Genomic DNA, 72,089 nt, shown 5'->3' with positions numbered 1-72,089 from the left:
TTAATACAACACGTATATTATGTTTAACTGTTTTGAGAAGACTCTATGTAAAAATTATAAACTAAGTATACCCTAAAGTTTTTTTATTACAAATTACGTTCGTTTTGTTTTTAATCGACCACCAAATGTGCCTAGTTAGCATGATGTACAGGCATTGTCGGCAAGTTGTATAAGTATTCAAATTTATTGTTTATGCTTAAGTTCTGGTCCAACAATTAGCGAAGTGGTGACATTTTTTGACACTAAGCACACGTCAATACGTCATATCATTATATTAACCACATAAGATAATCACTGAAATATCCGTTCAATTAAAATTTAGATAATATTATATAATTAAGATTCTACTATATTACTTAGGCAGTACTCAGGAGTTACACTTCCATACTAAGGTGTTTAATCCAAATCGAACGTCAACGAACCTTTGTACCTTTTTTTTTTTCCAGTTTAATCGAGAGCCGGGGAACTGTTGCTCACATTGCTTCTTTTCTGGCCCCCATCGTTTAAGGTACCTTTGTACCTAGACGCTTACACAATGGAGAAATGCGTTACACAATTATTATTTTACTTATTAACACCTAATATATTATATTATATTCTATTGGTACAATCTATTGATCATTGGTACCACTAAGGGGGTGCAAAAAGTCTTTAGCACTCCCAAGTTCTAATTTAGCACCCCTTGTTTTTTTAGGTCTAACTACTATCATATTACTATAGTGAAATACCATAAATTTGATGTTTTTAAAATATGAAATATTATAGCACCCTACGTTTTAGAGGTCTAGTTGCGTCTATGCTATTGGTACACATTCTAAATATTGTAATATAGTCGGAGGTATACCAAACGAAAAAAAAAATTTCACGGAGAAGTCAACATCTTATTTCCAATTAACATCCACCTAAACTATACCCCGTGCGCGCTATCTTATACAGTTGTAGCCTGTTATATAAATATTAAATACACACAGTTTTATAATATTTATTATCGCACGTCACACGGAAAATGCACATCATGTAACCAATGTAATATATACGTGTCAACATGAAATGTCTAATACGCGCGTCTCATGAGGATATAATAACGATAACAAACGGCTCGGATCACTTATTATATTGGCGTGGCACTGCTGTGGCTCGTCGTCACACGAAAGTGAAATCTTCCGTGACCAGAATATTGAACGATTTTCGTCCTATAGATATAGGTGTACAATGTGTTCCGATATAACTAATAACTATATAAGTGACAAATATAATAATATATTATATATAATATATCGATATAATATGATGTATATACGATTTACGATAACACACACGCACAATACGCGATTTCGATAATTACGTAAAAAATAAAATGTTTATAATAATATCTAATACACAGTATATTATTGGCGCGCGCGTGTGTGTGTGTGTGTCTTTTTGTAAACGAAAATGCAGACAACGGAAAAATACCGAAACCGTAGGACGCCACTCGGGTATCGATGGAGAAAGTTTATGCTTTCTTCGTTTTTCTTGAAAACGACAAAAATCCTTCTCACCCCTTTCAATATAGCGGCGACGGTAGTCCTATACATTATGTACATCACAAAATTCAAAATTGTATATTTTATTTCGTTTTATATATAGGTACGATCATTGTTTCACTAATTTACGTATGAGTAATGTGTGGAATATACGTTATAAACGTGTAAATATGTGATATACTTAAGTGTATTTTATTGTCCTAAAGCGCTGCCGCCGAGCGCACTCACTCGTGCCGTTTAAACGGTTTTACGTAATATTTTTCGTCCGACTGGTTTGTTCGGATGTTATAGTTTCGTTTCGCTTTTCGCCGCCGCCGCCGCCGCCGCCGCTCTCTCGGAATTGACGAAATTCACCGCCGCCGGACTTGGGAACAATGATAGATATTATAATATTATAACGTAAAACGTAAACCGTTTGGGACCGTGCGATGGCAAGAAGATCCGGACGAAACGATTTACATTGTCCGAGAGGAGACAGAGCCATATTAATAATTATAGTCGGACTTTTTTTTCTTTCCTAAATTACCCACTGAAACTACAACAGGTAAATGGTAATTATAATACGGTGTAAACGCCGCGTATCAACCATCCGACTGCGTTTTGATGTGCACGTCCGGCCGGAAGTCAATGTTGTGTATGCTATATATAGTCTTATACTATATAAGGCTACGCCCGACTGAAGTTTATCATAGGTAAGGAAATAGGCATTAGCCGTGTATATAAATATAATATATATATTTATACAGGGTGATTCTTTGAACATCGAACACTCATATTAAAGTATATAGGTATCTTTACTTTTCTTTATAGTGTGGTTTATTTTTAGAAAATTAAGGATTCAACATTTATATATTGCCATTATGCGTTTTACCCTTACGATTGTACTGATGAATAACCACTTCAGATATTTTGTTATTATTTTTAAACGGTAAGTTAGCTTGAGTTTAGATAAACGCTAGCATATACACCATGTTTGTCAATCGCTATTATAAGGGTACTGCGATCACTATTGATTGCGTAGATGCGCAATGACGTGAATGAAAATAACGAAAAATTTAAATTAAATATTTAATATTAAATAATTCAAATAATTCTACAATAAAAATAAGGGAACACACATTTTGAGGGGTACATGTTTTCCCTGTTTCTTTACTCTTTATTTAAACAAAAAATGCTTGTAGCTTTAATTATTTACCTATATAATGCATCATCATTCAAGATACTTACAAAATTATTCTGCTTCAGGTTGCTTTTTATATATCAAAAGCCGCGATTATGCGAGGTTTATCAACAAATATCACAAGGATGGAAAAAATAAGGCAATAATGTCAAAATTTATGTTTACACAATAATATAGGTAGGTATATATTATGTATCTTAAAGTTTTGATAAAAGGTATGTAATACTAGTCGAAATTCTATGGATGTTAACTGAAATAAAAATAAACATCCTGTGTACGTGAAACAATAAAATATTAAATTGTCTACAAACAATAATTTGATTCCAAACGACTTGCGCCAATCTCCGCACAAAATAATTATAATAATATTATAGACTTGTATTATAGTTGTATACACGCAACTGTTTTTATGGTCCGTTTATTGCGCTGCAGACTTGCTATATAGTGTTGACCTAGGACACGCGCATAATCCCTCGTATAATAATTATATATGTATGTACGTTATTAAATATTCATTATATTATGCGAAAACGTTATTTACGACGCGTTTACGGCTGTTATAATAATTTCTAATTTGTTCTTCTCTCTGTATATACCAACATATTCTTCCGTAGTTATATATATATTATACTTAGTGTTAATCTTTATTATAGCATAGCTCCAACACTATAATATTCACTATACCGATTTCTCTAACTCACGGGCACCCGAATTTATTCTTACCCGTATTATCTCAAATATTACTATTACAAATATTACTACGAATATTACTACAAATATTACTATTACTAACCTAACAAAAATCTGACGTAACATACATTTATAACTTAAAAGTATAGGTAGGCATGTGTTTTGGTTTTTAAAAGTACGATACCATCATTAACCACGAAGACGATTAAATAATAATAAATTATGTTTTCCAAAATATGTTGTCTATATTTTTAACCTTTACTTTTCTTTTAAAAAGATATAAGTTCGGTTATTCTTGTCTTATTCACCTACTAATTATTAGTTTATACTTTGCGATAATCATTTGTGTAAAGATGGAAAAAAAATTAAGTGGACGCTATACCACTGTCTTACTCACGTAAGACACAGCAAATTTTCATTTACTAGTTTCAATAGTGTGCTAAAGTTTTAATATTAGGGTGAATTGACCTATTATCATACTTTTAAGTAAGAACATTATCTGAGCTTAAGCGCCGGAGATTTTTCAATATTTTAATTTTCAAGCGTGATATTAGCATTTTAAATTTGTAATATTTCACATAACCATATCTCGCTAGAAAATTAAAATATTGAAAAATTCCCGACGCTTATGCTCAGATAATTTTCTTACCTCAACATTTAGTAGTAGGTCAATTCACTCTAATATCAAAACTAACAGCACACTATGACACTATGCCATTATTAAAAGTAGCTAATAAAAGTTTGGTATGTCGTAGGTGTGTACGACGGAGACAACAAATTAATGGGTGTCGTCCTCCTAAGAGGTGTCACAAAAAAAAAATTAAAAATACAAAATTTGTTAGTCATCACTAGGGCTCGGAACTTAATGCACTTAAAAATTACTAAATATGCATACACGTATGCGCTTAAAATAGTACAAATATTCTCCAAAAATATGCACTTATATTTAATTATTTTACACAAAATTTTCATTTGCACAAATATTTTTTTAATTTGTAAATAAATAAAAGCAAAGTATAATAAAAATAATATATATTTTTATTTTTAATCATAATTTAAATAAAACAAAAAAATAAAAAAATAAATGAAAAATGTTCCTTGAATAAAAAAAAGCACTTCTGTCGAGTTATATTTATATACCTGAAATACATAAATACAAATTAGAAAAACCACCAGGCACCTGCCTAATTAAAAAGTATTTTAATTAATAATTAAAATGCATTAGATATAATTTTGTTCCTACCTTCAAAAGTGTTATATTGTTAGTTTTACTAAACTTTTTTTGATGTTTTCAAAATTGAAAGATCGCCGATTATCCACGAGCAAAGTTTTGTACCTTGAAAAACTGCGTTCAACATCGTAAGTAACATCGTATAGTTCACGTAATTCGGTGCATATTTGAAGTAAGTAGTATCGTCACCGGTCAAATCATCAGGAAGACCTTCCATTGAACTTTCTTGTCCACTTAATATTTTAGGAATATTAAGTATTGCTTTAAATCCACAATTTTTTTCCAATACATTATTGAATTTTTGAAATACCGCAACACTGATTTCACCCTCACGGTCGTTTAATTTATTTTGGACATATTTAACTGCAGATAATGCTTCGGATAGTGAAATATATTGTGTTTAAAGTTTCGTAATATATTCCGGTATAAATCCAAAATTTGAATGTATGTATACTAAATTAGCTTCCATTTCGGGTTCTTGAATTAACTGTTGAGCTTCTTTAACAGATATTGCATCTTCAGCATTAAGACTTAGTAATACTCTACGTATATCCTTATAATATTTGCAGTAATAGGAAGCTACCATTATATCCATGTACCCCATATAGTTAATATTGGCTCTGGTGGAAGTGGTATGGCTGGTGCTTCATTTTTAAATACTAAAACACGTGAAGGAGCCTTTAAGAACCCCTGTTTAACCCTGGAAATAAGTTTATCAACTTTCTTAAACTTTTCCCGTACATTTTCGGCTACTCAATGAATACCGTGTGCGAGACATGTTAAGTGTATCATTTTAGAATACACTAATACAGTGATTGAAGTGTTCGCCCAGTTGTCACAAACAATAGGACGTCATCATGACGAATTCTGTTTGGCCAGAGGACGAACATTGAATGATCAAAAAGTTTTACTATCGTTGAATAATTTACTTTTTCCAGAACTTCGGTTGTTAGCAAATAAGTTTTTCCCGGTCCGTCAGTATTTAAAGTTCCCATTATAACGTTAGCTACATATCTTCCTTCAGAGTCTGTTGTTCCGTCTTCCATCGATCGACACCCATATTTTATTTACTTTAATTTGTTCTCTTATATTTTTCATTGTTTCTTCAAATATGTCATTGACATAAGTTTTGCGTAGTGTCGAGTCACTAGGAATTTCTCTTGGCGTATACTTTTCTAAAAATGATTTTAATTGAGGATTACTTATTTTGTAAAGTGGTACAATAGTCAATAATGCTTTACACAAATCGGGTAAAAAAAGACACTTTTTCGGAGTATTAGTTTCTAGCTGTTGAATTTCAGAATTTGTGTTTTTTTTTTTTTCTAATAGCCGTTCGTCTATGTTTCTCAGTGTTAACGTGTTGAGTCACTACAAATTTTCGACCACTGTTAACCTTCACTTCACATAACTTACAGAATAAAATACTTCCATCGGTTTTGAATATATCCGTACCATATTCTAAAACAAAACTATTCAAACGATTTGTCGCAGATTGTTTGGTTTTCGGCATAATGAAATAAAAATAATATAAGTAGGTAATTGAAACAAGAACAACGACGCGAAGAACGCTCAACAGGTAACACGGACGTATAAGTCGGAACTAACAAAAATATCTAAACGGTAGGTCTATAATGCCATTAACAATAATCATTAAGTTATTTTCCTAGAAAAGTATATATAGAAAATCGTCGTATTTCGATAGCAGCTGTTTCTATTTTAGATTTGTATATATTCTATTTTATAAAAAGATATATAGATAAAGCTAGCTGTAGTTGTAATTTATAAATATATTATATTATATTAATCAATAGGGGAAAAACATTGTTTTTAATGTTTCCGTTATATTATATTAATCAATAAGGGAAAAACATTGTTTTTTATGTCAAATGGAAATTTTAAAAATAAAATACAAGGATATCTAGTAAGCCAGTAAGGTCTCTCAATATGAATGTATATATTTTTTTATTTACAAATTTTCATACTGAATCTCCATAAATTATAAAATATGCTCTTAAAAAAATTGTAAAATTAAGAAATATGCTCTAAAATCTAAAAATCACTAAATAAGCAAAAATATGCACTAAAAACTTTTGATATGTTTTTCATAGCGTCTTGGAGTTTCGAGTCTTCGATTCAATGGTACTATTTCAAAGAATTTATATAAACGCGTGCGGTTATCTACGATTTTTGTTACATCAGATAAGATAATAATATTATCATTATTATAATAAAAAGTTTATTATTGTATTCGAGAAATCGAACGTCCTACCAATGCGTGCACACATAAGCTGTTCTGCCCGGAATATCGTATCCGGTATTTTCCATTCGGCTCATCAGCAACACCACAATTTAGTGCTCCAGAAGTCCAGTGCCGTCCGACTGAGAATCGGATAATTGCGTATATATACCAATAATACTATAATATCAATGAAAGTCTGTCTGAACAAAGCCACTGTCCGTACTCAGAATCCATGGTATATGATGTATATGCTGTACGATGTATATGCTGCTGTTCGGTATGTCCGATTATAAAATTATTACTGTTATCGTCGTTATTAACTGGTGTGATATTTTTTTGTCCGTATAGAAAACACTTTTTTCCATACGATGTATTCACAGTCGCATGATAACATTATTATGTTATAATATGTTTATTAGGTACCTATTGTTACATAATATATATTATATGTATACTGTACACAGGATTTCACAGGAACGAAAATGTCTCATTGTATTTAATATTTTTGTGCAATTTATTAATATTCATTATAACTTAACAATATTATATAATATCATATTATAATTTATAATGATCTGAAGGAAGTCAAGTAACTAACAAGTTAGAAACACGTACGTGTTAGAAACTTTTCGAACGAGTCAAAATAAAGTCAAATTAAAAGGTTAATCCGATCGTGACAGTGACATTATTATCTATATAAAATAACATACAAGTACTGTATATACAATTAAAACAATTCGTATATTTTCATCACGAGATAATCAGCAGTATTAACTATATTAACATTTATCACCGTATACATACACGCACAGGGACTGGCAGTCTTCATAATTTTTTTTTATATTTTATATCTGGACATCTGGTACAAATATATATTATATTATATTTAATTTAATACCATCAGCACGTGCCACGTTAGATCAAATTTGTATTATTAAAAGAAGTATTATTTTTTTGAGTTGTAATGAAAATATGTAATGAAATAGATAAATTGTAGAAATCATAAATACATCACAAAAAATATCAAATTACTGTCATTCTTTGTAGACGTGTAGTAATATTAAATTTCCGATCAAAAACACTACGCCTACGGTCCGTCATTAAAAGTCATTTTCACCTACACCACGCACGACCATCCTAACTGCTTAATGTTTTTGACACTACGGCTGTATTGTAATCTATGGTAAGGCGAACTTCACGGCCAACGGCCAACACGACTTAACTGACCAACAAAACAAGTATTTAGTACAATTTTAGGCGTTTTCCGTGATCCAGTTTTTGCCTCTAATAAATATAATCAGATTTTTGTTTTGGTTCATACTTCGTATAATAATCGTAATGTGTACAATGTGTACATATTATAATATGTATCTATAGGTAGGTACATATGTTGAACTAGTTTTTTTACGTTTCACAAATTCCATTAAGATGTGATTTTGATTTGAATACTTTATGTCTATATGTATAGTCATAGTAGTAATAGTAGTGTCTTATATAGTTTATTTGATTTCTTCATTAAAATAAGTGTTCTTTTTATCTGATCAAATAGAAATAAAATAAATATAGAAAAGACGGTTTTTTTTAATACAATATGTAATTATTATCACATTGCGTTAGTGTTCTAGTTCTATCTAACGGAGCTTGCACCAATAATGACTTTAATACAACAGCTGTATGTATATTGAACGAGCCTATATTATTTGGTGTTTTATTCAAATGTTATCAAATCTGGACATCTGGGTGTGCGCATAATTGTGTAGGTATTGAAAACAAAAACACGAGTTTCATAATTTTAATTAAAATTTATTATTTCAAAAAACAGATTGCTGGTGAATGAAATATGAGTGGTATGTTTTGACTTTATAGTAATATAATAATATAATTTTATATCTGTACAGCTTTTAATTATATACACTGATTACTGAACGTGATTTGTTTCATAACAAGTTATTTACTACTTATTTGGTCCAAATAATTATTTACCAGTTCGTTTTATTTTTTATCAAATTAGTCGATCTCGTATGTCCCGTGTTACGCTCGACCCATGTTATTATTATCAATATTTATCATACTATAATATAGTCCTGTTCTTTAACCATCTATTTGTTTTAATCGAATTTAAATTTAAAACTAAAAATATACAACTACCAATCACCATATCATTGTTGTCCGATTAAATTAATTTTGAAACCCAAAACTAAATAGATTCTATTATGGTTTACGACGGTAATGAACAAAAAATGTAATCCAAGGCCATATCATCGATACGGATCTAATGATCTATAATAGTGACTACGTGCACGATATACAATTGTTACGTAAGGTCTCATCATATACAGTTACAATGGCTATTCAGCTATTGGCTACCAACTGGTCCCGATAAAACGTGCTTTAATATTTATGACCATACACCATCAGAAAACAATTGATTGTAACTCTGAAATAGATTTTAAAAAATAATAATTAGATAACATCTAGTTTATTGTTTTAATATTATTGACACTGATCTTAATCCATATTTGTTTTTGTTTGACGCCCGTGTAATTTGAGCTTACTTATTTAGTTCATCGATTACATATATTACTTATTGGTAACTATCGAACCAAAATCATCGAAACGGGTGATATGTACAAAATAATGTTTATATCATTATATATAATATACTGCAGTGTAATTCAATTTTGAAATTAATTATTCAAATTAATTCTGTTTTTGAAATTGCTGAAATGTTCTAGCTGAATTTTCCAACGGTGGGCATATTAATACGAATACTGGGGGGACATATACATAGAAATATAGAATTATTATAATATGAATAATCTAAATTTAATCTAATTAATATTTGATATAGGTACCTTATATAAATTATAATAACGTTTACTTATATTTCCAAAATAGTTTAATAAGTAGTACCTTAGTGCCTAAGTAGTCCATACGAACTACTTTGTAAACTATTTGTTTATATACTGTAGCAGATAAAGACATATATTATATTATGCAGTATGCTTTTTCAACGTATATGTAATATGTATACGACACATACGACATAAGCCGTTGTTTGTAAATTGAAATTTTCATAATAAACTCATATATTATATTATCATGTGTGTATATATTTATGGTACACGGATCTCAGGTATTGTCGTTTCACATGTTACCTGCAGGTTGTTAATATTTACTAAACGGCGAACATTGTGGGATTAACAATGAAAATTCACGATTACACCAAACTTGTTCACTTTTATAGACCAAATACCATGTACTTGACGATATAAGAGCAGAATGCATAATTATTACATAGAGATTACTTTAATATTATACAGCATGTCAGCATAAGTATCACGTGTGTCGTAACAGTTTTACGAAAAACAGACATCAAATGCGTTTCTCGTACCTACGTGTAGAATAGCAACAAAATCACAAGTCTTTTAGTCTATTCGTTTTTATCCTCGAATTTCTAATTTCAAACGCTTATAATAAAGATTGAAGGCATCCGCGTCTAACGACTAACAATAAATAATAATATATTTACTATTTAGGAATTAGATGTAAGCACTAAACATGTAATGTTTTTGACGAAATAATCGAATAGGTAGTCGATAATTGAATACACATTACATGAGTAATAATTTTGGTGCAAATTACTAACACTGTTTTCGGCTACCTACTACGGTGGATGGTGGTGCAAATTACATGACTTTATTTTGGTGCAAATTACAGACTTACGGTATGTGATTATGTGAACGAAATTTCTAAACTTCCTGCAGGTAGGTACTTTTATCACAGGGTGAGGATGAGAATATAAATAGTTGAACGATTTAAGTAATTAAAGTTGAAGATACGTATTTTATTAATGTATTATTAAATGTATTCCTCGCTGACTAGATTAACAAATGTTTAAGCAGGGGGGAATTGCATGCAAGTATCAGATATATCGTGATACTCAAATTACACGTACTCACATATACATACATACATGCATATTAATATTTTAATATATTGAAAAAATATATATATAAAGTTACGTAACGGTGAATCATGTGTGTGTAGCGGCAACAATTATCAAGTAGATTTTGAACATTTTCATGTAGGTACCTACATCAAATTGAAATTCAAACGAGTTTCTGAGTTTTTTTTTCTTTGTGTACTAATAGAATAATACTATAATAGGTCCATTATAAAAGCATGTTTAGAAAATATGTGGACTATGATGATTTAAAAATTATTTAGTAGGTAATTGATATTACATTATTAGTTATTACTTATTACTATATGTCTATATTCAACTATGAATATTATGCATTTTTTTTAATTGTCCGAGTATAATAAATAATAACTAATAAGTGTAGGGATAAGTTAAATATTAATTCATCTATTTAATAGTTTTATAGAACCATTTTTAAAGAATATTATCCTTAGTATAGTAATCATTTTAATATCTCTGAAACTACTGTTTAAAATTTTGATTTAGATTCATCGATATTTTTAAAAATTGCATAATAATTATTATAGTAAAAAATATCAGTTTCATTTGAAAAATTGCGTTGTATAATATTGTATCCGCCTCAGGACTCTCCTCGAATGATGTAGAAACTATAGATACTCTAAGCATCTGAACAAATTGTCATTAAATAACTGTATATAATTCCAAATATTGGAATTTGCAAAAATTCACTAGGAAAAAATGGTGGTTTCACTAATGAGAAATGTCTAAACAAAAATCGGTGGGAGAATATTATACGTCACAATACTTTATCAGTATATAATTTTGGTCTACTGCAGACTATACCAATAGGCACCTGCATAAACGTCCATCAATGAGCCGCAGAGTGCAGTTGCACAATATGTAATAATGCATAAATATTATATACACAAATATGCAACACACACGCACGCATAGTCCGACGCATCTATACATAGGTTATATACGCGTATATTATGCGTCGACGATTGTGCTTTCGTATCTATTATATTATATGTAAATAGTCTCGTGCATCGAGCGTTGGGTTTTCACGTCCGGTAAAAAAAAAAAAACGCGAGTTGTAAAAGCTCGACACCTCTGCAGCTAGCGGGAAATTCGCACGGATGAAGGTCCGAATGGACGTGGGTACGAGTGTATGGACGATTTACGGTCGCGTCGTGTAGTTAAACGTGCACTTACACAATATTATATATATATATATATATATACGTAATATAAGCGTATATAACATAAATTAATGCGTATTATATTAATATCGTTGGCCATTGTGCGGCGTGAATCCGAGATCCGCGAGACCGGACGAATGCGAACGACCGCGGCGTAACGGAAAAGCACATCCGGTCGGAAACAGGCGCGAGCGCGAGCATTCGTCTTCGTCAACTGAGTGCGCACGCACGCGTCCTATATACGTAACACAATAATAATATTAATGTAATATTATAAATAATTGTAATATAACGTTTCTCGTTAACGAAACACTCGCACCGTGATAAAACTAATAATAGTAATAACATAATATTGTGTACTATAAGTCGTATTACCCGCGTGGCATGTATGTTATACATATTATCATTATTATTATTATTATTATTATTATTATTATTATTATTATGTACACGCGCGCGAGCGAGCGGTGTGTATAATATACATTATTATATTATTATCATTATAATTGCGACCGTTTCTTCAATTCATCGAACGTATATAGTAATTATAATTGACAAGTGTGTACACGGTGCACAATATATTATACCGGTATTTATGTATACATACTACTATAATACGTGTTGTTATATTATATATTATTATTATATACATATATTATGTTTACACTTAACACCGCGTGAACGCGCAATGATTTATGGCGAGCACACACCTGTTATACATTAAATACCTGTTCGAACTGTAGCTGGTACCTACTTTTAATTGACCGCGGCCGGACGTCCGAATAGACATTCGGCGGTACCTGCACACGCTGTCCCGAGGCCTAATGAAATCGTCAAAAAGAGGAAGTCGCCGACCGAGCCCGCTATGAAATGATAATAATATATTGTGCATATCTATTACACATTCCGTATACACGTCGCGTCGCTGTACAAACGATTCGTCTATAATCTATATAATATTATATATTATATTATAATGTTCTGCTCTTGTACGACTAAGCGGAGGGGAAAAAAATGAAAAATAAATCGTTTTTATATATAAAACAATTAATATTTATTTAAAAAAAAATACATACTATATGCACATAAAACGTGTGTTTTAAATTATAAATACGCTACATTATGTACTATAAATACAAATAATAATTATATTAACATTAAATAAACACGAAAAAGATCAAATCAAATATTGCACTTCGTTACAAAGACTATAGTAATGTCCTAAATCTAAAATATTATATGATACATAATAATAATTAAAAATATTTGGTTGCACTAAGGTGTATAATATATAATATAATAATTGCGTATAGTGTTTTGTCCGACCAACGTTATTAATACCTATATTATGGTTCGTTTGCGGACATCTTTTTTGATTCGAAATATAATATATAGGTAGATTGCACAGTAGAAAAATCAAATAGCTCGTTTGGGGAAAACGTTGATATGTGAAGTGACGGCGAGAAGACGCATAACTCGACCGATAGAGAAAGCTAATATGAGTACCAAGTACGTGTTATTTTTATTATACATGCGGTTTTTTTATCTGAAAACTGGACTTTGTAATATATTGACTTCTCGTAACGCGAGGATAATTTCGTCTGTTAAAATAAAAGTATAAGCAACGCGATTTCGTACTTATAAGTTATATTATGATACATTATTTAGATAAGGCGGAAGGTAGGCTTGTGCCGTAAGCAAAACAAATCTTATCCTTACGATTAGGTCGGGGGATGGCGGGGAAAGAGGGAGTACTGTACACGCGACAATAATTATAAATTATTATTAATACGAGCAAAGTCTAAAAAAAATATCTTTTTTGGCAGGAAGACGGGGTACATATACAATAATATGTATGTAATTATTGAATTAAGCGTAATAGTTGTAGTCAGCGTACAGAGGTTGGCCGCCGTTGTTGTCCGCAGGTTCGTATTTGAGCAGAGTGATTGGCGTGGGCGACGCCGAAGGTCGGTCGGACGTGGCGTCAGCCGCCGCCGTGGCGTTGTCGGCCGGGAACAAAACGGGACCGGACTTGGCCGAGTCTGGAGTCGGCGACGGTGATGGGGACGGTGCCAGCGATTCGGCGTCGGGCGTCACGGCCGACGCGTAGTAATAATACTCGGGAGCGGCTTCGGCTTTGGCTTGGACGTCGTATTCGGCCGGCGATTCGGCGTAATACTGTGGAGCGGCGGCGGCGGCAGGGGCAGGGGCAGTGTAATATTTTGGAGTGGCTGTGGCTACGTCGGAATCCTGAAGCAGACGGTTCGGGTACGCCATGTAGTTGACGGCGGCCGCAGTGGCCGTTGGTGAAGACTTGCCGTAGAAGCCGCGGTACAGAAGGGGCGGTGGGTACTTGGACGGCGGCGCCTGCTTGTAAGCGACCAACGCCGGCTTGTGCTGCTGGGGCACCTGGTACGCCGCAGCCGGCTGCTGTGCCAGCGGTTGTTGCTTGTAAATCTGCTGCAGCGATAGTTGTTGCTGTTGCTGTTGGTGGTGTTGGACCTGCTTTGGTTGCTGGTGGTGTTGGGCGGGGTGAACGTTGTGGCCGCTCTTGGACACGACCGCGTTGAACCCGTTATGGCTGTCGGCCGTATAATCAACCGTCCGTATGGAACCGTCCGGCTCCATCAAGCTGTACGACCCTTTGACCACGTCGCCTTCCCGCTTCTCCCATTGGCTCTTCAGGTCACCCGTGTGCAAGTCCTTGACGCCGTAGTTGAAATGATAGTTGGGCTCACTCTGTGAACACAAAACACGATGTTGACGTATGAAGACGGTTGCAAACGCCGCGTGATACATATAATAAATTAAAGTAACATAATATTATACTACGTCACGTCATAATCATTATTAAAAACACGTGCTGCTGAAAAACTAGTCTGAAATATTTGTTAGTGGCTTCTGCAAATAGTTACTATCGCGTATACCTATTATTATGTATTAACGATGACCGTACACCGCGAATAACGACGCATGGAAACTATACGTCCGTCATCGATGGATTCATTAGATGGGTGCCCAAACGAGATTTACAGGAAACCAGCTCCGCTCGCGCACGTGTATACTTTTGATAATAATATAATATTATATGTACACGAGCCGTTCGCTTCCGTTGTGCAACAATACGCGGCGCTGCGGGTCTATATAATATAATATATGGTATGTATATACTGCACAGGTATAATTAATGTACCTATAATATTATTATAATTGTTATTTGGTCGTCGTCGATACGATGCGTATAATTTTATACTTATACGACTCGCCGATACGTTTGAAAACCGCCCCGCACGCGTTTCGTGTTATAAGCTAATTACAATTTTGATCTTGCAGCATTTGTTGTCTATCCGTTGTGAAACGAGCGAGTACACTCGCGGTCCGGCGAAGGACGTTGTGTTCGGGGGCGCGCGCGTGACGAAACAAAATAAATTCCACACAATATAGGTAGGTACACGGAACCCGTACGCTGCTATTTTTTTTTCATAGTGGCCTGGGCCAATCGCTCCGATTTTATGCGTCTATATTTTACGCGTGTAATGCATACCTACGGCATGAGAAATTCCAGAAATATAGTTATAACCGCTTATAACCATAGACTTAATACTCTTAAGGTCTATAATATGCTCATAACATAGGTATAAAATATACGTTCCGGAGTGTGGTACAAGGGGATAAGTGGTCACCGCTCGGTCGGATCTATATAATATGCGCAATGTCGCCTAGTAATAACGCGTATGTACGCGGTTCAAGCGGTGTACACAGAAAAAAAAAACAATAGGGCGCGACCATCGTCGCCGTGGCCCTGTCAAGACAAAAACAAAATAATGATATACCTAAAATGGTGTATGCGTGTGTGTATATCACGATAATAAAATAAGTAGGTACTTACGTAATATTCGTTTGGATCGTGAACGGAATGACCCGCTCGCGCGGCCACGGCGGCAGACAACAGCAACAGCGCCGGCAGATACGTTACGATGACCAACATGATGACTATACGGCGGAGGGAGGTGGCTGACGTACTAAAGATCTTGAGACGGTGACGGAAAAAAGGTCTGCGAAAAACACGCGAGAAACGACCGTTCAGACAGAGCTTTAGGAATTACATTACTTATAATATAATATCGTTTAATTATTTTTATCATTATATCGTTATCATATTATTATAGGTTTTACCCGCAGTATAAAAAACAATATTTATAAAAGTATTATGTAAATGTGTGTGCGACTTACGAGTGTAATGATATATTAGTCATTTACGGTCTGTTTGTTCGCGGACAGCTGACCGCCGCCGACCGTGCGACGATAAGTTCGAGTTTAAATACGCGTACGGCATTAATGGGGCTCTTAATGCATTATACATACGTACGCGCGTATATAATACTACCATAGTAGTAGTAAATACATATATATATACATAATATTGTATCACATGATTAAAAACAGAATGCACGGCGGAATATCGCGACCGCTTTATTTCGTCGCGAGTTTAATGCCGAGTTTTAGAGGACATCTCACACACGTACAGTTGTCTCCGTTAATACAAGGGCGTAACATTACAGCAAATTTATGTTCAGCAGTTCAGCTCGTTTAATATTGGAGTGAATTTACCCGTTATCAAACTCAAAGTTAACGACATTTTTTTTGGTCTGCCAGAGGTGTTTTTCTGATATTTTAATTTTAATTTTTGATACGAAATATAATATAGGTAAGCATTTTTTATTTCAAAAGTTTTCACACACACTCACACTCACTTGCTTCGAAATCAAAATGTCGAAAAAACACTTGTGACAAACCAGACAATAATTATTGTCGTCGCCTTACCCGTTACCGACCCTTAATTATTTAATAACAAGTAAATACACACACACGATACACTGCTCAAAGCTTCAAACACAGATAATGTTCTTATACCCGTGGGTTTCATTATAATGTAGGTCAATTCACTCTTCATAATGTTAATAAGCCGTAACAACACAAAATTGGAAATGCTGAACGCAATTGATGTATTTTCACGTTACCCATTCATCAGACGGAGACGACAACACGCCCGGGTGCGACGCGTCCTCTAATAAACGCAAAATAAAAACAAACCGTCTTCGAACACGTCTGCCGCGTGCGCGCCCGATATAATAATATGTATCATGCGGTGCACATTAAGCATCACAGCCGCGCGGTATAAATGGCGAGCGCGCGCTACAATAATATTCGTCACGGTCGCGTTGGTAATACAGGCACGTCCCGATCGGATAAGTTTATTGTAATATATTATATTATTATTGTATTATTATGCACACTCGTATATTATGCGTTTTTTAACCGTCGTAGTTTGTCACGCCGACGTGTCGTCGTCGGTCCGAGACGATATTTTTTTTTCAAATCGTTCCATATAATATAATATTATTATATTAACGACTGTAGTGAGTTATACACCAGAGCGCTGCCGCGGCCGTCGTCGGATTTTTACTGCCAATAATAATAATTATTATGCGTACAAGAGATGTTGGTCACGCGGATAACGCCGCGCCGTCGTGTTTTCGACTCCAAACGGATATAACAACATCGTTTATACGATTCATACAACTGTTATTGTATACAAATACAATACAGTGTGTACAAAGGTGGATATTGACTATAGTTAAAAAGTTCGTTTTTTTAAACTTACCTCGATGGTAGGTAGTCAAAGAATCTATTGTAACAACTTAGCTTTTATCATTATTATATTGTATTTTATTTTACCTGTACGCGGGGACCTATTCATACTATATTAATATTGTTGCCGATAAAAACGTTTCAACTTTAATCTCATTTATTTCATGTTTCGATATTCATAGCCACAACAGCTATAATAGATATTATGACCATCGTCTATAATTTGGCGTATTCCCGGACACCAGTATTATTTTATAGCGCATGTATATCCTGTATACATAATACAGTACAAGTAAGCAAGTTAAATATAATATAGGTACCAATTCAAACCTGATCTCAGTGTTATTATTTTTTTTTTCCAATTAAAATAAATCGAATATTATAACTTTTATGAAATGTCAAAGAATGATATATATGAAACAAAATTTAAATTACAATTTGTACGTAAGTATATTAGGTAAGTACACAGATGTATACTGTATACGGTTTCATTTTACTTAAATAGTAAAATGTTATGTAAATCCGAAACTGTCATAAACATGAAATGTTCACTGGAATTTGACATGTCTCCAAAGATAAATAAGTTTATAATGACTATCTAACGTGAATAAATGATCTTTTATCGTGTTTACCGTTACAAATCGATACGTTCCTCGCAGGAGGAAAATAATATATAATGGCATAAAAAAACTACCGCACATGATGGATGGATCGAGCATAATTATTATGTCCGTTGCATGGGTATATTATTATTATTATTATTATTATCTAATTGAACCAACAAAAATGTATTCGTTGGCACATAAACACAAAATAACGAGGTGTCGATGACATCCGGAATAATTTTGTCTATATAGTGAAAGTGCTTCCCTTCGTGGATATGTATGTATATAATAACGTACACACCTATATAATATATATATATAACAAGAGCGACGGAAATAATCCCAAATATCATTGTGAAATATCATAATAATTGTGGGCCATCATTCCGAGTGCATTATTTCACTGCGGGATGACCGCGCAGGTCTCGTTAACGACGGCCACTGATGACAATTAAAGATTAGCAAGCTAACTACAAACCAACAGCTATGTGCTTAAACAGTGCCTTCAATATATAAGTATAATGGTGCACTGCATTCAATGTGATTTTATCGGACCATATTGTTGTATGGGATCACACTGCTCAAATAATTTTAGTTTTAAAATAATCCATCATAAAGCTCAACGAAACTACTTATAAAGAGCTTAAATGATACCCACCCGAATAGTGATAGCCAATAGCTGAACAGTGAACGTATATTATATATAATATGTCCTTTATATTTTATAATATTCATATTAAATGATTAGGTATTAAAAGAAGTTATCTGACACATCCTTCTTTTTTTTAGATATTTTAGAATTTTTTACTATTCAAACAATTACATTAAACTTGAACAAAAAATAAAAATATAAACAACAATATTTAAATATTTAAACCAACAGGTAACAGACAAAGCCCAAAGATTGTGATAAATAGTATTTTTATTTTTCTATTTTCTACCTATACTGATTTAGCATAATATATAATATAATAGTTAACAATGTGTACCAATTATGTTATGTTATGTAAGTACGTATATGATTAAATTGATCCGCTAAAATATAATCAAATAATATTTAAAAACTATACCTATGTTAAATGAACCTAATAGTACCCAAAAAGATATCTATACTGACAACAATTTCTACAAAAAATAACTTTTTACAAAGCACCTATCAAAACTTTTGTCATTTCTAATATATTGATGGTGAAATCTTAACTATAGTCAACTGACTATTTATTATGTTTTTATGTTGTTTTATTATATTTATAATGTAAACCTAAATGCTCACTATTTTATTTAAGGAATAAAAATATAAAAACAATAACTATTGCATTTATCATTTTTTTAAATTAAAGTAAGTTAAGAAAAATGTTTTAATATTAATCATGGGTACCTATTTAATTTGTATTCGAAACTTAAATAACGTACGTTTAGCCATAATCTTAGCTTATACTAAATGAAAAAAAATTTACCTAGGCACTTGAATAAAAATTGCAGTAGGTACTTATCTATTGAAAAACCTTAACGATTATTAAAAATTCATTGTATTAATATTAATATGTATTTTATTTCTATTTAGAATCGAATGAGAAATAAAATTAGAGAAAACCGTTTTCGAACTGTATACCTAGGTACGTAATGACAATGCTTATTGCATTATCAAAATAGAATTATAATTTTTAATTATTGATATGAATGGGTAGCTTATATTGTAAATATAAATCCTTACCTTAGTATTATATGGCTTGCGAAAAAAAAAATTATGTAACGTATTGAATACGAAACCGATCACAGACTTTTAGTAACTCGTAATGGATACGAAAACACACTGAACGCTGAATCGGTTGCACTGGACGTTTTAAAATGCTTTAGACCAACGAGCTGGACTTGAAATACTTCCGATTTCACTATATAGCGTTTCTTCCCATCCCTCTCTTATTTTTCTTTCTCTACGCGTCTCTCTCTCTCCCCCTATCACTCTTTCTCTCTCTTATTCAGACTCTAAGAAACGGCTTTAGTTTTATTTTGTATTTGTTTTACGTATAGTACAGTTATTATACACCCCCCACGCATGAGTATTATTATACAGCACAAACCACGTGAATTCCCGAGTCAATTGTTTCAGCATTAGAATGTAATAGATAAACGATAAACTTATAATAAGGTGAAGCAATTTTTATTCTTAAAAAAAAAAAATAATAATAATAACAATAATAATTTATAGCTGTAGCGGACATAAGATAGACGTATTTTAATTACTATATTTACTAACGTCTGATAAAAAATAGGTTCTTATTTTTTTTTTTATGCGTGCATATTGCGTTATGCCGTTAGGTATGGTAATAATGTCTATATACCCATTTAAATAGTAGTAAAATTGTTTTAATGAATTTTAACCTAACCTTAAAAGTTTTCATAATGAATACCTAGTTATCTGAATTATTATAATATTTATTATTTAATATTTTAGTAAATTTTTTACTATTTTTAAAGTTAATTATTTGTACTGCTATATCTACTAGTGTACCTACTAGTCATACAGATATTCTATAAGTGAATCACACATTCCCACCATAGATAAATCTAACACATAAAAAGTGTTATATTAGTATGAACTATGCTACTTGCTCATCTGCATAACTGATGTTATAAAACTGATCATTATATCAATGCCGCACATTCACACGATTAATGTAATTAACCTAAACATTTATAAATAAACTGATGTTACTATTGCTACCTATACCAAAATATAATTTATACCTAATATGACATTTTTTGCGATATTTCGCTAGTAACTTTTCAATTACCTTTATATGTACGATTTGTCGATTTGTTGGCTGTAGGCTGTAGCCCATAAGCGTAAAATATGACCCGAACGTCCAAACGTAAGCCAAAAGCGCAAAAATAAACATCCCATAAAAGCAAATAAAATTGTTCATGTTTTGTCTATTTGATTGTAGTCTTAGGTAAACTTCTGCTTGGTGTTTTTTTAAGTACGTAAATAAAATTATACATTGATGGGTGTGGATTGTAAAATTGGTATTTCAAGTGATTGTATAGTATTCTGGACTCTATTGTCCATTGGTAGTCCTTGGCTCGCTCAAAGGTGTGGTAAATATCTGCCTACATGTAATTTACAATACAATTCTAAAGCTATAGTTATCAAAAATTTCATTTGATATAAGTTTATACTGTTTATATTATTTTATACTGTATTTATTGTATATTTGTATAAAATTATCTTAAATGATTATTAACCGCCATCGTATAATATTACGATAAAATACAATGAAATAAAACTAAATTCAACTGAACTCGACTATGGTTGTTTTTGAAATAGAAAAATACACTATAATAATATGTCTATGTTTATATATCAGAACCAAATAAAATGAGCATCAATTTTTAAGCTGAAACTTGTATATTGCAACAGGTGAAATATTGCTTTAATCCAATTAATAAGGTACAATAGTACAAATCACAGGATTTTCCTAACCACATTCATTACAATGATATCCAAAACAAATTCATTTTACATGGTTAAAATAAATAAAATTATATAGTACAATATATTAATCATTACCTACACAATATATACAAGTTGTAACAGAAAGATCTGACAAATAAAAATAAAAATTGATAGGTACTATAGTTAAACGTATGACAACAATTATGAAAATTAGGTAAACTTAGTAAATATATCTGTCTGGAAATGACTAAAAAGAATATTTTGAAAAATGTTATTACGTTTCAAATTAAGTAAATTACTCCATATTGATATTTTAAAAAACTGTAAAAAATTAACTACTCAATACTTAAATACATTTTTTGCCATCAAAATTTGTCCAAAAATCAGATTTGCAAATTGGTTATTTGAAATTTTTTTGAAAATATTCAATTTTTATTTTCAGTACTTCCCAACTTATTAAAAAATAAACGTAATACTGTACTAGTAGCGTAAGCGTCTGTAAATTATATAATATATATAATGTTTAAATATTAATTAGGTAGAACAAAAGTTATTTCATTTGTCATGTTATTCTGTTATAGGTACCATGTATATATAACACAAATAATCTATAAAGCAACAAACATTATTATTCGTATGTAGGTTTGTACGTATAGGTAATAACCAAGGCCCGGATTTATAAACAAGTCCAAAAAATGAACAGTCCAAAAAATACCTATAGGTAAGCTACAAGTTTGATTTGTAATCAATAGATTCGACAAATATCCGAAATATAAAGTTTTATTTTGCATGTTTTAGCATATTTTGTACTTTTTTGACGTGTACTGCATATTTCTGTATTTTACGGTTTTTAAATGCATAATAGGTAATATTTTGCTTATTTTAATTAAAATAGCGTATTTATAGTTCATGTAATTTTACGAAGTCTTTTTCTTATCTTATCTGAGACCTATCGAGACAAGCGTAGTAGTCTGTTATTGAGTAAGTTTTAGCGAATCATACATTAGTCGTATTTATCGTGACGTGATCCGAGTACGCGAAACATTCATTCGATTTTATTTATTTATATTTAAAATGCCGAAAACCAGTGCAACTACATCTGGTAGGCATAAAATTAATCACAAAAATATAGTATAATTTTATGTAAACATAATATAAAAAAAGGTGGGCAAGTGGATGTCGCTCTGCTGTACTGTTGGTTACAAGCGGGTCACTGTATAATGGATGGTATTAAATTTGAATTCAATGATATATCATTGTATAAGAAAAACGATTCTGAGTGGAGACGATATGTCAGTCTAGGTATAAGACATATTATACACTTATCTATGGTATTAAAAAAAAAATTGACCTATAATAAATTCCAAATTAATCATATCACAATATCCATTAGGTACATATAACGCGTTATACATCAACAACAAACCGTGATACTATCATCATAATATATCGATGAAAATATTACAAATTAGAAGTTTCAAGTGCCCACGAATAATATTATACAATCACAACAAAATAACTAAAATAGTTATTCTAGGTTTTTATGTAATTTCGTCCAAATTTGAACTTAAAATGACTATACAAATAAACTGTGCTTGTGTATTTTTTAGATTTTTTGGTAACCGAATTATCTATTTACATGGAATCTTGTTTTAAATTTTCAATCCTTAGCTATAAAAACTGAACATTTTATAATTTATTAATTACAATGGTTGATAATTTTCGAGATTTTGATAAATTCTGTCCAAATTTGATCTTTAAATGCTTATAAAAAAAAACTGTGCCTATGTATTTTCAATATTTTTCAACTGCTATTGTAAAAATATATCAGGAGTCTTGTATTAAATTTTTACACTTTTTGGCCCAACAGATAAAACTTTATTGATATTTATAGAAAAAAAAACTAAAAAAATTGAAAACTGAAAATGCCCGTAAACAGCTCAAAAAGTGTCAAAATATTTTCAAAATTGTATGGTGTATAGGAAATGCTAATATAAACATTCAGTGAAATTTTCATGTATCTACAGTTATTCGTTTTTGAATTACAAGAAAATAAGGAAATCGGTACATGAGAAATCGAGTGAATATCTAATGTTGTAAAAATATGAATTTAAAACGCTCATAAAAATTTAATTTGACTTTCTTGTAGAAATTTTTTTTTTGATAAAGTTAGACAAACTTATGAGGAATCTTGTATTAGATTTTAAAATCTTAGATTTAAAAAGAAAATTTTTTATGAATTTCTAACTCAAAATAATTTGCAAATTTTCGTGATTTTTCCGTATTTTTTCAAGATTTGAACTTTAAACGTGTATAAAAAAAAACTGTGACTAAGGATTTTTTTCATCTGCCTTTGAAACAATAACCTAGGAGCCTTCTATTAAATTTTCAAGCTTTTTTACCCAACAAATAAAATTTTATTGATATTTATAGAAAAAAAATTTAAAAAAACTGAAAACTGACAATGTCCGTAAACAGTTCAAAAAAAGTCAAATTATTTTCAAAATTGTATTGTGTATAGAAAATGCAAATATAAACAACCAGTGAAAATTTCATGCATCTACGGTCATTTGTTTTAGAGTTACACCAATAACCAAAATCGATTTTGTTAAAAATCGATTTTGCGTAAAAATTCCCGTTTTTCCTTAATTTTTCTTTTGTTTTTCACATCGCTTTTGAAAACTACTGGGAAATTAAAATTTTGACCTCCCCAATGCACCAACGATATTCACTTTCCCATCGAACAAGATACTGAAGTCGAAAATCGAAGCATTATTTCGACTACTTATCGTGTACACAGACACAAAAATAAAAAATAAAAAAAAAATAAAAAAAAAAAATAAAAAAAAAATAAAAAAAAAAAATAAAAAAAAAAATAAAAAAAAAAACACACATCATTGTAAAATCAATACATTCATCGTTTCACTCAGAATCTAAAATAATGAAAATAAAAGATTTTTTTTAATCCAATTTTTGCATATTTTGTATTTTATATAGAGCCATTTAAATCTGGACCCTAGTAATAACTAATAAGTATCTCTCCCTTGTTTTCTATATATTTTAAACGTTACAGTCGTTAAGATTCTTCGTGTCTACTGTCGAAAAAAGATAAGATCTACACAAAGTTAACAGTACGATTTGCACATTATACCGAATTTATTGCGGTTTTACGTTGCACGAAACGTCGAAACATGTATAATGTCAATAAAATATATTTATTGGACCATTAACGAATATGGTTGTTTTTTCGATGTTTAGTTAATCGGTCAAGCGAATCGAGATTTGATAAGAGTATAATTTTTGCTCGTAATATAAAATATATACATAATTAGTGACCATATTATACCCGGAGGAAGTTAGTTGTATAGTCCACAGACAAAATTTCGGATTAAAATGTACGATAAGCAATGATTTGAAACATTTCTTATGTAAACTAATTATTATTATTACCACACTCAACATGTGTATTTTAACTTCCTTCTGATTTGCTTCTGATTGTCAAACGTTGAATAGAAAAACGCTTAAATATCGGTCACGAAGCTTGCGAGGGGCAAGCGCACAAAACGAACACAAATATATAGGTACAATAATATTATGCGGCGTTGTCGTGTACTCGTGTGTATTATGTATTAAATTATAGAACGTTTATAGTAAACAAATAAAATAAAATATTAATCGTATATCATTATCTATTTGACGAACTATCTATATAACTCTGTGCGTGTACACAATGATAGACGTCTATTATTGGTTTTTGAAACTTGAAAGACCTCTGTTAGAAATTTGACTTTATATTTTATATGGTTTAAATTTACACAGGAGATTCACCAAACATAATATTATGCTCATCGACTTTTTTACTTCAATAAAGCAGTCATTCAAAATCTGATTTTTGGCATTATTAAATATACTTGAAAGATCATATTTTCAAATTCTTAAGATTTTTTTATACTTAAGAAGTAGACACTAATAAAGTTTTTACAAAAATATTCCAATATGTTTTAAATTGAAAATTAGTTTACTTTTAAATCGACTATATATTCAAAATATAAGTTATAAAGCGTATTTAATTTGTACCTATATTAAATATAAATATTGCATATAGATAGTGGTCTGATGAATGATGTAAAAATATAAACTATAATTTAAAATTGAGGTTATATACCTATACTTTGTAGGATGTTTATAATTTTGAATGTTTTTTCAGGTTGTCCTTTTGTATGCATTCTTAGATGGAAATTAATTTCATGATGTCTATATTTAAAATATCAGCATTGTATTTTGCCACTATTTTCAAAATGTCTCGTTTTTTATTTATAAGTGCATACTTTGATATTTTTCTGTTTTTAAACACATTATAGACGGTTTTCGGAACAAAATTCCAAAAAAATATAAAAACTTATATAATTAAAAAATTTTAATTATAATTTACTTATAACACATTTAATTCAATACTATTTATTTTATAGATTTATCTCTGTATTTATTGCATAGTTTGTGTTCATAATTCAGCGCATACATATTTTTTTATTTTTAGTGCATAAACATCCTAATCCTACTTAGGTATAATGCTTAATATAATTTACTTTAATTAATATATATATTCGTATATGTATACGACCAAGTAGAAATGCAAGTTAACCTGCACTATCTCACTAACAGAATTTTTCCGTCTATAATACATCTAAATAGCTGTATACATACCACATATAGTTAGCTTATGAAAATACTTAGGATTAATGTATAAAAAGTATGTTGTGTTGTTAAAAGTTAAAACAATTATTTATTCATATTTCATTTCAGTTCTATAAGGTAAAATTGCATGCATAAGAGAACGCATATAATATATATAATACTACTCTATACGTACATAATAATAATTAATAAGTATACCAAGAACGTAATGAAAACGATGAGATACGATTTTAAGAAAATTCGTAATATAAAAGCCAGATTTAAAAAAAACACGTTCCATAACAACTTGGGCAATGAGCATACTAATGCACTTAACGAATTTGGTATAAATGAGGTTATTACCTACAGCTAATTATGTATGTCTACGATAACTCAACAAATAACATTGTTTCCAGTTATTTTACTCACATTTTTTTCACACACATGCATCATCAGTGAAAGTCATCGGAAGTAAAAATAATATTTTTAATTTTTATCTTATATTAATATACCTTATAAATTATTTTATATTATTATATTATGTGCGCAGTAAAAGTATTGTTTATAAGAGGTTTAATGATTTTTTTTTTTTTCTATCAACAAATTAGGTAGGTACTAAAAATCACACTTTTTCAGATTTCATTATTGCAGTAGTCGTAAATTAACCGACTCGTTCGGACGTTCAGTCAATAGTTTAATAATCATTAACCGGTTATTGGATAGAAATAGACGATTTTCATCATTTAGACCAGTTTGCGCGTAACGGCTCATTCGCGAAATTTAATTATCTCAAAATGCGGTGCAAACGTTTAAAACGGATACAAAACGCACCGTATAGGTGTAATAATATATAGGTACGATGCGTATATTCAGACAATATTATTTAGACGCATGGCCAAAGGGAATCGCGAAGAAACTTTCTTCGGCATTCGTATCTACCCATATGATAATAAAATATAATATGTTTCTATTTATTTGTATATTATAAACCTACACGTAATATTATAATACGCACGTGTAGATAACACGCGTATTAAATGTTTTACAGGCACTACGTATACTGCAGTATATAGACACCAGACAGTAGTCTACTATATATTCATTTATCCTGTATTTTGCGCATTTAATTAATTCGCATATAGACGTGCCTTACATATATGGGTAATTAACTATAATGCTGTATAAATAATAAGAGTAGGTGTTTATTATTCTATTGCTATTTGTTGTTATCATAATAATAACGTCGACCGTTTCAGTTAAGACTTTAATGGCATGCCTAATAATAATGGTAATGATAATGATAATGATAACGTTAAAGATAATGATAATAATAAACATAATATACACAAACATGCATTAAACGTGCATTAATTTCGAAAATCGACGAAGACTTTTTCTCGACGTCGGACTACCTTATATGCCGATTTAAATAAACGATAACAATAATCGCGAACGTAATCGCGTCTAGCGTTTCTCTAAATCATTCACCGGACATATTGAGCTCGGATTTGAGTTGTACCTATACCTATAGCTAATCTCTCGACATACGCAGCGGCCGTTATTTGGTGTACATCATATCATTATTATGTATAGTGTATAGGTATTTTATACGGAGTGGAAATGCATTTGAATAGCAACACCAAATTTGTACTTGTGAAAAAAATATACATAGATTAAAATATTTACCCACTTATTATTACAAGATTTTAATAAAAAAAATTTTGATTTTTTTAACTTATAGTATTTTTTTAGTTACAAGGTACCTATTGGTAACTTTGGTAAATTCATTAGGTACATTCAAATATTCAATACTCTATAAAAATGTTTGAAAAAATATTCTGCTTCTGATTATTAATTATAATGAACAATTCAAGTTTTTGTTAAACATTTTTTTCTCCCTTAATTGTGTTATTGGTACTTCCTACTTATAAAAACATATTTCAAAACATAAATAAGGAAAACATTTATTTTAAAAAATTAGTATGACTAAGTAAATGGATCACGCGTGCTATTATGTTTATACTCACTCGGCGAGCCACCACTGGTACTACACTACTACACGATAAAGATAACATAAATTTACTCTAATTTAATATATAATTCGATAACGAATAGGTACTGCCGGATTATCAATCATAATTGATATAATATAGGTATCCGATAAAAATGTCCCAATTATCCGGTTTTGTGGCCAAAATAAGCGGTGAACATTTACGCTACACAGTTTATTTTGTAATTGAAGAATTGTACCGATCAAGCGGTTCTCCTAATTAATCGGAGTTTCCTGTATACACAAACACACAGTGGCGTATTTAGTGGAGGGGGGATGGAGGGCAATTTCCCCGGGGCGCCAAATTCTGAGTCCTCTAAAGGGACGCTGTCGCTAGAGGTAATAACAAAAAAAAATGTATTTTTTTTATTTTATTGGATTTGCTGAGAAATTATATTAGTGATTACTGTATTTTTTTTATTTTATTGGATTTGCTGAGAAATTATACTATAGTGATAACTGTATCTTTTTTATAATATCTTTAACATTTCTATACATATTTCTAAATATAATGTATTTTATTATATTGTCATAAAAAAAGGCTAAAAACTAAAATTGTAATTTGTTTTATTTGATTATAAAGATTGACTTTTTTACTAGGAATAAATGGAGTAGTAATGGTAAAATAAAAGTGTTCTCTAAATAAGTGGAAGCAAAATAAGGGGAAATATACATTTTGGGTGATAACTTTTACAGGGCTTGAAACCGATTGAAAAAAATTCTGTTTCGGTTTCGATTTTGTATACCGGTTTCCAATTTTTTCAAAAAAATACCGTTTTTTAAATCATATTTTGGTTTCGGTTTTTTATTATAATTCCGGTATTCATTTTTTTTTCGGTTTCGGTTTTAAAGTTAATACCAATATCCAATTTTTTCCTGTTTTGGTTTTGATTTTGTTTTCGGTTTCGGTTTTATAATGGTTTATACCGGCTTCAAGCCCTACACTTTTAACGGAGAGAAAAAGTAAATTGTAAATTAGAGGGGGCTTAGAAAGTTTTTTTTGATAATGAGTAAAAGGAAACTGAGAAAAAATGGGCGCCAAAATGTGTGTACCTATAGGGCGCCAAAATCGTAAATACGCCTCTTGAAACACATAATACCGTAGTTTACCAGTTACCTATTATTATTTGTTATTTTACTGTCACGGTGTATTATAAGTTATAATTAACGACATTACCAGAAAATAATATAATAATATGTACATCATACATTACGAGTTTTGACGAGCAAGTATACGTAGACGGCGTAATAATAATTACAATTTACAACCAAATATGCTGCTGTGTGCCCGTATAATATAATACTACCTATAATAGTATAGGTTATATGTATATATCGTGTATGTGTATATGTGTGTTTTTCTTTTTATGTAATTCACGTTCACTCTCGTCCAAGTAGAACGAAACGATGGAATGTGTCCAAATTATTACTGGACACGTGCATAATAGATGACCAACTGATACATCAAACGTGAAAAATAAATTTGTTATTATTATCTTACATGCTTAGAGATCTATTGCTGTATACATATACGATGTATAAAATACATATATCCTCTATACACCCATCCTACCACATTGATGTACCTATACTAATTACTCGGTGCAGGTGTTCGTTTTGCACGATTTTGTCTGCAGACATATAAATGTCAGTGAACAATAAATATTATGACTTATAAATTAACATAGTATTGAAGATTTGAAGTTTTTTTCCAAAATCCAATTACATGCCTAGGATATGGTTGTCAAAATGCTGTAAATTAACACACATCAGCGCATAATAAATATCAAGAATTGTAATACCAAATTAAAACTTTTAACAATGATAAACCAACATATTTGAAAATAGATTCAACAATTTTATCAAGTTTTTACTTACGCTTGGGCAAACTAAGAAATTTTAAAACGCATCTCTTCGACAAACCTATATTTTGGAGATCTCTTTAGTCTTTTTACACGAAAAAGTGTTCATAAAAAACTCTATTACAAAACATAAATTTAAAAAATCTAATACATTTTTCTCTGAGTTCAGAATCCATAAAATATAAATATGCATAGGTATATCCTATATATAGTATAATATATGATACAAGTATATAGTAATAATGATATACCTATATATAATACGGCTATACTCATAATATGTTATAACATATTTAATGTTATTCCCATGTTATATAACATGTACATAACTCTCTATTCTTTGAAAATGTAAAAACTCGGATAAATTAATGGTATATGTATGTTTAGAATTCACAAATAATAATTATAATGGCCTAGATTATATTTGGTGCAAGACGTATCATGTTTGTAAGCATTGTAAACTTTAACAAATTGATTGGACTATAGATACTACTATTATAATATATACCTAGGTACACTTGCCCACATCATCACATTATTTCTCAATGACTATTATTTAATACTATATAGACGTCTATAGTTTATAGTTATAAATTTATTTTAAAAATCAATGAAACTAATTATGTACATAATATAATTTATTTTTAAACTATACGCACCCGTTTTATATTATAGGTTTGCCTGTATATCATGCCTGCTCTAACGGCATTTTACCAGGCGAATTATAACTTATATGTGTATGACTCATGACTGTAGATAAATTATTTACTTCCATTTTTTATCTTAGAAATATTTTTGAAAATTTAAAACTATTGATATCTCAATATTTTACAGTAACCTATCAATTAACAAATCCTCAAGTCTCTTTCGGTGTCCATAAATGTTGTATTTTTTTTAAACTGTACTGTGCCTATGTAAGTTTAATTATATAGATGAATTTAACTCAAAACAAAAAGTTTCACAGTATTTTAATATTTTCATACACGTCGTTTCCCGTTGTCCGTCAACAACTTCTGACGAGTTAAGTTTTTTACCTCAAATAGTTATCTTTATCAGTGCTCGAATTTGTGGAATCAGTGGGAAAAATTAAGTAGAGGAGCTCAATCCAACGATTTAAAAACTGCGTTCTAAGGACGCATTTATTCAACACAGACCAGTGGAGGGCCTTGCCCCCCACACCCCCCACGATCCTGCCTTACACACATTTTGAATTCCAAATAGGTATAATATATTTTGATAGCAAATAGCAATATCTACATCTTATATTGTTACAGTAGAATAAAAAATTAATAATAATCTACCTGTTTATTCAATATACTAAATAGATAACAAAACTGATAATGGACACATACTAGTTGCGGACGAATTATTTAGGTCGGGAATTATAACATAACAATTGCGGACACGAGTTTCGTTGTCATAATACTAATTGCGTACAGAGCTTTTTTTAATAAAAACCACGTTAGTTGTGGACACAAATATTTCCCTTCACCACTTTTTCAGGACTTAGGACAAGCTACCAAAAAAATTGCTAGGTGGGGTTAGAAATATTTGTGTCTTGCAAAAGAGCAATCGTTATTTTTAAAATGTTGTTGAATTATTTATTGTTTTAATTTTGTGGAAAAAATTGTTTATAAAATATTTATAGATTATCGTCATTATTTATCGTCATAGTTTTTATAGATCTTGTGGTAAAAATGTTTTTGAAACAGCCTGTATATCAAACAATAATTTCCCAACGTCCACGATCGCTATATCAAAAATAATAATAGGAAATTTCTTATCTTATATTTGTGTCCGCAATTCGTATGTTACCTTTTTAGATTTCGTCCGCAACTCACATGGTTTTTGTCACTTTGTCCGCAATTCGGAAACACCGCTGATAATTATTGTTTTTTATTCAAAAGAGACCACATATTTTGATAAGTATAAAAAAATTTAAAAATTTAAAAATTCAAAAACATCGATAAATTATAATCATAACTGAAACTGATAACATTTCATTCGGAACACGATTTAAGATAGTACTAGCATACATCAGTAGCTGTGCCTTAGATAATATACTTGTATATTATGTATCTATGATCTGTGAACTACTGACTATAGGACACAGGATGATATTATAATTAATTAATAAACTAATATCAAAAATAATTTTGATATGAAAAATAGTAAAACTTGTTATATATAATTGACATCAATTGAAATCCACATTTTAATAAAAATTATTTCGGGCATTAGTTTGTACCGTACCCCCGTTCAAGTAAAAAAAAGATGGGTAAGTGGATGTCGCTCTGCTGTACAGTAGGTTACAAGTGGGTCACTGTAATGGATGGTGTTAAATTTGAATTCAATGATATACCACTACTTGTGATGTAGTCTTTTTTAATTATATATTTGAAGCTTTTAAAGCTCATTCGCAAGTAAATGTCAGCTTCACTGACTTCTGCAAAGCTTTTGACCGTGTAGACCACCATATATTGCAATGTGTCTTGCAAGCAACTGGTTTCGGTGAGCCACTTTTATCGTGGTTTCGTTCCTTTATTGAAGGTAGGAAACAATTTATTAAAATTCATGGAGTCTCTTCTAATATACTCCCCATTTCATCTGGTGTCCCTCAAAGTGGCCACCTCTCCCCTCTACTGTTTTCTATATTTTTAAATAGTATTAACCATTCATTAAAGCATGCACGGCTCCTAGTGTTTGCGTATGATGTAAAAGTATTCTATCGTATCCACTCTCTGAACGATTGTCTTATCCTACAAGATGAACTGAATGCAATTGTTGCATGGGCCAACAAACTACCGATTGGAATATAAAATATGTATAAATTATACATATTTCCAAAAAATAATAATAGGTATTACACAGTCATTCACTCATTTGTTATTTAACACGTTGAACGCAGATATCAACTCGTAAGTGACACGAGTAACTGCAGAGCGCCCATGGTCGGTGTCAACGGTGGTGCTTAATAAATTTTCGTCAGGAACGTAAATCCAGGAAAATATTTGCCAGGAGTTATTATGGATATAAATTGATTTTCCAAAAGGTGCTTATTCTAGTTTTTTTATTCATAAAGGGACATATTCCTGGAAAAGGAACATTTTGTCCAAATTCACTTTCTTTAAACTTAAAAATATACTGTATACTCTATACAGAATAAGAACAGTCTTCGGCGGCAACCAGTTTTCGTTTCGCGACGGTCAGACGTCGTCCCCATACGTCATGCGCTGCCACGGAACCAAAGGGGTCTTTATTTAATAATTATGGCCTTGGGTGAAGATAGGGATGCCTGATAGCACTAGATTCGCACTTGCCCCATTTCCTCTCAAACATTTCTGCATTCCCACCAGGACGAGCGTGGCACACATAACTTTAAACCGCCCAGCTCCGCGTCACCCGCCCAGCGAACACCTGTTCGTTAATCGTTTCCAGTCCATTCTATCTTAATTCTTGGTCCGTGATACAAACTTTGGTGAGATGAGTTGTAAGTGGCGTACCAGGGTCTTTCTTACGGAGGGGGGGACATATTCTCATCTACTCTTAAAATATAAATTCTTTAATATAAATCTCAATACAATTTTAAAGCTTGAACTTTTAATACAAGGCTCTTAATATAAATTTACAATGTCAATTGAAAAATGTTAAAAATACAGTCACCTTTTTTTTATAAGCAATTAAATTATTAATTATTAATTGCATTTATTAATTAAAGTTCAAATTTTGACAAAATACTTAAAAATCACGGAAATGTGCAAATTATTTTGAGTTAGAAATTCATAAAAATTTATATTTTTAAATCTAACATTAGAAAATCTATTACAAGATTCCTCATAAGTATGTCTATCTTTATCAACTACAAATATCTACCGGAAAGTCAAGTTAAATTTCTATGAGCGTTTGAAGTTCTATTTTTACATTATAATATGATTGGATATTTTTTGGATTTCTCATGTAACGATTTTCTTATTTAATATTTTGTTGTAATTCAAAAACGAATAACTGTAGATACTTGAAATTTACACAATATAACGTCTTATCAATTCCCATACTTATTACTATTGATAAAATGTTCAGAATATTTTGACCCGTTTTGAGCTGTTTACTGAAACTTAACTGCGTCATCTTATTTAAAATGCACAAATATAATAGCAATCGCCAATCAGTTAATTTATGTAATTTAATAAATGTAACGCAGACTAATAACCTTGTAGTTGATACCTTTCAAAATTAATAAAAAAAAAAAAAATATCAAAATATTTTGACCGATTTTGAGCTGTTTACGGACATATATAACTTTTTTAGTTTTTTTTCCTTATTTGTCAATAAAATGTCATTTGTTGGGTCAAAAAGCGTGAAAACTTAATACAAGGCTGAAGGCTCCGCTATATAATATTATCTATCTCAGTGGCATGAGCCATGAACCACGTCAGTACGTCACCACGATTAAAGATATACTTATTACTTAAGTTATAGATAATATATCTTAGTCCGTGGCAAGAACTTACTAAGTCATGCCCAGTCGTGATGACAAGTAAAAAAAAATAGTCCACTAAGAGCGCTAGTAGTGTTATTTCTAATGTCATTTTATCAAAACTCGGAAAGATAAACCTTAAATCGTGGTCATAATCTTAAATCGCTGGTTTCAATGATAACAACCGTCAAACGGTAAGCAAAAACGAAATGATTATGATATAACTGATCAATGGGCAGCAACAGCTGCTGTCGCATTCTGCCATCACATTCAAATTTAATGTAAGTAATAAGAACTTAAGTAAGTAGTAAGTACAACCACAAAAATTGTCATTGGCATAATACTCTGCTGTAATCACTGTCTAGTACTCTAGTCCAAAGTAAAAAGATACTACAACTATAGTAATACTTAGTACTCAACAACTTCATTAGAACTCGGAAGCATCGTGTCAAAATATGTTGGAGTTGGACAGCGGATGTACTCCGCCAAAATGGAAGCGTCCAGAAGACGTGATGAAGATGCACAGAATGAAGATGAAAAAACGCGCACTGCAAGCTAGATTTGTTAAGTCCATGGACACAAACACTCCGGGAGAGGTACCAACTGGCCGGTTGCCGATTTCGCAGAGGTCACCCGCCAAAAACCCATTCAGGTGAGAAGAATAGGACTACTGCTAGCGTATATCCGACTAAAGATGGTTACTGTTGTGATTATAACCATAAGAATAATACCATTATGTTCCTAACACATATTGTTATACGTAGACGAAAAACACCGGTCAAGAACAAGAAGCAAGTGGATGCACGAGATACATTGAAAAGAGCCAGGGTCGAATATGATGATGACAATGCTTGCACATCAAATCTATCCAAGCTAATACGAGACTGTGAATCTATTCCATCTGTAACCAGCTATTCACAGTATTCTGCTCTGGATGAAAGCGTCATCTCATTTGTAGATGTTCTTCGCACAGTTAATGCTGTGGCTGTTGTTGAAGATGTATAAAATACAAATATACAATTGAATATTAAATGTTAATTGTATCTCAATCACACTATTCTTTTCAGGATGTTGAAGAGATCAAAGGTGAAGGACAACTACCAATTGATTGGACATTAAGAACTAAAGTCCGGTTTTTATCTCCAAACCCGTTTCCATGGAGCCAAAAAATAAAAACATGTGAAGAAGCATCAGCTACAACTGGGTAAGTCTATTTTTGATAGTTTGTGATATTAAGGTTTTAATTTTTACACGTTTAGATTTGTAAGGTGTCTAGACACTGAGAACATTGAGAACTCATTAGATACAAGTCCTAATAGTCGATTCCACCAATGCTGTATGGCTTGGCAACATCCATCCTTACCTTGGGTTGATCTCATTCACAGAGGTCCTCGTGTTGCAATTAAGGATTCAGCCAGTGCTGTGCCTTCCATTAATGCAAATCCATTTTTTAGAGAGTCTCTTTTTACTCATTGGATTGATAGTTTCAGATCTTTATTTCAGGTAATATTTAAAAATTTAAATTTAACAAATTATTAATGTGTATATAAGTTACACATATTAGTTTCACAATGTTTTTATTTTATTTCTCTGTGTACACAACACAACTGAGAGCATTTAGGATAGAGGGACACCAAACTCCTATTTCAGCTCTTATTTAGTATTTTTATTAATAATAACTTTTCATTAGCTTGTTCGAGCTAACCAATGTCCATACTTCTATGTTCTGGCCAATGCATTCACATGTACTTTTAGAGCATCAAGCGTTGGTGGGTATGAAGAGTTGAATGCAATGATATATCCAACAACCCAAGGACTTCGAGATGTTTTAAAACGTGAAGGTATTCATTGTGACATTGTTATTATATTTGCATATATATATATATATATATATTAAGTATACTAACTATTTAATTATTTAACAGATATAGAGTTCACAATGCCATTACTCGAAGAAGATGAACACAGCAGTGAACTCTTTACTAAAAAAACATTAGAAGATGCCAAAACTGGGGAGGATGAAGAACCTGAACGTTGGTTGGAAATAATGGGTGCTGAAAAATCTGAAATTAAACGCTTGCAAAGTTCTCAGGTAATTTTACAGGATTTTATTATTCATTATTCATTTAGAATCAGTAATTATATTTCAAAATATATTTCCAGAGTGAACTAGTGTCAAGTCGTCAACGAAAAATTGATAGTACTAAAGAGTCTTTGGTGGTTGTGACTGGTGTTGAGGCACAAGCTTTATTTAATTGGCTAATAAATTGTCGTTCGACAGTATCAAATACAGGACCTCATGCGGGTATACCGCCCACACTTTTAGCACCGGTAGCCTTTACTGGAGCTACCTTAACACCGCTCAAAGTAAGGATTCCGTTATTATATAATCCATTTCATAATATTTTCAATTCAATATTTTAAAATAAACATTGTTCCAAACAGTATATGTACAAGTAAATAAAATATTTAATAAATATTTTAGGTGAGACAAAGTACAGTAAAAGTGGATGGTCAAAGCTACAACTCGATAGAAGTAAAAGGACCTGTACTACCCGATGCAGTCTACAATTTCTGTGATTTATTGTCAACGTCTTTAAAAAAATTTACTGCTACATTTGCCAACTTGGAGAGCACTAAACCTTTTACATTAGCTTCAGAGTCAAAAAAAGGTATACATTTCAAATAGATTCAAAACCATATCTTGAAAATAATTTAATTTTTTCATATATATTAGAATATTGTAACAGTCAAAAATCTGAAGACAAAGCCATACACTTATTTGGCCAACAAAACCTTAGTGACTGTGGCCTAAGAGACTCAGTTCTGAAAAAATTCTGTTCTGCAACCACCAAAGCATTTGACAGTGTGAAATTCACTAAAGACGATGGATATTTCATTTCATAAGCAATTTTTGTTTACATAGCTTTTATAATTTGAAGATGACTAATTTAAGTCCATATTTTTATAATTTTTATATATTAGGGCATTATTTTTTTTTAAATTGTTTGACCCTTTATTATTTATTGATAAACAAATAATTATTTATTAAGATTTTAAATTCTAAAATTGAATTTTATAAACCATTACTGACTGTATATTTGTTTAAAATTTATATTTTTATTTTCTTATCCATTAGTTGTTTATTTTATTTTTAAACGAGCCGAGTATTCGAATCGTGTACACTAAAATTACAATTAAACTTCCAACATTCCTATACAGTGAAACCTCGATAACTCGAAGGAATATCTTCGCCCCTGCATTTCAATAATTACACACAATTGTTTTTATAACTCAAATTTTTTATCGCACCCAACCAATTTGAATTATCTAGATTTCACTGTATTTGGTACTCTTTTCAAAATTATTAAGATTTAAAGATATTTAGTTTTTTTTTCACTGCAATCTGTGTACGCTATGTAAAATAAAATATTTATTAATATTATTATTTTTTTTAATTTTAATTTGGATCCATATGACTTAATTATTTAAGTTTAAAATAATGCGAGCTAAGGTTTTTTTAAACTTGTATGGTTACTGGTAATTGAGAGTATTATAAAATACAGGGACGTAATAGTACATCTTGTCTCTGGAGAAGTGAAAGGGTTAATATTTATTTTCCTATACAACAATCGATTACTCGATTTGTGTTTACGGTACCCTGTCAAGTATCCTAAATCATTTAAGAGAACGCCACATCTACATGTGTCTCCGTCCTACAAACGCGTAACATACCAAATTTACGCTCAGAAATTCAAGTTTTATGCCTGCCATTATTAACTTAAAAAATAGAGTCAAATATTGTTTGTGTTTGGTTGGAATTTTTTTTACGATAATTCAGTTTTTAAGTGAGTTATAGCATGTATAATAAATGAACGTATATACATGAAATTTTCACTGGTTATTTATATTTGTATTTTCTATACACGATAAAATATTTTGATTTGTTTTGAACTGTTTAGGAACATTTTCAGTTTCTAAATTTATTAGTCTTTTTTCTATGAATGTCAATAATACTTTATTTGTTGAGTAAAAAAGCTTGAAAATTTAATACAAGGCTCCTATTATATTGTTACAATAACATTTGAAAAATATTAAAAATCCTTAGTCACAATTTTTTTTTATAATCATTTAAAGTTCAAATCTTGTTAAAATACGGAAAAATCACAAAAATTATTTTGAGTTGAGAATTCATAAACATTTTTCTTTTTAAATCTAAGGTTTGAAAATGTAATACAAGGTTATTCATAAGTTTGTCTACCTTAATAAAAAAAAAATTGTCTTCAAGCAAATCAAATTAAATTTTTATAAGCGTTTAAAATTCATATTTTTTCAATATTGGATATTCACTAGATTTCTCGTGTAGAGGTTTTGTTATTTTATTGTTACTCAAAAACGAATAACTGTAGATATATGAATATTTTACTGTGTTTATATTTTCATTCTTTATACACCATAAAATGTTGAAAAAATGTTGACCCTTTTTGAGCTGCTTACAAACATTTCGTTTTTCTAGTACAATGATATTATATCATTGAATTCAAATTTAACACCATCTATTACAGTAACCCACTTGTAACCTACTGTACAGCGGAGCGACATCCACTTACCCACTTTGTTCTTTTAATATTGATAAATTTTGCTTGGTCAAAATTCTCGAAAATGTAAAACACGGTTCCTCAAAAATTGTTACTATAGCAGTTAAAAAATGTTGTGTTATAAACATTTAAGGCTAAAATTTCGACTAAATTCAGCAAAATTACAAAAATTTTGGTAATTATTTTGTAGTTAAAAATGTATAAAATGTTCAATTTGTATAGCTAAGGTTGGAAATTTAAAACAAGGTTTCATAATGTAACCAATAGATATACAATCAAAGATGTTTTAAAAATTAAATATTTAAACAAAAAATAACAATTTTAGTCGTTTTGTTGTAATTTAAAAATATTATATGTGAGTACTTGGAAATTTATAAGTATATGACATAAGAACATTTTCAAATGTATTGTTTTCAGATTTAAAAATTACTTTAATTTATATTAGTAATATAGGTTGACGCTTATATGAGTTTTCCTTCCGGTCATTTTAGTACACAAATACGAAAATATTTTTTAAGAATACGCGACATCCGCATGTGTTGTCTCCGTAGTCCGTCTTACAAACGCGTAATATACCAAATTTAGGCTCAGAAATTCAAGTTTATGCCGTTAGCTTAAAAATTAGAGTGAATCGACCTGTTATAAAACTTGATCATAAGAACATTGTCATTTATCTGTGTTTTGTTGGGAGTATTTTTACGATAATTCAGTTTTTAAGTGAGTTATGAGCATTTTTAATCCACATTTATTATACACGCTATAACTCACTTAAAAACTGAATTATCGTAAAAATACTTACAACAAAACACAAATAATGTTCTTACCATAGAGTTTCATATTAGGTTGATTCACTCTAATTTTTAAGCTGAAGGCATAAACCTTGAATTTCTGAGCGTAAATTTGGTGTGTTACGAGTTAGTAGGACGAAGACAACACATGTGGGTGTAGCGTCCTCTTAAAAACATTGAATTCAAATTTAACCAATCCACACAGCAGTGGCTTGAACTTAATTTTCTTGACTCACATTTAATATTTTTACACCACCCGTCCAAAATATTTTTTCACTGCTCTTCAAATAGTAAATTCATAAGTTGTAAGTGGTTAATATATTAACACTTTAAAAAATTGTCAATGTACCTTTTCCAACCTTAACATTAAGAGATCGTCAGTCGTCACACCCGCATCATGTGTCGTCTCCGTCTTACACACGTACGACAAAGACAAAACACGTTTACACAGTAGAACTCGCTCAATTTTAGATATAGAGTAAAAACACCTATTATAAAATTGAATTGTGATAATATTTCTAAGGGCAAGTCGTTGCGTTTTTTCTATTATACGTTCATTATATCATTTAGAAATGCTGAAATGTATGCACGTCAACTGGAACGTGCATTCCAACCGAACAATATCACTTCTGAACTCGATGTAGAAGAGTGTCAACCATTGAACGAAATACGAGAAAAGATCAAGTTCTTCACTCCAATAAAATTGCAAACGAAAACGATACGAATATCAATCTAAAAAAAGCACCTGGTTACGACCAAATAAACCAAAAAAAAAATGATCAATTTAACACACATATACAATGCCATCCTGCGTACAGAATACGTTCCTAAACAATGGAAACGAGCTACTTAAGCCAGGGAAACACTCAGAACACGTAACTTCATACAAACATATATCGCTTCTTCCGAGTTTATCAACATTATTTGAAAAACTACTTTTAAAGCGATTAAAACCAATAGAAGCAAGACAGCTAATTCCTGAGCACCAGTTCGGATTTAGGAATAAACACTTAACTATTGAACAGGTTCATCGTGTTACAAATGTGATTAACAATGCACTAGAGGAAAAAAAATATTGCTGTGGAGCATTCATTGATCGTTATAATAAAAAAAACTTCGGATGGTTTAAAAAAAAAAAATTTAGAAATAGCAAAAATTTTAATATTTTTAAAATAACTTCAAAAATTTGATTTTTTTTAAAAACTCACGGTCTTGACCTCCAAAATATTTTCATCTTTTAATTTTTTAATAGGTGTTTACTGTTTTTAATCTAACGGCAAAATTGAGCGAGTTTTACTCAGACTGCGTAAACGCATTTTGTCTATGTCGTACATGTGTAAGACAACACAGTGTGACGTCCACTTAATATTTTTGTGAATCATGCGATTCAATTATACCTTTGAGTCACCACTTAATTACAGTGAACCACACAATACCTAATGTACAGCAGAGATATACACACTTGCCCACCTTGTTTTAGACCTTAAATCAAATATAAAAAGTATTTCCTGGTTATAAAATATCATATCAGATTAAATTATATTAGTTTCATATTGATTAAGCATAATTGACAATTACCAATGCTTATTTAAACATTTAAATACGAAATACTGAAAACAATTGGTTACCACAAGAAATAAATTTTTGTGTGAGGTAAATAAAAATATAATTTAAATAGCTTATATAGGCATATAAGTCAATTGACTTCACAGTTAATACTTTTAATTTATATAACTAATAGATGAATAATATTGGTAATTGAAATATGAATAGGCAGTATACAAAAGAAAGACAATTAAGATATTTATAGGAAATTATCATTAATTGAAGAATTAGATATACTTATAATATAATTATAGGACTTATTAATAATTATAAACATAATGTTCATAATAATGTGATAAAAAAAAAAATGTTATCAGAGCTGTTGAAAGAAAATAGACATAGAGTATTTAACAAATATTAATGTAAATAGGTAATAATTTACTTTTACCAAACATTAACTTTACATCAAAAATAACTTAACTTTTACATAGTTTACAAATGAAAAAAAAAAATCAACTATTGCTTTACACAAAACATTTGCTTAGGTACAATAAGAGGCAAATCACATTGAACTAGGTTTACTTATTCTTATCAAATGTTACCCAACCAAAAACTATAGTTAAATATGATAATAAACTTTCATAAATAATAAATTAATAATAAAAAAAAAATACAATGGCATAGTATGCACATAGGCAACTTATTGTTAGGGATTTCTCCATTACTATTTAATTGTTAGTTTGACTTTTTTTAAAATTTGAAATGATTTTATGTATAAATTTCAAACTTAAATTATATTTATTAACTGATATTATTTTTTAAAAATGTATTATATATTGAACCTTACAACTTATTAAAGCAATAAAAGTAAAATTATACATACATAAATAGTACAATATATGCTTGTTATGTATGTACATAAATAGATTAAATTAGTACTTGACTGAATCCATCAGTGTTGCAGGCAAAGTTGAGGGTGACGGTGGATTGGGCAGAGGAATTTGTGATCCGGTTGGTATACCACCACTATTAACTATATTAGATGATAGTGGCACTATTGGCTTAACAAAACGTTCACTGACTGGACGTCCCAACGATAGTGTTCGAGATTGATTAATCTGTATAGAATGATATAGGTACACTCTTCATTTTTATAATAGAGAATAAAACTCAATGAAAAAACAAATTTGTATTGACTTACCACTTGAGTAGTGGGACATAAAGGTGTTGACGGTGCTCCTATGACGAGATTCGATGGTACAGTTTGGCCACAAACATAACATCGATTCATATTGGCATAGCCCAATACACCAATTTCGCCACGAAACACGCCTAAAATTATATAATACAATTATATGTAATTTATTTTGTATAAATATTTAAACGCACATACAAAATTGATACTGAGAATAGCTTTGACACATTAACTTTTATTGAGTAGTAATAGTATTAAGTAAATGCCTATTGAAATGTATGTAATATATAAATATTTCTATCTCATTATAAACAGTCTCTGCACTATTGGTTTTGTTTTTAATCAAAAAGCTATCTGCCCTCTACTTACACAACTCACGGATGGACAAAACACTTATCGTCTACACCTCCACCACCGCACTTCCTTTTTTTCTGTTCCGGCGATGCAGATACACTACCCGCTTCAGTCGCATCTATCGTACAATACAAAACAAGTAACAACATTTGAGCATACATCAGAACCCAGTAACATAAACAGTAGGCATTCACTTATTACATAAATATTTAGACAAATTTAATTTATTGTTATTAATTATATATTTATTTTATGTATGCAACATTTATTACCTGGTGTTCCAGCAGTTGATCCAGGACTAAGGGGCCTAGATTGGCTAGGAGATGGAGGAAATGGGAGTGGACTCGATGACGTTCTGCATCGATTTGAAGCCATTTCGTTATACTGACGTTCTTCTTCCATTTCTAAACTACTCTCAGATTCCGATAAATGACGACATAAAGCTGTACGTCTTTCCACTTCAAGTTGTAACTTTCTTTGTAATCGCAAATTGTCTTCACGCACTTGGCGCTCTTCTTTTGCCATTTTTTCCATTTTCTTGGAATCTAAAAAATAAAATATTTCAATTAAAATATAAGTGATAAAACTTATAAAAGCGTAAATGTATACCATATTAAACAACATCAAACATAATTATTTTTGATAATTTTCACTCATTAACACGTTAACTGAGTAGGTTTCTTTTGTAGTTACTTCTATGTGTATATATAATACTAGTTTCTAATTAACAGTTCTCATAATAATATGGTCATACTTCAAAATGGTGTATGAATATAATATATTTAAAAATATCTATTGACCATGCTAACCAATGATCAAATAACTTTCAGCTGTACATACAAAAATAACTAACAATTTATTTTAATTAATTTACTTCAAATGTATATCTGACACCAAATGGCATTTAGCTACAAACGTATAACAATAAGCGTGGGAACATAGTCAACGTGTTAAAGAATATCTTTAAAATTCAAGCTATAAATGTTTAGATCAAAATATCTATTTTCATGTACTTGCTTTCTTTTTTAGAAACATCAAGTTGGTGTCGTAACCTGGTAACTTCTCCACGCAAATGTTGTAAATGTGCACTTATATTTGTAGCCATTTCACCTTTGTTTGGTCCTACTTGATCTCTAGGTAATACTGGATCGGAAACAGGCTGATCCAGTTTTATTTGTAATTGTCTAATCAAAATTCAAATTTAGATTATTGATAAAATTCAATGAAAACTTAAATAAATATTTTACCTTTTTTCCGCTTCTAATTTATCCATGCGTTTCCATAGTTTATTTACCAAAGCTTCTTGTTCTTGTTCCAATGTATTTTCTAAGTCAACTTTTTCACGCCTTAATTGCTCTAACGTTGTTTGCTTTGTAAGAGTTTCTGCTTCTAGTTTTTCAATTTTACGCATAAGCCGATTAACTAAACATTCTTGTTCCTGTTCTAGAGTCTGTTCCAATTTACACTTCTCTTGTCGTAACTGTAACCAATATAAACAATGCATAAATATAAGAAATTAACTAGAAATATTTTCAAGTTTCATTGACCAAACTAACCTGAGTTAATTTCCGTGACAGATCATTAGTCAAACATTCTTCTTCTTGTTCATAATGATGAGCTAAGGTTTCCTTTTCTTTTTTTAAAGCTTGTATTTTTTTTAGTAGGGTATTACTTATAAACTCTTCTTCTTGTTCTGCCCTTACTTGCTATATAAAAATAAAATAATAATAAAACAACAATGCCTAAATTGCAAATATAAAAACTATTAAACTATTTTATTATTTAATAAAATATTTAGATGAAGTTAAAAGATACTATAATAAAATGACAGTAGGCATATAAAATCCAGTCAAAAATGATATATAATGATTAGAATATCAACTAAAAGTTAAAATGATTACCTAATAAAATATTTAATACCCAATATGATTGTTGAAACCATGAAAGAATATTATACATTTTTCATAAAAATGTATATGAGGCACCAACTAAGCATTTGCAATTTTTCCTATTTATCAATCAGTTAAGTACACCAAAATTATGTTTAGGACATAATCTGATCTTTTAAATTAAATATAACATAGCAAAACCTTAAACAAAACAGTTTTAAGCTACATATGAATTTTGGGGCACCGGGCAAATGTTTTGGTGTGTTCCAGTAACTTAAAATATAAATTCAGGTTATTTGCTGTAGGTACCTATCGTTATTTTATATTAAATTTATTTTTTAGATTTGAAATAAATTATACCATAAGTCTATATGTAATTATTTAATTTTGATTGCTATAAATAAATTGTATAATATGACAGTGTTTAAGTAATATAAGGGGGTCTAATTATGTTGGGGCCCCAGAGCTGCAGCCCCTCCCCTCCCCCTAAGCAAGGCTTTGCTTTTAACTATAATATTTAATACAATAACCAGATGTTTATTAAGAAGTCTACAGACATATTATAACCATCAAAATAACTAAATATTTTGATCATAAGATACCTATAACCAAAATTATCATTCTTTTTTTATTCACCATTTGAAAAATGTATAATAAATATAGGAATTGATCTTTAATATTGTTGTATTGGACATAAGATGGTTTGTGGCCTGTGTTTACATATAAATTATATTTCTAGCACTGAATAGGTAAAAATTAAATCAATTATCGATAACCAGAGTAAATAATGTAAAATAAAGAATTCAATTTAACAGTTCTTACAATTAACGTACGAAAAATAGTAAAAATTACAAATCAGACTCGTAGGTAAATAATTTAAACATTACCTAATTGTTATTTAAAACTTTTTGAAAAAAAAAATGTCATTTCTAGGTACTCACAATATAAACCGATGTCTCACGCAGTCGTTTGCATTCCTCGTCCATTGCTTTCATTTTCAACTTGTAGGTTTCCAACTCTACCTTGAGTACACGGTTTTGCTGCTGCAGGGAATCAATTCGCTTTTGCATTTGTTCCCTTGTGATTGGCGACGGAGGCATCATGATGGGTCCGCCGTCGATGGACGACGAATCACTCTCGCTGGCACTGTCCGCCATCGTCGTAAAATCAAACCTGGGGACGAGTTAAAAACAACAAAATATTTAGAAATGTTGATGACCAACTTACAGTCGATCAGACAAACTGCCAAAGTTCGAATGCGGCGACTGTGCGGTGCGCCTGAATAGGTCTCACGCGAACTGCACGGACGACACCCTCTTAAACAATATATAAAACGCAAACGCTACATATCAACATACCAGAAGTGCTAGAAATAATATCCAGCTGCCCAATTGATGGTCGACAACAACGGACCGGTGGTGAACACCAAGTTTTCGGGGAATTATTAATGGAAAATATCGTGAAGAAATGGGTAATAACTAACAAGACGAAATACGAATAACTTGGAACAGTCGAAAACTCGGATCAGTCGGAACTCTGAACGAAACGAAAATAATAAAAAGAACTTTTAACAGTATAGTCAAATTCAGAGATCTGTACATAACCTTAAATCGTCGGGAAACTCTCATTGTGTGGCTGCACTGCTACTTTCTTCCAGCAGTGTTATTTTGGAGTAGTGTGCAGCGTGGAGGATGTTTCACGCATAGATATTATTTAGACACGGACACGGACTAATGGATATAATGGACTGGAAACGATAAGGTCGGGGGGTGTCGGAGGACGGCCAAGAAAAGGTGTCACTTTGCTGATAAGAATACTGTTCTTGAAGTTTTCAGCGCTACCGGTGGTTTTATTTGACTTCACAATTTGTATCTTAGTCCGTGTTTTATACAGAGGGCGCTGTGAACTCCAGGAACACATAGCGACCCCCCGCACTTTACCTCTTATACATTTACTAGCTCTAAGTGAAACTCTGGGAAAGTTGGACTCGCTGAGAGTGGGTACCAATTTTGGAATATAAAAGTCGCAAAGGCTGTAAGACGAAAGTTTAGGATTTGTGATAAGGATTAGTGATATGGATTGGAGATAAGGCTTGGCGCTTTGGCGGGAATGTTTAAAAGTTTGAGCGTCTAGCAATCCGTCACGAACGTTGTAAATGTATAGGCTGGATACGATCTCCAGGATCATATCCCGTTTCTCCGCTGCTTTTGGTTGTTAAAATTGTTAAAAAGTGTAGAGTCGATAGGTTTATTTGATTGTCTAGATATCAGTCATAAAATCACATAGGTAGGCGATCCGACTGCGTCGGATCGCGGACTATATACGAAGCGTATATCACCAGGTATGCAATCCACCTGCGGTGGATTGCGGACCCCGTTAGTTGCGTAGATAGGTGAATAATAGAAAAAATAGTTGGACCCCTTGACCGTGTTAGTCGTAAGTGAGTACCGATTTTGGAGACACATTCGAATTATAAATGTCGCACTTATACATATAGAAGGTGATAAGAATTTCTGATATGACTTGGCTCTTCGGCGGTCTCGTTTCGAAGGTGGGAACGTTTGACAGTCAAGATTCAGTGTCTAGAAATCTCCCATGGCCCATGAAAACCGGCAATTCAATGATGATACTATCCCCCAGCGTATGTCCGGTGCTTTTTTCATACGTGTAAGAAAATGTTAATTCGAAAATCTGCATGTTAGAGTGTCCAGCAAATCAGTCATTACCCATCTAAGACAAAACCAAAATAAGCAATCCACCTGCGGCGGATATAGTGGTATGTGCCGTCGCATGTCCGGTGCTCTTTCTTATGTAAAAAGTGTAAAGTCAAAACCCGAGTTGGATTGTCTAGCAAGTCAGTCATCTCAAATCAAAATCGATTAACATCCAATTAGCCACCTAGGTAGGCAATCCGAATTCGTCGGATCGCGGACAATGTGCTACAGCATATCAAGTAGGCAATCCACCTGCGGTGGATTGCAGACCCGACGTTGGGCGTCTATAAGTGAAAACTCTATCACACAACTTACGAAATAATTTGCGAAAAATACAAACTATAACTATACAATATAAATACAAACAAATATAATATTTTGTACCTATTTATTATAATTCATAAAAAAAATAACATATAGATACATAATATTATATTAACCAAAACAATACATATAAACATGTACCTGTAATGTATATATAATTATATCAACAAAAAAAAAAAAAATGCAAAAATCTGCATGTTTAAGTGTTAAAGAAGTCAGTCATCACCATCTAAGACGAAACCAAAATGAGCAATCCGTTTACGGCGGATTGAATGGTAGGTATGTGCCGTCGCATGTCCGGTACTTTTTCTTATGTAAAAAGTGTAAAGTCGAAAACCGTGTTGGAGTGTCTAGAAAGTCAGTTATATCAAGTCAAAATCTATTAACTTTAAAGTTCGTCTGCTAGGTAGCGAACAATGTGCTGCAGAAAATAAGTCTAGTATGTATAGCTTCTATAAGTGAAGAGAAAAAATAGTATTTTCCAAAAACCCAATCACACAACATTCGAAATAACTTACGAAAAATTAAGAGCAATTTAAAGAAAATAATATGAGTTAAATTCCTAATAATTTAAATAACATATAGTTACATAATATATAATATACAGTCATATAATGTAAAATTAACATGTATATTATTATATTATTTATGAAATATAAAGTGAAAAAAAAATGCAAAAAAGTCGATATACGGGCGGCCGTGCCTTAGAATACACGGTACAGTCGTTGCCGCCCGAAGAGAGCTACGACGGTTTCGAACCCGGACCTACCTATCATACTACGTTTGGGGAACCTACGCCTAACCTATCGAGCCACAGTTTGTGATGCAAACCACGGTCAAAACTTCAACAATTAAGCTGTGTGTCTACGGAGCGACGTAAACCAATATATTCGATATACATCGATGTAATCGTATATAATTCTATGTATCGTAATTCTACACACTGTTTAAACTTTAATTGTATTTTATTCACTTATCTGACCGTTATTATGTATGCTTGAATAATACATTTATTTGTGTTTAATAATACATTTAAATATTTAATTGTGTTTACGTTAAGCAATATACCAGCTACGTTATTAAGGACCAAATAATACGTCTACAATCACGCATAATGCAATATTTATTGAATCAAAAACAAAACAAAAAAAACAATATATATTTATTGTGCACTTGTGCGCTGGAACGAAGACCGACTGACATTTCGTGAACGCGAATTTTTAAGTGTACTAACCAAAAGAAATAAACTTAACAAATAGAGCACAAACGGCAATTGAAAAGACGACACGAAAAGCGATAATAACGACCTACGCTGGCGTCGATTGCGATGGCTATGGACCGATATCGCGTACAAACCACGCGGCTTTTAAAAGAAACGAACTATATGTGAAAATGTCTAAAAGTCGAAAAACAGCGTAAAAAGCGTAACATTTTTCGAAAACGTTTAAAAACCGACCGCCGCCGCCGCTGCGAAGGTACGCGATTGGTCGCGCTATAGGGAATCGACGGGATCGGTCCGGCGGACTGGAGAAACGGAGCGGTGTTTAATTTATTCCACCATGAGATCCTCCATAAATTCCCTATAGATCAGCTGTTTTTCTTGCGATTTTATAGAATAAGATTCGTGGCTGTGATAAGCTGCTCGTTTCCAGTCCATTATATCTTAGTCCGTGATATTAGATGATAATAATATTATATTGAATATTCAGTATTCACGATCACGGTCTTCTCCCTCTTCTAAGATATATATATATATATAGACAATATTATATATTATATATTATCTTCTCTACATCGTGTTATATTATATTATTATATTATAGATCTTCTATTATCTATGGTTTCACACAATATATCAGTCCCTAAAATATCCAAATTTTCGTACTACACACATAGTCCTAAATCGGTCAATTCTAAATTATTTCTAGATAAACACTAGTATACTATATACCAGCGTTCACTACTAAGCTGATAATAATAATAATAAAGGTTTAATTAAAATAACACACTTTTAAATTTCGTACTACACAAAGTGTGTCGAACTACACACCATTTTAGGGACTGCAATATATAGACCAGCTATATTCATAGAACTACACGAAGACTCCCGGGTTTTGGTGCCTTACGGCTACAACCGCGGACCTCACTTTAGCGCTGTGCGCTAGTCGAGGGCCGCGGAGGTTATAGAACTACAGTCTATAATCTATATGCGTTACCCCCCTAATGGGAAAATTTAAATAGGAATCAATGCTTATAGCCATGAGGCCATAGACCTATCAACTAAAGTCAATGCACGAGGCATTAACCAAGAGAGTTTGTTTTTAGTATACTATTTTTATGATTATAGGAATTATATAATCCACGAGAAACGCTTGTAACAAAGTTCCCAGAATATATCTGAGATTCTGAGCTGATGATTCAATAACCGAACGACTACACCTTGTGGGCTATGCAGCCTATGCCTTACATTATAAATTATAGTTCGTTGAGTCAGCAGTGTGTAAACTGTAAACCGGGATTTTGAAGCGTAGTTGCCGAATAATCTTTTAGGATATTGATATACCTACAAATTATAAAATATCCAGATTCCAAATATTGTTACAATATGAGTTACATCAGTGGCGCAATCAGTATTTTTTCAAAAGGGGAGGTCCCCTGTACGTGTTAGAATAGACAACCACGGACTACCAAGAAAAAAATCTGGTACCTATAATCAGTATAATCTATATACATAGTACAATAGTACATACTAGAGAGCCTTTATATATCTAGAATCTCTAGTACATACAATATATTTTTCATGAAAATATAAATCAATGTTTAATAATATTTTAGAATTTGAGAAAATACATAATATTAAATATTAGTATACTTATATTAATATTTTTATTATTACAAAAATAAAATAAATTCTAAACGACGTATCGCATTAGGTAGGTAGGTGATGTATTTATAATTTATTCAGATGTTATACCTAGAACCTACTGACGTCAAAATGGATGTTTAGAGGCTTAGAGCAGTTTGCTAGTGCCTAGTGGCCATGCAAATAAGATAAAAATACGGGACACTTAAAAAAAAAATGTACATAGGTAATAATATATTAGTAGCCAGTACCTGGTCACAAAATCAATTTTATTTGGAAACTGATGGTTGATACTCAATAAATTAAGATTATGCATACCTTTATTTATATATGAGTTACCTAACTAAATATAATATAATAAAACAAATTAAATGCAACTGATGATGTCAATAAATGTTTTTTTCATTTTTGTAGTACCTATAATATGCTGTTTTATATCTGCCCACCTATAAGTCGGTATTTGGACCACGGGGGGTGTCTTCCCCCTGATTTTAGCGGTACTGGACGTTGAGCCTAGACTGTTTGGGCGAGATATTTTTTGAAATGGAATTGATTTTAATTGTATTTTCAGTTTGGATTTCTAATAGTACTGCGATGAACATCAGAACATGAGGGTATGTTGTATAAAACTGACTATTAAAGTGGGAATGGAATGACTCTGGTCCTGGTGCTGGTCAAACGAGGGGCCGGTGAAGGGGATAGATCACCCCCCCCCCATGAATTTTTTTTCCATATTTATAACAATTCATAATTAAGTATATTCTATAATGCATTAAATTTTGTTCTATTTTTTTTCTAAAAACAAATTATCAATTATTGTAAATTTCGACAGAATGTCAGATATGTTTATAATTTATATCATTATATGACATGACTATATTATTATCTAGACCAGTGGCGAATCAAAGGTATTATTTTGGAGCAATTGCTCCTTAAAAATTGTTAGTTGATGGGTGGGGTGACTAGGTGACTAGGTATATTGTAGAAATATCATATCCGATTATACAAATCGTTACAAATGTACGCATATTTTGTAAATTTTTAATTTAAACTTTTTTGCTGAGTTGGAAATGCCGTTATAAACATCAAGGGGGGTTGCAGGGTGGGTACCTTGTATACATTTTTGCTCCTCACCAAAACTGAGTTCAACACTCCACTGATCTAGACTAATACCTATAGGAACTAGGATATTATTATTACTAATATTTAGTTGTTTACACAAAATATGGAATTATCCCGCTCGATGATCGAGAATTTTCAAGAACAACACGCTCTACACTTTCCCAGAACATCGACCGATACATGTGATAGTGCGATCGTTAGGTATATTTTACAATATTACGTAGCTCCAGCCCCAGGTCATTAGTTAGTTGAAAACTTGAAACCAGGCACGGATCCTGAGCAAAACTCTGGGCGGGGCTCAACAATTTTTTTACTACACAAATACAATTATAATAAAATATTATACTTTATTCTTAATTTAAAAATGTTGTAATAATAGTACGTATAGCCGTATAGGTAATCAATGATAAATAAATTATTGATTATTTAATATATAAAGCGACAATGTGAAAATAAGTTTAGATATTGTTTATTTCTTATTTAATATATAATATTTATATATTAAATAACAAAATTTAAACGTCTTTTTACATTGTCGCTTTTTCCAAATCTGTCAATATTAGTGAATATATGTGATTTGAAATATAGTAATATCAGGATCTGTAGAATTATAAAAAAATATGTCTGGAGGGGGGGGGGGGTGGATCCATCCTTGCTTAAAACATCGATTGTTTATTATTTGTCATGAGTCATAAGTCATAACTCATAATATTTATTTGTCATCGTGTTTCGTCTTTCGTACTCATGTTTTCCACTGACTTTACTACACGGACAGTGTAGTGTACTAAAGTATATTACTATTATACGGTCGGTGTCTTTTGTAATATTGACTATTGTCTATTTTACATTTTTACCATTACCTAATAAAAAGATAAAAAGGAAAATTACTAGCTATATTTAGATGCAAGTTGATCTATTTCTAAAACCTTGGCGGATGAAAAAATAAGTAAGATCACTAATATTGTTTCTGAAAATCAAGTTGTAGACTTAGCGGTAATATTTTAGATTCTGAGCGAAGCGATGAATGTATTGATTTTACAATGATGTGTTTTTTTTTTTGTGTCTGTCATCACCTTTTAGGACAGTAAAAGTGCTTGGATTTTCTTCAACAGTAACTTTTCTAATAGGAAAGTGAATCTAGTTGGTACTCTGGGGGTCAAAACTAAAAGTAATTTTCAAAAGCAGCGTGAAAAAAAAAAGAAAAATTAAGGAAAAACGAGAATTTTTACGCAACTTTTTCGCAATTTTGGTGCAACTCTAAAACAAATGATCGTAGGTACATGCAATTTTGACTGAATGTTTATATAAGCATTTTCTATACACCATAACATTTTCCAAATATTTTGACTTATTTTGAGCTGTCTACGGACATTTTCAGTTTCCATTTTTTTTAGTTTTTTTTTCTAAAAATGTCAATAAAGTTTTATTTGTTGGTTAAAAAAGCTTGAATATTTAATAGAAGGCTCCTAGGTTATCGTTTCAAAGGCAGATGAAAAAATTTAAAATCCTTAGCCACAGTTTTAATTTATAAGCATTTACTATAGTTCAAATCTTGACAAAATACGGAAAAATCACGAAAATTAACAAATTATTTTGAGTTGAGAATTCATAAAAATTTTTTTTTTTAATTCTAAGATTTGAAAATGTAATACAAAATTGTCCATAAGTTTGTCTACCTTTATCAAAAAAAAAAAAAGTTGGATAAGTAGATGTCGCTCTGCTGTACAGTAGGTTACAAGTGGGTTACTATAATGGATAGTGTTAAATTTGAATTTAATGATATAATATCATTGTATAAGAAAAACGATTCTGAGCGAAAACGGTCAGTCAGCCTATGATATTATCAAGTATATTTGATGATATTATTGTGAATAAAGTAATTTATATATAACCTATTTACGTGGAGCCTTGTTTTAAATTGTCAATCCTTAGCCATAAAAGTTAAACATTTTATACTACAAAATAATTAATAAATTATAAATTTGTTAAATGTTGTCAAAATGTGAACTATAAATGCTTATAAAAAAAAAATTGTGCATATGTATTTTTAATATTTTTCAACTGCTATTAGAACGATATATCAGGAGCCTTATATTAAGTTTTCACGCTTTTTTACCCAACAAATAAAATTGTATTTATATTTATAGAAAAGAAAACTAAAAAAATTTAAAACTGACAATGTCCGTAAACAGTTTAAAAAGACTCAAAATATTTTATAAATTTTATGGTATATAGAAAATGCTAATATAAATATTCAGTGAAATTTTCAAGTATCTACAGTCATTCTTTTTTTAATTACAATAAAATAAGAAAATTGTTACATGAGAAATCGAGTGAATATCAAATGTTGTAAAAATATAAATTTCAGACGCTCATAAAAATTTAATTTGTAGACTTTTTTTTTTGATAAAGGTAGACAAACTTATGAGTAATCTTATATTACATTTTCAAATCTTAGATTTAAAAAGAAAAATTTTTATGAATTCTCAAGTCTCAACTCATAATAATTTGCTAATTTTCGTGATTTTCTGTATTTTGTCAAAATTTGAACTTTAAATGCTTATAAATAAAAACTGTGACTAAGGATTTTTAATTTTTTTTCATCGCACATAGCACACTGCAGTGTTATTACTTATTAATTATTATTTAGTATACTGAAACTTGTACAGCATGTCTGAATCTTGTTTTCAATAATACTGATAATGATTAGCAACAATATCACACGTATCTAGGTTTTTACTTTGAGCAGGTAAAAATAATTCCATGCTCAAACGGTAAAAATAATACTGGCCCAAGCAGACTATTAATTTTTTGGTAAAAATTATTACCTTCACCCAAACGACCACAGCCCTAGACGTTTCCTCCCCTGGACTGAGACATTTGCACTCTGAATCAATATATATATTTTTACACATAATAATAGGTTTGAAATCGGTTCTTTTGTTTTACCCTAAATATACGATTATCATAGTCTATCGACTATCATCATTCACGTTATGGATTTAATGATCCATAATGATCCGTAATGATCAATAAACCAAAGTTATGTGAAAGTATTATTGAATTATATTTATATATTAATTATTGCATTAATTTAATCATTAATTGTAAATTTATTGGTTTGCATTATACCGATATAATTGTTTAATATTTTTACCTTTAATTTATTGCCTGTGGGGGAGGGGAATGTCCAATGAATCGTTGAGGGGAACATCCTAGATACATACAACTTATATGATATAAGGGCACCATGTTCTATAGAAAATTTACATAATGTACGAAACAATTTTTCAACTTCATCAGCATCTCTTAAAAAAGATATAATTCTGATTTTAAATTTAGAGGGAAAATGCACCTTCTTTTTGGAATTTTTAAAACAAATAGGTAGATATTTCCGTCGTGTACAAATAATAATGACAAATAACATATTATGGTTTACAGATGTAAATATATATGTGTATAGATGTAATACTATGGATATTATAAAATATAAAATATAAATAGATATTTACATATTATAGTTCACAACACACACACATTTGACAACGAACAACCGTAGACACTTGAGATTTATATTATATGTTTATTTTATTAATATTTCAAAATATTTTGACTAGTTTTGAGCTGTTTACGGACAATTTCAAATTTCAATTTTAGATCCTGAGTGGAACGATGAATGCATTGATTTTACAATTATGTGTTTTTTTTTGTGTCTATCATCACTTTTTAGGATAGTAAAAATGCTTAGATTGAACTGAATGAATGTAGAATGAATTGAACTTACTGGTAAACTAATGCCAAATAGACAATAGTAAAATAAATTATTTTATATAACAATAATATCTTGTATCTTCAAACTATATACTTTGTAATTTCATAGGCTGACAGAATCGCTCAGAATTTCGTTTATCGTTTTTCGTATACAATGCAGGTTATTGAATTCAAATTTAGCAATTACATTGCAATGATCTCTCTAGTCTCTACACACCTAATATACAGCAGAGCGTTACCCACTTACCCGCTATTTTAATCATGACGTTAATCTGACCAAATTTAGAGGATGGCGCAGAAGGATCGGTATTAATTATAATCTCAATAGCTATTTAATTAGACAAAAATTTAACGACGATTCTTTAATAACTGATCATAAAGATGTTGTATTTCATATTTGACAACTTGATTCCGAATGTGTAGGTATTTTTCACATTTTACTATAATAGTATAATTAATAATTATATTTTTGTATGATGGATTTAGATATATTAGGTTACATATTACCGTTTCTTTTTTTTTAACCCTGCAGCCATGACTGTAGTTCTTCAAAATGTTACGTATAAATTATTTTCGAACCGGACCTTTCGGCGTGGTCATCTCGGTGTGGTCATTTTTTCATAAAATGATTTTAATCGCGTTTAGATAATATAATGTTAGCATTGATTATATTGTACCGATATAATTTATCAGTTTTTATCTCACTTTCGTCGGTTGGATGGAGGCATATGAACGGCATATGAACTGTATATAATAATAATTATATATATATATATATATATATATATATACTATGGGATTATACTGTCATACAACATAATCTATATTACGGTCTAAGTTAATAAAGATATAGGTTTAGGTATAGTTAACCTATACGCTTTATCGATAGACGATCATTGAGTAGATCATCAAGTAGTCAGTAGTAAGTAGTCACCATGGCACATTGAAACTTTTCGTTTTGGCGATGTCGTTACAAAGATTCGTGTAAGGCGAGAATTCATACAACAGTTAAAACTTCGGAGGTAATTTATTTCATTATTTTAACTATCAGTAGGTATTAAATACATGTATTATGGTTTTATTTATTAGGTCTTAAAACAAATAAATGAACATTCGACCCATGACTCGGAAGCGGCTAAGATTGAAGCTAATTCTGCAATCACTAAGATGAAAAAACGAGCACGTGAGACAATGGAGCCTACATCAAATATCATCAATGAATGTATGATTGGATTATCACAAGCAGGAAAGGTAAATATCAAAATCTTAAAAACTTTAATTGAGAATTAATTTTAAATTAATTAGGGAGCGTTGACGACCGATGGAGCTTTAAAAAAACAGAAAGACGCACACGGCGTGAAATTCAAGCTGCACCCGATGCTCCAAAAGATTTAATTTCATTAATAATACCAGTGAATTACCAGTCGTATTCGCCATCTGAAGGTGTAACTGAACAATTTTTATTACACGATAATGGACCTGGAGTCGATAGAATTTTAATTTTTTGTCGCCCTCAAAATTTAAATATTTTATCAGAGTCTTCCAATTGGTATGTCGATGGCACTTTTAAAGTAGCACCTCATTTATTTTCGCAAGTATACGTAATATTAAGTAAATACCTCGATGGCGATCATCCTCTTATTTGTGCTCTTTTACCCTATAAAAAAATCAAACATATGAACGGCTATTTAAAATACTAATTGAATTAAAACCCGGGTTAAAACCAAAATCAATTGCTTGCGATTTTGAGCAGGCTGCGATCAAAGCAATTAAAAACAATTTCCCTGAAGTTCAAATTCACGGATGTTTATTTCATTTGACAAAAAATTTTAGACTTAAAATGAGTGACCTGGAATTATTTTCTAAGTATAAAAATGATGCAGAATTTTCAATTTATATTAAAATGATTTTGGCTTTAGCTTTTGTTAAAATTGACGACATTTACAATAGTGTAAACTTATTATACAATGAACTGCCTGAAGAAATATTTCCTCTCTTAGAATGGTTTGAAGAAAACTACATTGGTACAGTTGTAAGAAATCGTCGTCGAATCCCACTTTTCCCCCCTACAATCTGGAACGTTCATGATCGAGTACTTAATAAAGAAGATCGAACAAATAATCATGCAGAAGCGGCAAATTGTCGGCTTAATCTACAAGTGGCAGTTGACCACCCGACACTATGGGCATTTATATCATGTTTAAGGAGAATACTAAGTGGCCGAGACACCTTCTTTTGCCAATTAGAAACAGGCAAAAGTCCACCAAAAAAGAAAAAAAAATACATCGACGTCGATAAACGTATTTTAAAATTAGTCAGTGTCCAGTGATTATGATAATCGTAATATTATGAGTTTTTTAAGAGGAATAGCACATAATTTAAGTATGATGACCTGAATATTTGTATTCATAATTTTAATAGCAATTCTAATTTTAATACTAATTTTTGTATACAGTTTTTTATACAAAAATTATTTATTTATTTTTTATACTTAATTTCTGAGTGACCTGAATATTTTTATTCATAATTTTAATAGCAATTCTAATTTTTATACACAGTTTTTTATACAAAAATTATTTATTAATTTATATTTTATACCTAATTCTGTAATGGCCTTACGCCGAAACAGCCACGCCGAAATGTCCTAGACCGAATTATTTTATATTGGAACACTGGTACCATATATAGCTACCATATTATACGTGTTATCTTACTACCTTAGTACCTTAGAACCTTATGTAACTGGTAACTTTAATTATGCTATACCACTATACCAGAATATCCGATGGGCGACGATGACTAGTCGAACATTAAATATTAATATTATAAGGTGGCATATTATGTAGGTACTATAATATAGTGTATAATAATTATTAATTATTACAGTATCGGACTGTCAATTGACGAGGACAAAGAGTAGATTCCTACAATGGAGGCATGGCGACAGATAGTCGATGCCGTCTTAATTGTCGACTTATAGTTGTTTTTAAAATATTAACTATAAATTTACCTATTTAAAATATAAACAGAAGTCTGAAATTTGATAATAATATCACCTAATTTTAATCGAGCTCTTACAAAAATATTAGGATTAGTTGTTTATTAAGGGACACAAATTAGGGCACTTTTAATTTATACAGGTACAATTGTACAAATGTACAATCTATATTACAATCTCCTGTATAATAAAAATTAACTTCTGACGCTCATAAAATATAATTTGTGGAATTACACTTATTTTTTTTGTAAGGAAATTTTATACAGAACCTTTTAATACATTTATAAATCTTTGGTACCTATGAATATTAAACATTTTATGAGTAACAAAATATAATTATGAAAGATATTACATTTATTGAAATACGAATATCAGGCTCCAGGAAGGGCTTAAGCCTCCGCCCTCCATTTATAAAATGTATATATTATATATTATTATGTATTTATTTATATAATATATAGTTGATACGTCTTATGTTCCATAAATTAAAAATATAAATACATTTTCAACTATTGTTATCAAAATATCTTATATTATCTGTTATGAACTAAAATTTGAATTGTAATTATTCAAAAAAAAATTTCACTCCACCCAAAAAATGTCTAGTTCTGCACCTGCCTAAAATGTTTTAAGATTTGCTTTAATTATTTTACTGCTCTAATATTTGTCGTATAGACTATAAAGAAAATAAGCAAATTTTTATTTAATAGAAATAGATATTAGAAAGTGTACAATTTAATATTGTTTACCATTTATAATTAGTGTGCATGATTTACTATACTCAATTTACTCAATTCAGAACAAGATTGAACCACTCGGCCAACCAAAACACGTTTTTTCCGCGCATCCCCACCACAATTTGGCCATTGGTGAGAATGTTAGCACAAGCGCCCGACGTTGACTGTCGGCCAATCACAGAAAGTATAGCCATCGTATGGGGGGTCAGGAACTGTTTGGCGGATCAGTCTGCAAGCGCAAAAGTGGTTCAATCTTATTCTGAATAGAGTATAAACAAGTATAAACACCTTATATTAATTCTATAATCGGCCAAATTCAACATTTTAAAAGTACATTTTTTAAAACAATTACTTTAGTTTTAATATTAATTTCAACAATTTTTATAATAAACATTAAAAAAAAAATAAAACAATAAATTAAGGAATGTTATTTTGTACAGTTAAATTTGCTTCCCATTAATATATCTCACACAAAAATTTGTTTGATAACATATGCTAAGATAGCCAATATCAAAGCGGCCCACGTTAAATAAATTAGCCCATTATTTGACGTTGAAGTACTTGCATCTTGTGGTGGACTACTATCAATGTCTGGCAGTGTCTCATAATATGAATGTCGTCCTTTAAATATGTAAATATAATGTTAAAAATGGTTGTTTTTAATAATAAAAAGTTAATATTAAAATATAACAAATTTATCAATGTGCCAAGAAAAGCACAGATGTAGATTTTCTTTAACCAATAAATCACAAAACCTTTTTTATTAACAGAAATTACAATATTTCATGAAACACTAACCTTTTTCCAACACATCGTATAATTCTATTTTGTCTTCAGGAAGATTCAATATTTCTCCAGCCACATATAATGCTTCTTGGGAAGTTTCGCCAGGAAATACATAATCACTGAATGCAAATCTAGAACCTTCAGTCTTTATTATTAATATTCGACGCGGAGTTTCATGTACAATATTTGCATCTCCATCTGAAATAAATGAAAAATATTGTATTCATACGATATAATATTTTTTAGTATTTTAAAATATAAATCTATTAGAACCTTCTTCTTCAAGAGATTCCTCTTCGACCATTGATTCCAAATGCATTTTTAAACGAGTTGCAAATGTCTGCATGGCATCTTCATGAATAGCCTACAAAATACATTTTTTATTTAAATAAAAAATTATGAAAAATTGATAATTACTTATAAAAAAGTATTAATTATTTTGTTTACTTGTTTAACTATAATTAATAATTACTAATATACAAAATAAATTAAAAAGTCTTATTAATAATAGGATAATTTTTTAAATAATAAATAAATAATTTAATTATGGCGAGACTGAAGTTGGGAGTCCCCCATAACATTTTCTAAAAACAATATATGTTTAATACAAAGTACTACATTTAGAATAGGGGGACTTGGCAGAAAGTGGGTGGACTAAGTGCGTATAAGTCCGGTTACAACCACAGCATTAATAAACCATCCGGTTCGACCTCAATATGCTGCAATTTATGACATACGCAGCAGTTATTTTAGGATTATGTGGTCGGTCTAATTCAAAACGATGTATTTCAATCAAACTGGATGATTTGTACCGCCGCAGTTATAATTTGGTGTGAAACGGGGAGTGGTTTCCAGCTTAAGTCCCTTCTATTTGTGACAATGGTTAAATTAGACAGTTTAACTGTCCAATTATATAATAGACACTGTGGTTTACTGGCCAGTAAACTTAATAACTTAACTGTAGAGCTTTTTCAATATTCTGATTTTAATTTTTTTTACAAGATTGTATACTGAATACACACTATATTGAGATAATAGATAAAGATGATTCTCAGGTATTGTTAAAATAATAAAAAACTAAACAATATTACATTGATGATCAAATGTTGGTTAAGTAATTCAAAATAAATAATAACCATACCTTTATGGCATCCTTAATTGTACCATTACGATTAAATGGTACTGCTACACTGCATAGGCCAGACATCAAAATCTTCCCCTTTCCTCTTTTTACCTTGAGTGAAGCATTTTTACATTCATTACCCAAATCAACCTAAAACATTATACAGACTTGTTTTACATTTTAAATAAACTAGGCATGTTTATAATATGGGAATATAAAGTATTAAACAAACCTCTTTGTAAAATTCAATCTTAACAACATTTTTCAATAAATTATCAATTTCATCACATTCAAAATCTTTAAGGGTTTTATTTTCATCGCATACACATCCATTAAAAGTATAGACTGATTTATTTAATACAGATTCAAATTTATCTAATAAACTCTAAAAAAATATGTGTGTAATAATGTAATACTGTTTCACTATTAAAATATGTAAACAAAATATATACATACATCACGAATAGAAAATAAAGCTTTTGGTCCACCACCTACATTTAGTCTTTCTAATGCTCCAAAATTAAATGTTCCAATAAGAGTTACCCAATCATTATTAAATGATCCAAAAATTGCATCTACTGCCTTATAAGTTGTTTTTTCAGGACCATTTACACGGTTGAAATCAACTGAGTAACAATATGATCTATAAATTTACATACATATTATGACCCGTATTATGATATAAAAGTATATATATATAAATAACCATTGGGTTTACAATATTTACTTTTTGTTAACAGTTGAATAGTTTAGCATTAAGTAATTCCATGTTTCATTGGTTTTTTTGTATAACAAATTTTCATTTAATTCATTATTGAATTCATAAAAATCAATATCTATTGGTTGAATACTTTTCAAATCTTGTGGAACAATAAAAAATAAACCAAGTACATGTGAACCTCCTGGTAATAACGTCGCTACCTACATTATAATATACATAAAATATTTACTTACTTAATAGTAAATATTATGTTTGAATCTTTAAATAATATTTAGAAGCCTAATTAGATCACCTACTTCTAAAGATTTTTGGAATATTGTATCACTATTGGCTAAAAGATCAGAAAGAGTTTTGTAGGACAGAACATCAATTTTATTATTTTGTATGTCTTCATTCCATATGGTCATTGCTGATAAGTGGACTACATGATAGTTGTTACCTATGACCTAATTAAAAAATGTAATGAATTAATTACTTGGCAAGTATAGGAACATAGAATTAATACAAATTCTTTAGTAATTAGTTACTCACTTGTCCAATAATTACTCCTGGAATGAACAACTGTCCTTTAGCTAAACTTTTCAGATATTTATCTAAATGTTCTTCAATAAATACTTTGGTTGTCATTTTCCAACAATAAACACAATTTGTTGGTATTCTTCAAAATTCTAAACCAACAATGTTTACTCAATATTAATTAACAATAAATAGCATTATAAAATAATAATTTTTAAATTTTAAATATAATTTAAATAAATTAAATGCTTACTACCTATTTTGAATTATGAATAACAAAGTACAATATAATGAAATGATAATAGTTGGTAAAGACACTATTACTAGGTACTAACAGTTTTGTATTAAAGTTATGAAATTTTCCAAAAAATGTATCATATAAAATAAATATTGTGATAATCAATATAGCAAGTAAAACGATTCAAGATCTTACAATAAAAAGTAATAACATACCTATTACCTAAAGACTAAATGCTATAATCCACGGTTATACTCAGTAATTGTACAGAACAATAATATATAGTCGTAAATAGGTAAAATATCCTTATTCGTATAAATATATTTGTATATATAAATTATAATGGAGTATGGAAAAGAGTATAATCAAAATTAGGTATCTATATAATATCTATTCAAATTTCACTAGGTAATTTTTTGTGCTGCCGTCGTGGTAGTTGTGTAACTGATGTGCTGGAGCCTGGAATGCTCAGCTGTATGCACGATATACAGCCTGATGCTGGATACCACGATTATAAAGAACTTCTTAATAATCGTGTTGGATACGGAATGGAAAGGCCTTATCAATATTTTCCCGAGTCCGCCCATGGCTTAAAATATTATATAGATATATAACGCTCGCTTCTCACGTTTGGTATGACAACTAGCGCTTTATAGGATTGTTCAGCAATCTGCAGCTTAGTTACAGATATCTATACTAACTAGATAAGGACCTTATCATAAGGTATTCCTATATAATTTACATTGTTTTCAAGTGAAGCTCAGCTGTGGACGGCCGCCATTTTCTCGGGGGGCAAAACATTCCATTCATCAAATGTATTAGGAATAACCATAGATATTAAAAATCTCTTTACATCGTTTTCAATAGTAAATGTAAAATGATTTGTATAAAATATTTTTATTTTTTAAAAACAACAGGTTTAGAAATAATAAAATACAATACAAGATTAATCTTATTTATCATATAAATTACCATACAAATATACAATTGCCCCCCGACCTTGATGCTTCAATTCATGGTGAGAGTTCATTATCTAGTACTATTTAGTACTACATAGTTAATATATTCTGTGTACGTACTACGTAACATAAACATAGAGTAATTACTCTATGCGACTATGCCCTATGGTAGGTAACCACGGCTATAAATAGCGTTAATCTCCTAATACTGATAATGGAGATTCATTTTGGTCACTGTGTTTTCGGTAGACACTTTTCTAGATTCGTTTGGCAACCAGGTTACTCAACAGTACGAATTAAGATAGTACTATCTTAATTCATGCCATGAACTTACTATGATAATTATTACAAGGTGGATTTATAATCCTATACTATTAAACACGATGTAGAGAAGAGAAGGTGATAAACACTCCGCGAAAAAAGTGCCATAATTTAGACGGCAAAAATTTAGTTAATATGAATACCGCTAGGCACCGCCACATTACTCGAAGGCCGGTTATATTAATTATTTGCTATTATGGTGCATTAAATATAGACCAAACTAATGTATTGTATAAATATATTCACGAATTCAATAAAATAAACATGTAGAGGTAGACTTCCAGTCATGACAAATAGTATTTAAAATATAAATCCCTTCCCAATATTGTTCAAAATTTATTAGAATTATTGTAAGAACTATGACTGTCCATTTAAATGTCTACTATTGAATGTTTAGTTATTAAGCAATAAATATTATATTAAGTTTTAAAATATTATTTTAAAAGTTTAATAGGTAAATTAAATAATTAAAAATGCTAAATAAATGCTACCTAATACCAGGCTGTAAGACAAGATACGCTAGTGGAAGTGAAGGAAACAATATTTTATTGTTTAAAGCTCCAAAGATACTGTGACTATATTAAAAACAAAAAAATATTTTCATGATTTTTATAAATTTTAAGTAGGTAATTACTAAATAGCATTACCCCACAATAATATAATAATTATATAGAGTATTATTATTATTTGGTAGCTAATAATAATAATTTATACACTTAGATAAATTATTTGTACATAAAATCATTTTAAGTAATTTTCAAGATACGGATACTTATACTTTAAATTTAAATATTATAATTTAATATGATAATTATTAGGTAATAAAACATATTTTTATAACTTTTATCTCGATGTAAGATAAACTATAGTTAATAAATTAACTATTAGGTACATATTAAGTAAATCAAATTTTAACCTTTTGTAAAAGTGTATTATATATTAATTTATCTTTATTACAATATTCCTATAGGCTATAACATATTTAATTTTAAGTTTTATGTTTTTATAATCTGATTGGGATATAATTATAATTTTAATTAAATAACACATTTGTTTATTTTAGTAAATCATGTTTACTATTTATATTAGCATAATTTGTAAAAAATACTACCCAAATCAGGATATTATTTATAAGTCACAACACAGAACACTCAGGGGGTTAAAGTGGGGGGGATGCAGGAGGACTCAGTCAACCCTACCTCTGATGACGGTTAAAATGCGTCCCATTTAACAAATTAGGATTTTATACATTAGGCATTATACATAAAATCATAAATGGAACGCTTAAAAGTTAAAACTATATGAAGACATTAGTCCCCTCTGGAATTTTTCCCTCTTTAAACCCTGAGAAAACAAAAAAATTTATCAAAACAGTCCAAGTTGTAACTACTTCTTTAATATTATGTGATAACTACCTACTTATATGTATACTATTTTATGTATTATACTTAGGCACATTACCTGTTATTATTAATGTAATAGTGTTTTAGATATATTTAAATATTTTTAAGAGAAGGTACCAAATACCAATATTAGGTAAATATTGAATCAAAAGTAAATATAAAGAAGTAAGTATATATAAATAGATTTGAGTTACTTATAATATATACAAATTATTAAATTTGTAATGGTTTGTATTCTGTTATCTGCAATTTTTCTATAATTTTCAATTGTCAACTTCTAGGCAGTTGAATGAAATATATCATAAGGCAATAAGTGATTTGCAATATGAATACCATACGTTAAAATTATCTTATTGAAATACCAATAAATAAACGTAGGTACACACAGGTATTTTCCATCATAAATACAATATTTATAATATTTAATATTTTTGATTCATTGCAATAAAACACAATACACATGTGTCTAAAATATATAGTGTCTAATGAAATTATTCTAACACCCGTCCTCCGAAGCTTGTGGTGCTCCCGGTGGATATTATTTAAACTACAAATTTGCCGTCGAAAACTAAGCCACTTTTTTTTTCCTGGCCAAGCCGAGTGTTATCGCTGGAACGCTATTTGCAAATTGAAAATGTCTATTGATTTAATAATTTAATCTGTAGGTCAGTTTATCACTAATGGATGTGCAACCATACTATCTTAAATTGTGATTAAGATGGTGCTTAGATCATATTATCATACCTATCTAACTTAACTAAGTAATAGTGGCACGTATAACATAGAGTATAATCAGTATATTCACAGAACAATCTAAGGGTACCACAGATAATTATCTATGAAGGGCACAGAGTAGAATATAATCTACCGTGGGGCATGGAGCCGTGGACTAGATCTTTAATCGTGGTATTTGGCATGACAAAATAAATAGGTGTCATCACAGTTTTATTTACAGATATGTGTGGTTTTATTATACTTCACCTATATCCATAGGCGCAAATAGTGTTTGGGATTTGGGGGGCGGGGGGCTAAAGCCTTACTTTGATAATATTGAATATGTTTAAAACAAAATGTAGGAAATGTTTGTTGGGGCTATGGACATTTTTTTTTGGGGGGGGGGCTTAGCAACTAAAGCCCTCCCCCCTATTTGCGCCTATGCCTGTAATGTAGTTCTCCACTTCTTATTGGCTTTCAATCACATACACAGCCCGACATAGGTATATAACATAGAACAAATCAACCAGTTCAGAAGTGGAGAACTACGACATCAGGTAAAAGAGATGCGCATACTGAAAAATAACTATTGTGACTGTGATGATACCTATCTATTTTGTGTTATTGTTCAATGGTCGTGGTATTTGCATAGGTCTACCGTGAAGTCTTCTTAGTTCATGATTTATGCCACGAACTACTCCCACAGAATTTATATATTATCTTGATCTATGCATAGTTATTACCATATAACAATGTTATTACTATATTGTCTATATTCATGCTTAAATTTTTTTTTTATCATGACTATATTAATTTAAAATTAATATTTTTATAGTTCTGTAGATTTACGCAAAATTGATAAATAATTAATATAATTACAAAGCAATATTATTATGATATTACCATAGATCTTATACCACGGATCAAGATTTGATATACCTATTTTAGATTCTGAGTGGAACAATGAATGTATTGATTTTACGATGATGTATGTTATTTTTTTGTTTTTTTTTATTTTTGTGTCTGTGTACACGATAAGTAGTCGAAATAATTATTGGATTTTCAACTTCAGTATCTTGTTCGATGGGAAAGTGAATATCGTTGGTGCATCTGGGGATTAAAATTTCCAATAGTTTTCAAAAGTGTCGGGAAAAACAACATAAAAATTAAGGAAAAACGGGAATTTTTATGCAAAATCGGTTTTGGTTTTTGGTGTAAGGTGTAACACTAAAACAAATGAACGAATACACATGAAATTTTCACTGGTAATTTATATTAGCATTTTCTATACACGATAAAATTTTCAAAATATTTTGATTTATTTTGAACTAATTAGAAACATTTTCAGTTTCCAATTTTATTAGTTTTTTTTTCTAAGGATATCAATAAAACTTTATTTGTTGGGTAAAAGAGTTTGAAAATTTAATACAAGGCTCCTATTATATTGTTACAATGACATTTGAAAAATATTAAAAATCCTTAGTAACAGTTTTTTTTATAAGCATTAAAAGTTCAAAAATTGACAAAATATGGAAAAATCACGAAAATTACCAAATTATTTTGAGGTCAGAATTCATAAAAATTTTTCTTTTTAAATCTAAGATTATAAGATGTAATACAAGATTCCTTATACGATTATCTACCTTTATCAAAAAAAAATGTCTATAAGAAAGTCAAATTAAATTTTTACGAATGTTTGAAGTTCATATTTTCACAATATTCGATATTCACTCAAATTCTCATGCAGCGGTTTTGTTATTTTATTGTTATTCAAAAACGAATAACTGTAGATACATGAAAATTTTACTGAATGTTTATATTATCATTTGCTATAAACCATAAAATTTAGTAAAGCAAAAAAACATTGTCAGTTTTCAATTTCTTCCTATAAATATCAATAACATTTTATTTATTGGGTAAAAAAGCGTGAAAATTTAGTGCCAGGCTCCTGATATATTTTTACAATATCAGTTGAAAAATATTAAAAATACATAGACATATTTTTTTTTTTATAAGCATTTAAAGTTCAAATTTTGACAAAATGTATCAAATTTAAAATGTATTAATTATTTTGTAGTTAAAAATTTATAAAATGTTCAACTTTTGTAGCTAAGGATTGAAAATTTAAAACAAGGTTCCACATAAATAGGTTATATATAAATTACTTTATTCACAATAATATCATCAAATATATTAGTAATATCATAGGCTGGCTGACTGACCGTTTTCGCTCAGAATCGTTTTTCTTATACAACGATATTATATCATTGAATTCAAATTTAACACCATCCATTACAACGACTCACTTGTAACCCACTGTACAGCAAAGCTCTCTAGGTATAGTACACAAACAGACAAACTTCTATACTACACTTCATATATATAGAAATCTGAATCTGCAGTACAGTATAAATCCAGTGTTGGGAATAGATAACTAAAATATTATCTAGATAAGATAAGATAATTTTAACCAAATATTATCTAGATAAAAATAAAGATAACATAAATGTAGTTTATCTGGATAAAGATAAATACAACAATACATTTATCTATATAAATATCATTTTTTTACACTTATTTTTATTGTTTTTTAGTATTTTTGTAATATTAGATTTATATCAATATAATGACATAATATTTATAATAACAACGAATAACAACAAGTTAATTTAAATTCATTTTTATAATGGATGGGGAAATAAACCTATACCTAATTAATTTTAATATTTTTATTATGACTAGTAGAAAACGATTTATAGTGCAAGCTCGCATGCAGGTTCTCGTATTATCGTAATATTGTTGTTGGCAATAATAACAAGAAATATACTCTGCTAATTTTATAAATTATTTATATTATATTCGAATTTTAGTAACATTGGTTTTATAATTTTGTAGGGGCACTATACTATTTATCTAGATAAGCCCATTTTTTTATCTAAGCTAAACATTAGATAAATCGTAACATAATTATCTAGATACTTTAGAAGATAATTTATTTCAAAAAATCTTATCTAGATAATTCCCAACACTGAGTATAACTGTATTAGGTCAATGGATATTAAGGATTCATTTAATCTGATAGTGATATCATTACAAAATGAATTGTATTATTTATTTTGTCATGACGTGTGATCATAGAATATATAATATCATGATAAAAAAAGCATACCCCTTACCCTTTTGATCTTTATATAAGCTGTATCTAGTTCGCCGCTTTTTATTGGTTGTCATGATCAATATGTATACATATTGCATTATGAGGCGAACTGGATACAATGAACTGCGCAAACTCTGACGATATTCAGTTTGTTGCTATCATACCATGTTATTTTATCATGGATAATATAAGAATGGATAGGCCATTCCTATACTAATAAAATAAGGGGTCGCAGTCCGGAATGTGGATGCGAGAGACCGCTTTTAATTTTTACATAGTGCTATACTGCTATCGTTCCAGCAAGAGTTTTAAACTTCTACCACTTATTCTATGGTTTTATCATTAGACAAATTTAATGGAATAATTAAAGTTATTTTAATAATGTGCTGTTGTACCTTTTTTTTTTTTTCCAGATACCCATTTAAATAATGCGTTTAAGTCATCCTTTAGAACGCAGTAGGTGCCTCGAATAAATTATAAATATTGTAAACGGTGACCGAGGAAATAATTTAAATCATATTTACTGCATTATATTTGTTATAAAATTGATAAGACCCATTGAAACATAAATGGATCTTCACAGGAAAGAATTTTTCGGATTCGTATATAAAATTGCCTATATAGGCCCCTTTTCTACAATTATTTTATTCATAATATAATATTACTAGCTGAATTGCCCATCGTTGCCGGGTATATGTATTGTTGTTATCTGGTAAGATTAAATATTTTCTAGTTAAATAAAATCTAAATAAGATTGTTTAAAAAAATATGTCATATATTACAGTTTTGGTTTATAGTGCCAATGTTATTTTTATAATCTATTATGGGATCATATGCAAGACCAGTTAATTTATTAATTCCGCAATTGATTTTCAGACCGAACAATGGTTTTCTCGGCTTTTTTTTTAGCTTCCTTGATTTGGAACTTGGAACTTGGACTTGAAACTTAACAAACATAGGAGTATTATTTATTAGCAGTGGTCAAAATGGCTCAAGATAAGACGTGGAGTGATGCCTTACAATTCAGATTTCTTGATATCATCACAACATTCTTCTATTCCTCATCACACAAAAAAGTAGAGGGATACCATCCCTCCGTATCCCATCCCCCCACTTCAAGCACTGTTTATTAGTAGGTACCTACATTTAAAGTAAAATACTGATAATAACTGATATCTTTAAATTTTTACATTTTGTGATAATGAAATAGCAAGGGCCAGTCAAAATATAGATTTCCCATGCCGAATAGTTGCCCCAACCGCCCCTGTCTCAATAATTTCAATATACAAGCATATTTTTAGAGTATCTTAAACTAATATTTTAAGTCATGTTACCAATCCTAATACTTAATGAATAGAAATAATTGTAATTTAAAATAATTTAGTTACATCTTTTTTTTTTTTTAGGTTGATAAGGCTTCAACAGCTAAGGTCATTATAGGCTATAGCCTGTACTATTTACATATTGGTTTTAACACTATGTTGAACAGTTGAGAGGGTTAGTGAAATATGTTATTATTATTTTTTTGTTTTACAGTAATTTTGCTGAGCCTATGGTTTGTGAAATTAGCTCTATGGCTTTCCTCGCCAAGTGCTTGTTGCATCGTTGATGGATTCCGAGAATTTGTCTGGAGCTGTTGAACATGGGGCATTCTAGTGTGATGTGTTTCATATGGTAATTTGTTTGTCACAGAGTTCGCAGATCGGAAAGTCTTCCTTTGTCATAGGCCATAGCCTATGTACCATAGACTGATAGACCTATTAACTTAGTTAACTTTAGTTAATAGGTCTATGGTGGGTACATCCGTAGAAGAGTGGAGGAGGCAAGGACGATTGGGTGGGAGATGGTGATGTCTGATCTTCGTCAAAGGGGACGATTTGGAAAACGATGTTAGCAAGTTTGGTGATCTTGGTCTTCATTTTTCTGTCAATGAATGCAGGTCTTTGATGGTAAATTATATTCTTAAATATCAAATTAGTTTTCTATAATAATAAGTAGGTAATAAACTAATAACTCATTTTTGTTTTCTACAACCTGACACCTGTACAAAATAAAATAATTTTATACCACTGTATAATACTATAATGTATAATACAAACTCACATATTCACATATTCTCTACTCCTTATTCCCATGTATAACAATAAATATACTATATAATACATCGTGATACATACTATACTCAGTTCAGGTTAAGATAGAACCGACTTCGCGCATGCAGACTGAGCGGCCGAACAGTGCCTGACCCCCCATGCGATGGTTATGTGTTCTGTGATTGGCCGACAGTCATCGCCGGCCGTCGTCGATCATCGGCGCCGGTGCTGGCCGCCGTGCATACGCTCCCACCGGTGTCCGGAATGCGCGAAAAAAACATGTTATAGTCGACGGCTCGTTCAATCTTAATCTGAACAGAGTATAATATATTAAAATGAAAATAATTTAATCACGTTATCAATGTTATC

General features: G+C 30.4%; 4 protein-coding genes and 2 pseudogenes across 9 annotated transcripts; 2 read left to right on the top strand and 4 right to left on the bottom strand.

The window, feature by feature from the left end:
* Positions 1–4,650: 4,650 nt before the first annotated feature.
* On the bottom strand, positions 4,651–5,213 carry LOC132938093 (uncharacterized; annotated as a pseudogene).
* A 7,854-nt stretch (positions 5,214–13,067) lies between these two features.
* On the bottom strand, positions 13,068–20,142 carry LOC132938060 (cuticle protein-like). The gene is made up of 3 exons (XM_061004728.1): positions 19,986–20,142; positions 15,904–16,069; positions 13,068–14,753 (listed from the first exon to the last, which is right to left on the bottom strand). Exons 2-3 carry the CDS (start codon positions 16,000–16,002, stop codon positions 13,884–13,886), a joined length of 969 nt encoding a protein of 322 aa, XP_060860711.1. The 5' UTR covers positions 16,003–16,069; positions 19,986–20,142; the 3' UTR covers positions 13,068–13,883.
* Positions 20,143–34,956: 14,814 nt separating this feature from the next.
* Positions 34,957–38,239, top strand: LOC132938426 (protein downstream neighbor of son homolog). Of its 4 annotated transcripts, none has more exons than XM_061005257.1 (10): positions 34,957–35,072; positions 35,223–35,443; positions 35,556–35,790; positions 35,859–35,995; positions 36,051–36,294; positions 36,482–36,632; positions 36,717–36,883; positions 36,955–37,158; positions 37,277–37,463; positions 37,529–38,239. In XM_061005257.1, the coding sequence occupies exons 2-10, from the start codon at positions 35,247–35,249 to the stop codon at positions 37,696–37,698; spliced, it is 1,692 nt and encodes a 563-aa protein (XP_060861240.1). In that variant the 5' UTR covers positions 34,957–35,072; positions 35,223–35,246; the 3' UTR covers positions 37,699–38,239. The 4 variants fall into 4 exon arrangements, with proteins under 4 accessions (XP_060861240.1, XP_060861236.1, XP_060861235.1 ...); XM_061005253.1 differs by having other exon boundaries at positions 34,966–35,072; positions 35,157–35,443; XM_061005256.1 differs by lacking the exon at positions 34,957–35,072 and adding an exon at positions 35,075–35,091 and having other exon boundaries at positions 35,157–35,443.
* Positions 38,240–42,126: 3,887 nt separating this feature from the next.
* Positions 42,127–46,836, bottom strand: LOC132939517 (coiled-coil domain-containing protein 6). Of its 2 annotated transcripts, none has more exons than XM_061006723.1 (8): positions 46,519–46,827; positions 46,102–46,333; positions 44,828–44,977; positions 44,519–44,751; positions 44,289–44,455; positions 43,544–43,816; positions 42,924–43,054; positions 42,127–42,840 (listed from the first exon to the last, which is right to left on the bottom strand). In XM_061006723.1, exons 2-8 carry the CDS (start codon positions 46,315–46,317, stop codon positions 42,655–42,657), a joined length of 1,356 nt encoding a protein of 451 aa, XP_060862706.1. In that variant the 5' UTR covers positions 46,318–46,333; positions 46,519–46,827; the 3' UTR covers positions 42,127–42,654. The 2 variants fall into 2 exon arrangements, with proteins under 2 accessions (XP_060862706.1, XP_060862707.1); XM_061006724.1 differs by lacking the exon at positions 42,127–42,840 and adding an exon at positions 43,287–43,389 and having other exon boundaries at positions 46,519–46,836.
* A 10,025-nt stretch (positions 46,837–56,861) lies between these two features.
* Positions 56,862–58,350, top strand: LOC132938090 (uncharacterized; annotated as a pseudogene).
* Positions 58,351–59,462: 1,112 nt separating this feature from the next.
* On the bottom strand, positions 59,463–63,645 carry LOC132939576 (protein odr-4 homolog). Of its 2 annotated transcripts, none has more exons than XM_061006823.1 (10): positions 63,289–63,645; positions 62,851–62,987; positions 62,616–62,765; positions 62,326–62,519; positions 62,055–62,241; positions 61,831–61,983; positions 61,617–61,748; positions 60,749–60,839; positions 60,488–60,673; positions 59,463–60,310 (listed from the first exon to the last, which is right to left on the bottom strand). In XM_061006823.1, exons 2-10 carry the CDS (start codon positions 62,944–62,946, stop codon positions 60,156–60,158), a joined length of 1,344 nt encoding a protein of 447 aa, XP_060862806.1. In that variant the 5' UTR covers positions 62,947–62,987; positions 63,289–63,645; the 3' UTR covers positions 59,463–60,155. The 2 variants fall into 2 exon arrangements, with proteins under 2 accessions (XP_060862806.1, XP_060862807.1); XM_061006824.1 differs by having other exon boundaries at positions 63,296–63,645.
* Positions 63,646–72,089: the final 8,444 nt, after the last annotated feature.

The sequence above is a fragment of the Metopolophium dirhodum genome, chromosome 2 (genome assembly GCF_019925205.1).
Source record: "Metopolophium dirhodum isolate CAU chromosome 2, ASM1992520v1, whole genome shotgun sequence".
In the NCBI taxonomy this organism is placed as follows: domain Eukaryota; kingdom Metazoa; phylum Arthropoda; class Insecta; order Hemiptera; family Aphididae; genus Metopolophium; species Metopolophium dirhodum.
This window is presented reverse-complemented; position numbering and strand designations above follow the sequence as displayed.

Bases quoted from the DNA above. Each gene is read 5' to 3' on its own strand.
- LOC132938060 (XM_061004728.1), bottom strand. From the start codon at position 16,002: ATGTTGGTCATCGTAACGTATCTGCCGGCGCTGTTGCTGTTGTCTGCC. The intron at 14,754-15,903 runs GTAAGTACCTAC...TTGTGTTCACAG, and splicing joins ACGATCCAAACGAATATTAC to AGTGAGCCCAACTATCATTT.
- LOC132938426 (XM_061005257.1), top strand. From the start codon at position 35,247: ATGTTGGAGTTGGACAGCGGATGTACTCCGCCAAAATGGAAGCGTCCA. The intron at 35,791-35,858 runs GTATAAAATACA...TATTCTTTTCAG, and splicing joins CTGTGGCTGTTGTTGAAGAT to GATGTTGAAGAGATCAAAGG. The intron at 36,295-36,481 runs GTAATATTTAAA...ACTTTTCATTAG, and splicing joins GTTTCAGATCTTTATTTCAG to CTTGTTCGAGCTAACCAATG.
- LOC132939517 (XM_061006723.1), bottom strand. From the start codon at position 46,317: ATGGCGGACAGTGCCAGCGAGAGTGATTCGTCGTCCATCGACGGCGGA. The intron at 44,456-44,518 runs GTAAAATATTTA...AATTTTGATTAG, and splicing joins AAATTAGAAGCGGAAAAAAG to ACAATTACAAATAAAACTGG. The intron at 43,055-43,543 runs GTAATAAATGTT...ATATAATTTTAG, and splicing joins ATCAACTGCTGGAACACCAG to GCGTGTTTCGTGGCGAAATT.
- LOC132939576 (XM_061006823.1), bottom strand. From the start codon at position 62,946: ATGACAACCAAAGTATTTATTGAAGAACATTTAGATAAATATCTGAAA. The intron at 62,520-62,615 runs GTAGGTGATCTA...ATTATAATGTAG, and splicing joins TATTCCAAAAATCTTTAGAA to GTAGCGACGTTATTACCAGG. The intron at 60,311-60,487 runs GTTAGTGTTTCA...ACATATTTAAAG, and splicing joins ATACGATGTGTTGGAAAAAG to GACGACATTCATATTATGAG.